Here is a 72,089-nt window from a genome sequence, read left to right as displayed (position 1 = left end):
TAYATATTTAAATTTATTACAATTAACTTTTAATAGTTTTAATATTTTATTTTACTATTATAATTTATATTAACATAAAAAATATAAATATTTAATTATAATAGTAATTKTAAAAATTTGATAAAAAATAATAAACGTAAAAAAATATATAATTAAATTTTCWGAAATTAAAATCAATATATAAATAGCRCTTAAATAGTTTAATAATCAATATTTTACTTAATTTTTTTTTTGTTTATTACTATATTTTATTTATTTTTATTTATATTATTAGTATATAATTAGATATTTCTATATAAATAATTATATTTAATTTTAAATATATATATWTAAATTATTTTCATGACTATAACAATAATTACATTTAAAAAAAATACTAATAATAACATAGACTTTTAAAAATTAAATTATAATATATATATTTTCAAATAAAAAAATCTATAAATTTTATTGAAAAAATAATTATAATAAATTKTATACCTTGCTGATWTTTTTTAATTGGTTCATGATTTTGATCATGATTAATTTTATTTGATTTATTACATTTGCATCCYTTTAATAATTTAGACATACCTTAACAATAATATTAATTGATAATAATATTAAAATATAAWAAATAAAACTAATAAAATAATAATAATTTAAAGCAATTTATTATCTATTAATAAATTATTTTTCTTAAAAAATACATTATTATATTAACTATAATTGCATTAATAAAATATGAAAAAATATTTTTTTTATGAAAAAAAACACATTTTATATCTATATAWTACATACATAGATATAATAGTGTAAAATAAATTATWTAAATAATAATAATAATAATAATAATAATAATAAAATATTATCTTACCTTAAATTATAATTATTAAAAATTCACAAAATTGTAGATAATTTTTTAAAAATAAATGAAAATTTTTTCAAATAAATCGATTAGATATTAACAGTTAATAATAATAATAATAATAAAAATAATACTCAATAACTGTTGTATTAAAACTAAAATATATTTTTATTATTATTAAATTTTTTGCTTATTTGAAAAACTTATTTMACTTACTAATAGTAAAGTTTTTATTTTATTTTTTTGTTGTTTGAAAAAATACTTATTTTTTAGTCAATTATTACTAATTTAATAATAATAATAATAATAATACCAAATATGAAAACTTTATTTTAATATTTATACTGTAATATAAAGTATTATTATTATTATTATTATTATTACTTTATGATGATTATTATTGAAAGACACACAATAATTGATTGTATGTTTTAAACAAATATATTAAATATTTTTTWAAAGTTTATTTTTATGTTGAAATATTTATCTATCAAAATAGACACTTATTATTATACAATAAATACTATATATATATATACTGTATATTGTATATCAAAACTTGTAATTTGTATTTAAACACAACAACCTTGAGTTTGAAGTTAATTTTTTTAAACTATTGAATTAACTAATAATAATTATAATTTAATTATACGTTTATATAGCTGTATATTGAAGCACCGGTAGTTTTTATAATAATAATAATAATAATAATAATAATAATTTTTTTAAGAGTCGAGGATATCCACTAATAATTATATATTAGTGACGCGACTAATGTATAAAACTGTTTATATATATATTATATTTAATTAATTTTYAWATAAAAATAAGTTTATTTTATTTATTTAATGCAATTAAATGCAACAAATATTTGCACTTTATTTTCTCTATTAAAATAATTATAATAATAAATTGAATAAATTAATTTTTATATAAAAAAAATTATGTCAATAAAATTAATCAATAAATATATTTATAACACACATATATATAATRTATATATATATATATATATATATATATATATAWATACATTGTTTATTGTAAAGTACATTATATATATATATACAATATATAGTATACATATTATAAGTATTATATTAATAATAGTAATATTAATTGTTTTATATATAATATATAAAAATAGTTTGTTTTAAGTTCATTATGAGTACAGTATTTATCGATAAAGTAATTATCTTATTATTATTATTATTACTAAAAATAGAAAATATAGAAAWAAAAGTTTATTTCACAAGTTATTGTAGACAGTGATGAATAAAATTTAATAATATATATAAATATATATATATATTTGTATAATTGTATAAATATTTTATGACAATTATTTACTATAATTATATAGTAATAATTTATATTAATATATGAATAKTAATCATTAGATGTAATTAAATTACAACTATTTTAATTAATTAAAATAAATTATTATTTTATTTAATTACTTTAAGTAAATGTAGATAATATCATACTTAAAATAAATAAAAATTATTATAAATTAATTTAATCGAAAATAATTAATTTATTAATTAATAGACAGTAAACACTATTTATCTATATTTTAAATAATTTAAATAATTTAAAAACATAAAAAATATTAATTATTTTTTCAAAAATTTAGAGATCAATGATCAATTCAAACCTTTAAAAAATTAATGAGAAAAAAATGTCATTAAAACTAAATGTCTAGTTTTAATTGATTGACAAATAAATATATTATAATTATTTTTGTTATCACATATTTAATGTTCAACAAAAAAAACAAATTTATTTTTATTGGYATAAAATAACAGTAATATTTAGTTTTAGTAATTAATTTTTATTACTACTAAATATAATATTTACATTAAAATTTTCCTTTTAATTTTTTCAATTAAAATAAATGTCAATAAACTATTTATTTATTGTATTTATTTTTTTCAATTAATTAAATAAATAAAATATATTCCATATATATATATAATAATAATTTATATTAATTGCATTAAAATTATTTATTAAATAAAACAATTATATATATATATATATTTTAATTAACATACATTAATGTGAAAATGTTAATTTCAATTTACTTATGTAATAAAGTTATACAKTATATATATATATATATATATATATATATATTCAATATATGTGAATCATATTTTTTAGTAAAAAAAATAAAAAAATTATTGCAAAAATTTTTATAGCACATTGACATAACTATTACACTATTAACACAATTTTTGTCTAAATWAAAATAACAATCGATAAAAAAATTATAATAATATTTTAATAATTATTATCAATAAAAGTATTACATATAGAAAAATAATTTTAAACAAAATAATTTTTTATCAGATTAATAATTTWAAACTATTTATCGCATATTATTATTATTATTATTAATAGTTAAAAAAATATTACATCTAAATAGCAATACTAATATATAAATAAAATAAATATATATATWTTTCTATCAAATTTATATTYATTATTAAAAAAAACTAGTTTTTATATATATCTATTTAATTTTATTTAGTTTTTCTAATATATTAATAATATTTCTGAAATAAAATGTTTTTCCCTAAAAAAAATAATAATAAAATTACTATCAGATTAACAATAAAATAAAAATAAATAATAAAATTTTTTTAAATAAAAAACTAGACATTTGTGTCTTTAAATTGTTTTCAGAGTAAGTAATGTATTATTTGTTGTAATAAAAGAGTCTACAAATGAAATTCAAAAAACTAATTTAAATTTTCTAAAAAAATATATTAAATTATTTTTTTAATAAATTTTTTTATATATAAACTAATTGTTTGTTTGATTTTTTTTATGAATGAATTATTTTTCATGTAATAAGTCTAATAACATATCAAAAAACATGTCGTCGTCGTCGACAACCAATAGTAAAGATTTTAGCGGTAAAGTCGTATTGATTACCGGCAGCAGCGGCGGTATAGGTGCGGCCCTTAGCCGACACTTTGCCCGTAGCGGTGCCCAAGTAGTGGTCAACGGTCGCAATGGTCAGAATGTCGGTAAAGTCGCCAGCGATTGTAATAGTCTATCGCCTAAAAGTTAGTCACAACTAACTAACATACATAACATACATAAGCTGTTTATGTATATACCTTAACCCTAACCTATCCCTACCTTTCCCCCAGAGCTAAAAGCATTGCAAGTTGTAGCCGATGTTACCATTGATGACGATTGTCGCCGATTGGTCGATACGGTTATCTGTCGATTGGGACGGATCGACATATTGGTCAACAATGCCGGTGCCGGCGCTTTCGGCAGTATATACGATCCGAAACTGATGCAAACCTACGATCATATGATGAAACTGGATGTCCGATCAGTGGTAAAGTATTGTATATAATAATAATTATTAATATACTAATTACTATATTATTATTATTGTTGTGTGTGTGTGTGTGTGTTTGGATGGGTGGGTGTGTGTGTGTGTATGTATGTATGGCGAGGACAGGTATTGATAACCCAGTTGGTTGTACCGCACTTGGAACGGACCAAAGGTGTTATTGTTAACATATCCAGTTCCCTATCAGTCAAACCGGTAATTATTATTATTATTTATTTTTATTTTTTTAAATAATAAAAATTTATTATTATTATTATTAATATTTAAAAAAAACTAAATTAATTTTTTTAATTATTTTATTGATTAAATATTATTATGTTTTAACAGTAATTTCTATTTAACTAACAAATATTTATAATAAAAAAAAATAMAATTACCGTATTTATGGTTAAAATTAAATATATATAGGTTAGTTTATAATAATAATAATTTTTTTTTTGATTATTATGGTTAGGATATTTAACTAACATAATAAAAATATTATTAAAATTAATATTATTTAATTATTTTTAAAAAAAATTTAACATACATTACTATCAATATTAGTTGTGTTTCGTAATTAGTTATCAAATAATTATCAACAAAAAAATAAATTAAATTAAAATTATTTATTATGACTTATAAAAACAACAACATTAAGAAAATTATTGAAAATAGTAAAAAAAAATGTATTATAACCTAAATTAAAAAAAATAATAACTAAATTTTATACGAATAATAATAATAACTAAATTATTTACTAAAAATAATAACTAAATTATATAATAATTATAAATAAGTTATTTATAAATAATTATAACTAAATTATTTACTAAAAATAACTAAATTATATACAAATAATAACTAAATTATATAATAATAACTAAATTATATACAAATAATAACTAAATTATTTAATAATAACTAAATTATATACAAATAATAATAACTAAATTATATACGAATAATAATAATAACTAAATTATTTAACAATAATAATAACTAAATTAATTAATATACAAAAATTAACTAACTGTGCCAAACATAACATACCTATATACTCCTCCCCATCCACCCACCTTTCCCCTCTATAGAATGTCCATTTTATGCCTTACTGTTTGGCTAAATGTGCGATCGATATGTTTACCAAATGTATGGCCTTGGAGTTGGGACCGAAAGGCATACGCTGTAATAGTGTCAATCCGACGGCCGTCCGGACAAACTTTCAGTCGGCTACCGGTGCCGGCGATATACTGGTCGGTGTATTGAAACAACTGGAAGAAACTAATCCACTGAGACGTATAGCAACTGTCGACGATGTGGTCAATGCGGTAGCATTTCTGGCCTCTGGAGAGTCCGGGTTTGTTACGGGAACGGCACTTATGGTCGACGGCGCCTCCATTTGGGTCTAAATTTTTTTTGTTTGGCTTTTTTTTAATTCAATTAATTGATTTTTAATTGTTTTTTTTAAACAAAATTATTATTATTATTATTCATAATATAAAACAGTATTTTTATATATAAATATATTTTAATTTTTTTTAATTTGAATTATTTTCAATAATAATATGAATATTTTTTTATGAATTTTTAATTGGATTTTTTTAAACAAAATTATTATTATTATTATTCATAATATAAAATAGTATTTTTTATATATATATATATTAATTTTTTTGATATAAATTATTTTCAATAGTAATAATAATAATATGAATATTTTTTATGAATTTTTAATTGGATTTTTTTAAACAAAATTATTATTATTATTATTATTCATAATATAAAACAGTATTTTTATATATATATATTATATTAATTTTTTTAATATGAATTATTTTCAATAAAAATAATATTATTTTTTATGAATTTTTATTGGATTTTTTTGTTAAACAAAATTATTATTATTATTAGTATTCATAATATAAAACAGTGTTATAAATATATATATTTTATTTTTTTTAATWTGAATTATTTTCAATAATAATATGATTTTTTATGAATTTTTAATACTAATAAAGTGTATAAAAATAATTAAAATATATTACTGTTAAAGTATTTTTAAAAAATTATTAATTATGTTTTTTTATTATCTATAATATATATATATATATATATATAATTGTAATTAATTTAATTAATAATAACTACATCTAATAACTATAACTTCATTAAACTATTAAAAATAAATTTTAATATCATTTTTTAATTAATATATATTTTATTTTATGTTAACTGTGTTTAAAATAAAATTTATTTTTATTATAAAACTGTTTATTACTATTTGATAAATTGATTAAATATATAATAATTGATTATATTATTACTAAAATAAAAGATTTTATCAAACTATTTGTCTATTGAAATATAAAAAAAAGTAAAATTAAATTATTAAAAAATAATAATAATGTGTATAAATGTACTATAAATAATATTTTTTTATTAATAGTTTTTAAGTTTTAGTTTTCTATAGTTAGCAATTATTGCTATTTTTTAGGTAAATATTTTACTTTATTATTTAGTAATTAAAAAAACAAATAAACAAAAAAATTATTAATTATTATTCGAAATTAAAAATAGTTTTTTTAAAATAATATTATAATAACACGTGTTTTTTAAAAAAATAATAATTATTTTAGTATAATGTGTTGTGTTGCCGTCTTTTCTGTCCACTATATGCGCTGATAGTCCCGGACCATAATCGACACACACAACCCCGAGATCCGTCCGATGATAGATCTCGCCAATGATCGCTTGTTGATAATCTTAGTAATCCTTAAGAACACCACAGTTAACACAATGAAGAAGTAATCCAAATAATGGTACACACATTATAATAATTAAAAGTATTGTTTATTTAATAATTGATAAAATAAAAGTATACATCAGTACATTACAATATAACTCTGCACTGCCCGGAACTGCTGACCAATGATATGCAAGTTTATGCATAGCAAAGGCCTGCCAGTCCAGACAGAGCTTTAGCTACTGTTAGAGTTAACTGTTTTAAGTCTAAACTCTATAGCTCTTGAGCTGACCAGTTTAAGTCTTAGCTCAACACTTGAGTGACTTTACAATGAGAAGTACCTCAGTATTTATATGCTTTTGAATCAATAGGTCTTATTGTTTGCAGACGACACCAATGAGTGTCGTGTGCACACATGCCTTACTTTACAATATATAAGTTCCCCTCACTTAGTCATTACTATATAAATTCCCATTAATAACAGACATTACATTTAACTACTTAATATTCCCACTAATATTCCCTAAAGTTCCCGTTTAACTACAAACCTATTTATAATAGTGTAACAATTTTAGACGGGATAATTCCCGGGTTTACTCGGGTAATTATCCCTTAATAATATAAGTTTAACTTTTTAATCACGTGACTCCTGGGTTGTCCCGTTGGGATTAAAAACAAGAATCACGTTTACAACTCTATTGTATGTGGTGTCGGTACCCATCGATAGATGGCAGTACCGGCGCCACAATACATATACATCATTACCTGACAGTAATTATACAATATTAATAATAATAACAAATTAATAATAATAACAAATATAATAATAATAATTATAATAATCAAAATAACAATAAGTATTGAAAAACAGTATTTACCTTATAATTAAATAACAGTATTAATAGTATCCTTTAATTAATATTCAGTATTAATTACAGTCAGTATTATCACAACACTAGTCACTACTCACAACACTATTATTATTACAACAGTATTACACTACACAATATAAATATCACTATTATAATTGTAAAACAATAGTATTAATTACAATGTATTATAAATGTATTAAAATGCCGTAAACCTATATGTATTATAAACAGTATTACATTTAATCAGTTTTTAAAATATACATTTAAATTGCATGGTCAGCATACTGTATCAGTCACTATAGACTGATATCAGTTATGCTGTACTAAACATAACGCATTTCCCCTCACTTTAAAACGTTTCTGTCCTCAGAAACAACAACCCTCTCGCGTTGTCAGCTGATGTTACCGTCGGTTGCCATCACCTTAAAGCCGCGTTGACTAATCCTTTATTGTTAATTTTCTTAGTGTTTCCTACGATTGTCATTTCCTATTTCGTATGTGATCTTATACTCTTCTATTTTCTCTAGTCATTCCAATCCTGTCATTGAATACTAAGGCGTCCCCCAGTATGCCAATAACGTCCATTTATATGGTTTTTTCTTGTCCTTAGCCTTATCGTTAATAGTTATATCCTTTCATTATTATTTTATACTTTTACATTTAGTCAACGACATCTTTCATTTTGTTTACATTTTTATTAACATGAAGAATGTCGACTATTCTTTTTTTTAACCTTTCAATGTCTATCCTGACATCTCTGTACGGCTCAATACAGTAACTTCTCTTTTAGTTTTCAATTGTATTATTTGAAAAAAGTCTAATTGAATATGTTTTCATTATAATTTTGTAAATTGTTTTATTAGTAAATATGGTTTCAATAACAAGAGTGATCAGTTCTGTCTATTGAAACTACGAGCCCTTCTTCAACCGTTTGCAAACACATGCTCATCACAGAGCATAACCTGTCTAACTTGATTCGTTAACACGATAACGAAACATACAGAAGGCCTTATCCCAGACGGAAGTCAATCAAACCGTCTATATTTAAAGTGTAATGGAGTCTTTATTTGTTGAGCTCAAAGCAATTTAAAGTCCATGACTTTTTCTTCCAAATCCCAAGTCCATTCATCCGATATGATTTTAACATTTCTTATTTAAACTGTCGATTCCATAATTTAGTAATTGTATTGCTTATTGTGTTTAAATTGTTTATTTGATTATAATTTTGTTTTCATTTGGATCCCAATTTAATAAATTTGAATAACTGTTTGATAAGTTTTAAGTGTGATTAATTATTTTATAATTGCTTTCAACGACATTCAATTAACAATGAACTTGTTTCAGTAAAATCTATCCCTGATTTTACTCAATGTCCCCGACATTGACAGTGGCCACTAAAATAAGTTTATCGTGCTATTCAATTTTAATTAACTTAAAAGACACAATATAAACTTGACGTACAATGACGTAATTTGCTTTGACTCCATTCACAACTTTTCCTTGAGATTAATCCATAATCTCCATTGGTACCAATTAATCAGCTGATTCCACCAAACATTTCAGTATATTTTTATCTTTTGTAGTTCAGTCTATCGGATTTTAATTGTTTCCAGTGATCCAACCTTTATCTTAATTGTAATTCATTTCTTCAGGTGGTCCAATCAGCTATCTTAATATTGCAATATTTATCCCTCCAGATGTAGAGTATCGTTTTTATTTACAGTTAATCGTTTATTTTCTTATTTTCCACATTTGTTTTTATCTTATATCATTGACTACTGACTGCTGTTGACTATACTTGTATTCATCTGTGATGTCCGTGAATTTACAAACTGTAAATTAGTTATCTCTCTATTGTCCAATTTTAATTGTAATGATTATGTATATTCCAGTATTTTGTAACTATTTTGTAATTTATTTATTTATTTACTATATTATTATTTTACTTTATTGAATTTTTCGTTGACTATTTTCTATAATCCGTTGTGTCTAATAATTATTTTAGTTTATCCACTGTCTATTTTATTTGATTTATTTGTCTATTTTTTTATTCATTGATTCTAGAACATCACTATACATATTGACTGCTATATTTCCCTCAGTCTTTTTTAATTGTTTATTGTTGCTTATTTTACAACACCTTTCCCACAGTAGTTCCCATTGACGTCATTGGTTCCAATCTTTCTGTTGATATTTCATATCAGTTAACCATTACTGAAAACCTCTATATTCTGTATCCAGTTTTGTCCATTTCTTTTTGACTTTTTCGTCACATTTTAATTTTAATGAATTAATTTTTTTGACACTTTTCTATTGATCAGTCCAGTAATTACTTTTTCCGATGATCTCTTGTCATCCATTTAATTGTCGACTACTTTTTAAAATTATTTTTATCCATTGAATTTTTGATTTCTTTTACTTCTATTTACTTCCATTGACTTTTCAGTAATATTACATTTTTCAATATTATTTCAATAATTGTTTTAAGTCTCTAGTTAATTTTGAACAAAGATTACATATGTCGATTTTCAATCTATTGTCAGTCGATCAGTCGTGCTTTTCTGTCTTCTGTTTAATCACTTGACCACTAGTGTATCTTTTCTATATGTCCACCGATTGTTTACTTTTTTTAGTCACTTTTTTCCAGTTAATATCACTTGATTAACACCGTATTAATAACGCCTCTCGACCATAGTTTTCATTTAAATTTTCTTTATTACATTTCCATTGGCCATTAATTCATGCTTCTTGTCATTTGTCAATTTATCATTTAATATGTCCATTTATTGTCAATTTGATTACCTTTAGCTGTTTTTGTTATTACAGTAATACCATTATAAATCGACCATCATTTCTTTTCATTATCCTTTAATTGTCTCTCTTTAATCAAATATTATCATTAACGTCTTATGTCTTGATATTTGTTTATTAAATTGACTATATTTTGTTTTCTTGTCTATTATTATTTTGTCAAATTTTATCTTTTATCTTCTTTTATCACTAATTTTGATGGCATACTTATGAACACTTTATCATTATAGATCTGCCATTGATTATCTTCTATTATTTTCTTTTATTTCTATTTCCATAAATTTTATCGATAATAATTCATGTTAATTTTCATTTTATCAGTTTAATAATCAGTTTCATCACAACTACTTTTGATTTCGATCACATGATCTACTGAACTATCTCCTTTAACGCTTTTAGATATTGTATTTTATTATTAGTTATTAGTATTAGAAATTTTTATTAGTATTTAATTAGTATTTAATATGTTATTATAAATTTTGATTTATTTTAAATGTCGATTAATATGAGACACTTTATTAATTTGCGTAAAACATTTATTATTAAATTTTTAAATTTATATTTAAATCATAAAAAAATCTAATTTTAATTAATCAAATAAGTATAGATAATTAATTAATTTTAAATTGAAGTCTTTGATGAAGATTACCCGCATCTTCACGCGCTTGTTTTAGTGTCATCATTGTAAACTATGGTAGTTCACATGAAATCAAATATGTTCTTTGCAAATTATTAAAATTGATTTTGTCAATTTCATGAGTTCAGTAAACAAAAAAAGATAATTTATCTTCTTATTGGTGAGCTAGGTGTTAAACCAATACATTTAAAGTAGATTATCATTTCGATAGACTTGAATATTCCTTCAAGTAGTTGTCGGTGAATTTGTATTATACAGTTCTGCCAAAATTATGTAATCCGTTGTGACGACCATTTTGTGTTCGGCTGCTAAACTATTGCCAGAGACCAATACACATGCTTATTCATTTTGTTTGAAGACATCACCAGTAATTTCTATATCGTACACTTTAATACGTAACACTTTTTTATATTCCACTTGTAATAATAATATTGGTCTCAATGTAAAGATTGATTTTCCATTACTTGCTGTGTTATGTTTTGACAATCCATCAAATGCGATTCTTTCGGAAACTCATCTGATACCTGTTGCGTAGCGTACACTCATTAAATTGTTGTCATAAATATTAGTTCGTAAAATTATGTAAAATTTTATTTTTGATAGCATTCATTAAAAATTGTAATAATTTTTCCAGCTGTGTATGTGTGAGTATAGATTTGCTGTCTATTTAATTTCTCGTAATAAACAATTGTGTTACCAGTAGCTGCTTATAATTCGATAAATTTTAAACAGTTCTTAATAATATATTAAAAAGTGAGTTATTTTCTGTTGCAATTTATAGGTCTTTGTGATTCATTAATAAATGCTGTTATTTGTCCATAGCTAAGTCCAATAAAAAGCTTTCGGTATCCAGTATTGAATGTACTAACAGAACATCTGAATCTGTTATATGCTTTAAATGTAGAACCAAATGGTCCACTGAAATTAAATTCACTGTTTTGTCCAATAAATATATTGTCGGTTAATTGTCCATAATGTTTTATTCATTACGTGCCATTCATTTGGCACTTCATTTAAATCCGGGTTATTTACGAATCCAATGTTCACTGATTTGGTTTTATCTGCAACTCCTGAGTCCACTACTTCCGTATTCTCTTCTAATACTGAGAATTCTATTACATCATCTGCATTTGTAGTATCATTTTCGTCATCCGCATTTGAATTATAGTCGTCGTTTTTACTTTGTAATCATTTCCATTACTAGAGCTTATTTTATTCATCTCAATATTATTTGAAACAGCAGTGTTTCCGCTATCAGTGATGATATACGGAACGATTTGATTTTTATTTCGAGAAGTTGACGGGTCACAATAAGGTAGGTTTACTGAATTATTAGTTGAATTATTATTAAGCCGCCACAATTTTTGGCATTATTTGTACGTTGATTGTTACCGTATGAGTCCATATAAGATTATAGTTATGTTATTTGTTGATAAATGTTTGTGGTCACAAAACATTTCCGTTTAAAAAAATAACCGAACAAGTAGTGTCCGTCTCAATCATTTTTTTTATTTCAAATTCATATTTTTATTCATCCAGTTTAACAAGTTAGAAGATATTTGTTTACAGTAGACAGTGTTTCTACCGACGGTTAAATCGACACACCGTCACAAAAATTTTAGTTATTAAGCGTCATAATTTTATTGCGTTAAACGCGTCTCTAAATAATATAGCCATAGTTCATATGCTAGTTCCATAAAATGATGTAAACACACATCCATTTCCTCTGATGTATTCATCCGTTATCATCTGTTGTGTTCATTTGTTGTCTTCTGTTGTCTTCATCTGTTGTCTTCATCTGTTGTCTTCATCTGTTGTCTTCATCTGTTGTCTTCATCTGTTGTCTTCATCTGTTGTCCTCATCTGTTGTATTCATCTGTTGTATTCATCTGTTGTCTTCATCTGTTCTCTTCATCTGTCTCAGTTGTTTTGATCACCAACCATTGTGTTAATGTTTTAACATAGCCTTCCGCTGAAGATTTTGAATTCCAAATTAAGAATTCAGTAAGTCGTCGTCCATTTTAATTCATGTCTTTATCAAAAGTTATTATCCATTGTCACTATCATTGTCACTATCATTGTCACTATCATTGTCACTATCATTGTCACTATCATTGTCACTATCATTGTCACCATCATTGTCACTATCATTGTTGTAAAGTTTTGAGTTCCAGTTTAAGAACTCAGTTAGGTGTTGACTTGTTTAAGTCAATCACAGCGATCATTACATGTCATTCGCACCCCTCAGCTAATTTAAGCCAAGGCTCTCATTCCTTCCATGTAAGGTGAGAAGAGCAGAGGATTAGTGTCAGCTTTTAAACCGACATCCTCTGTTGACAAAAGCACTCTACAAGCATTCCCTCGGTGTGTACAGGCCTATGATCATTTTTGGACCTTTAAGTCCTATTTATGAAGAGTGACTTTGGTTTAAAAGTCTACTCATCAATGTTGTTGTAAAGTTTACAGACTAATAATTTTACCACTCTTTCAGTAGAGGTGAGCACCGACTCGTTTAAGTCGATTGCTACCGATTTTAGATGTCCTTAATCCTCGACGCTGCCACCAAATGTGTTGTGTTGCCGTCTTTTCTGTCCACTATATGCGCTGATAGTCCCGGACCATAATCGACACACACAACCCCGAGATCCGTCCGATGATAGATCTCGCCAATGATCGCTTGTTGATAATCTTAGTAATCCTTAAGAACACCACAGTTAACACAATGAAGAAGTAATCCAAATAATGGTACACACATTATAATAATTAAAAGTATTGTTTATTTAATAATTGATAAAATAAAAGTATACATCAGTACATTACAATATAACTCTGCACTGCCCGGAACTGCTGACCAATGATATGCAAGTTTATGCATAGCAAAGGCCTGCCAGTCCAGACAGAGCTTTAGCTACTGTTAGAGTTAACTGTTTTAAGTCTAAACTCTATAGCTCTTGAGCTGACCAGTTTAAGTCTTAGCTCAACACTTGAGTGACTTTACAATGAGAAGTACCTCAGTATTTATATGCTTTTGAATCAATAGGTCTTATTGTTTGCAGACGACACCAATGAGTGTCGTGTGCACACATGCCTTACTTTACAATATATAAGTTCCCCTCACTTAGTCATTACTATATAAATTCCCATTAATAACAGACATTACATTTAACTACTTAATATTCCCACTAATATTCCCTAAAGTTCCCGTTTAACTACAAACCTATTTATAATAGTGTAACAATTTTAGACGGGATAATTCCCGGGTTTACTCGGGTAATTATCCCTTAATAATATAAGTTTAACTTTTTAATCACGTGACTCCTGGGTTGTCCCGTTGGGATTAAAAACAAGAATCACGTTTACAACTCTATTGTATGTGGTGTCGGTACCCATCGATAGATGGCAGTACCGGCGCCACAATACATATACATCATTACCTGACAGTAATTATACAATATTAATAATAATAACAAATTAATAATAATAACAAATATAATAATAATAATTATAATAATCAAAATAACAATAAGTATTGAAAAACAGTATTTACCTTATAATTAAATAACAGTATTAATAGTATCCTTTAATTAATATTCAGTATTAATTACAGTCAGTATTATCACAACACTAGTCACTACTCACAACACTATTATTATTACAACAGTATTACACTACACAATATAAATATCACTATTATAATTGTAAAACAATAGTATTAATTACAATGTATTATAAATGTATTAAAATGCCGTAAACCTATATGTATTATAAACAGTATTACATTTAATCAGTTTTTAAAATATACATTTAAATTGCATGGTCAGCATACTGTATCAGTCACTATAGACTGATATCAGTTATGCTGTACTAAACATAACGCATTTCCCCTCACTTTAAAACGTTTCTGTCCTCAGAAACAACAACCCTCTCGCGTTGTCAGCTGATGTTACCGTCGGTTGCCATCACCTTAAAGCCGCGTTGACTAATCCTTTATTGTTAATTTTCTTAGTGTTTCCTACGATTGTCATTTCCTATTTCGTATGTGATCTTATACTCTTCTATTTTCTCTAGTCATTCCAATCCTGTCATTGAATACTAAGGCGTCCCCCAGTATGCCAATAACGTCCATTTATATGGTTTTTTCTTGTCCTTAGCCTTATCGTTAATAGTTATATCCTTTCATTATTATTTTATACTTTTACATTTAGTCAACGACATCTTTCATTTTGTTTACATTTTTATTAACATGAAGAATGTCGACTATTCTTTTTTTTAACCTTTCAATGTCTATCCTGACATCTCTGTACGGCTCAATACAGTAACTTCTCTTTTAGTTTTCAATTGTATTATTTGAAAAAAGTCTAATTGAATATGTTTTCATTATAATTTTGTAAATTGTTTTATTAGTAAATATGGTTTCAATAACAAGAGTGATCAGTTCTGTCTATTGAAACTACGAGCCCTTCTTCAACCGTTTGCAAACACATGCTCATCACAGAGCATAACCTGTCTAACTTGATTCGTTAACACGATAACGAAACATACAGAAGGCCTTATCCCAGACGGAAGTCAATCAAACCGTCTATATTTAAAGTGTAATGGAGTCTTTATTTGTTGAGCTCAAAGCAATTTAAAGTCCATGACTTTTTCTTCCAAATCCCAAGTCCATTCATCCGATATGATTTTAACATTTCTTATTTAAACTGTCGATTCCATAATTTAGTAATTGTATTGCTTATTGTGTTTAAATTGTTTATTTGATTATAATTTTGTTTTCATTTGGATCCCAATTTAATAAATTTGAATAACTGTTTGATAAGTTTTAAGTGTGATTAATTATTTTATAATTGCTTTCAACGACATTCAATTAACAATGAACTTGTTTCAGTAAAATCTATCCCTGATTTTACTCAATGTCCCCGACATTGACAGTGGCCACTAAAATAAGTTTATCGTGCTATTCAATTTTAATTAACTTAAAAGACACAATATAAACTTGACGTACAATGACGTAATTTGCTTTGACTCCATTCACAACTTTTCCTTGAGATTAATCCATAATCTCCATTGGTACCAATTAATCAGCTGATTCCACCAAACATTTCAGTATATTTTTATCTTTTGTAGTTCAGTCTATCGGATTTTAATTGTTTCCAGTGATCCAACCTTTATCTTAATTGTAATTCATTTCTTCAGGTGGTCCAATCAGCTATCTTAATATTGCAATATTTATCCCTCCAGATGTAGAGTATCGTTTTTATTTACAGTTAATCGTTTATTTTCTTATTTTCCACATTTGTTTTTATCTTATATCATTGACTACTGACTGCTGTTGACTATACTTGTATTCATCTGTGATGTCCGTGAATTTACAAACTGTAAATTAGTTATCTCTCTATTGTCCAATTTTAATTGTAATGATTATGTATATTCCAGTATTTTGTAACTATTTTGTAATTTATTTATTTATTTACTATATTATTATTTTACTTTATTGAATTTTTCGTTGACTATTTTCTATAATCCGTTGTGTCTAATAATTATTTTAGTTTATCCACTGTCTATTTTATTTGATTTATTTGTCTATTTTTTTATTCATTGATTCTAGAACATCACTATACATATTGACTGCTATATTTCCCTCAGTCTTTTTTAATTGTTTATTGTTGCTTATTTTACAACACCTTTCCCACAGTAGTTCCCATTGACGTCATTGGTTCCAATCTTTCTGTTGATATTTCATATCAGTTAACCATTACTGAAAACCTCTATATTCTGTATCCAGTTTTGTCCATTTCTTTTTGACTTTTTCGTCACATTTTAATTTTAATGAATTAATTTTTTTTGACACTTTTCTATTGATCAGTCCAGTAATTACTTTTTCCGATGATCTCTTGTCATCCATTTAATTGTCGACTACTTTTTAAAATTATTTTTATCCATTGAATTTTTGATTTCTTTTACTTCTATTTACTTCCATTGACTTTTCAGTAATATTACATTTTTCAATATTATTTCAATAATTGTTTTAAGTCTCTAGTTAATTTTGAACAAAGATTACATATGTCGATTTTCAATCTATTGTCAGTCGATCAGTCGTGCTTTTCTGTCTTCTGTTTAATCACTTGACCACTAGTGTATCTTTTCTATATGTCCACCGATTGTTTACTTTTTTTAGTCACTTTTTTCCAGTTAATATCACTTGATTAACACCGTATTAATAACGCCTCTCGACCATAGTTTTCATTTAAATTTTCTTTATTACATTTCCATTGGCCATTAATTCATGCTTCTTGTCATTTGTCAATTTATCATTTAATATGTCCATTTATTGTCAATTTGATTACCTTTAGCTGTTTTTGTTATTACAGTAATTATGATTGATTTCTTTTTTAATGGAATTGATTATTGTATTTAACCATTATAAATCGACCATCATTTCTTTTCATTATCCTTTAATTGTCTCTCTTTAATCAAATATTATCATTAACGTCTTATGTCTTGATATTTGTTTATTAAATTGACTATATTTTGTTTTCTTGTCTATTATTATTTTGTCAAATTTTATCTTTTATCTTCTTTTATCACTAATTTTGATGGCATACTTATGAACACTTTATCATTATAGATCTGCCATTGATTATCTTCTATTATTTTCTTTTATTTCTATTTCCATAAATTTTATCGATAATAATTCATGTTAATTTTCATTTTATCAGTTTAATAATCAGTTTCATCACAACTACTTTTGATTTCGATCACATGATCTACTGAACTATCTCCTTTAACGCTTTTAGATATTGTATTTTATTATTAGTTATTAGTATTAGAAATTTTTATTAGTATTTAATTAGTATTTAATATGTTATTATAAATTTTGATTTATTTTAAATGTCGATTAATATGAGACACTTTATTAATTTGCGTAAAACATTTATTATTAAATTTTTAAATTTATATTTAAATCATAAAAAAATCTAATTTTAATTAATCAAATAAGTATAGATAATTAATTAATTTTAAATTGAAGTCTTTGATGAAGATTACCCGCATCTTCACGCGCTTGTTTTAGTGTCATCATTGTAAACTATGGTAGTTCACATGAAATCAAATATGTTCTTTGCAAATTATTAAAATTGATTTTGTCAATTTCATGAGTTCAGTAAACAAAAAAAGATAATTTATCTTCTTATTGGTGAGCTAGGTGTTAAACCAATACATTTAAAGTAGATTATCATTTCGATAGACTTGAATATTCCTTCAAGTAGTTGTCGGTGAATTTGTATTATACAGTTCTGCCAAAATTATGTAATCCGTTGTGACGACCATTTTGTGTTCGGCTGCTAAACTATTGCCAGAGACCAATACACATGCTTATTCATTTTGTTTGAAGACATCACCAGTAATTTCTATATCGTACACTTTAATACGTAACACTTTTTTATATTCCACTTGTAATAATAATATTGGTCTCAATGTAAAGATTGATTTTCCATTACTTGCTGTGTTATGTTTTGACAATCCATCAAATGCGATTCTTTCGGAAACTCATCTGATACCTGTTGCGTAGCGTACACTCATTAAATTGTTGTCATAAATATTAGTTCGTAAAATTATGTAAAATTTTATTTTTGATAGCATTCATTAAAAATTGTAATAATTTTTCCAGCTGTGTATGTGTGAGTATAGATTTGCTGTCTATTTAATTTCTCGTAATAAACAATTGTGTTACCAGTAGCTGCTTATAATTCGATAAATTTTAAACAGTTCTTAATAATATATTAAAAAGTGAGTTATTTTCTGTTGCAATTTATAGGTCTTTGTGATTCATTAATAAATGCTGTTATTTGTCCATAGCTAAGTCCAATAAAAAGCTTTCGGTATCCAGTATTGAATGTACTAACAGAACATCTGAATCTGTTATATGCTTTAAATGTAGAACCAAATGGTCCACTGAAATTAAATTCACTGTTTTGTCCAATAAATATATTGTCGGTTAATTGTCCATAATGTTTTATTCATTACGTGCCATTCATTTGGCACTTCATTTAAATCCGGGTTATTTACGAATCCAATGTTCACTGATTTGGTTTTATCTGCAACTCCTGAGTCCACTACTTCCGTATTCTCTTCTAATACTGAGAATTCTATTACATCATCTGCATTTGTAGTATCATTTTCGTCATCCGCATTTGAATTATAGTCGTCGTTTTTACTTTGTAATCATTTCCATTACTAGAGCTTATTTTATTCATCTCAATATTATTTGAAACAGCAGTGTTTCCGCTATCAGTGATGATATACGGAACGATTTGATTTTTATTTCGAGAAGTTGACGGGTCACAATAAGGTAGGTTTACTGAATTATTAGTTGAATTATTATTAAGCCGCCACAATTTTTGGCATTATTTGTACGTTGATTGTTACCGTATGAGTCCATATAAGATTATAGTTATGTTATTTGTTGATAAATGTTTGTGGTCACAAAACATTTCCGTTTAAAAAATAACCGAACAAGTAGTGTCCGTCTCAATCATTTTTTTTATTTCAAATTCATATTTTTATTCATCCAGTTTAACAAGTTAGAAGATATTTGTTTACAGTAGACAGTGTTTCTACCGACGGTTAAATCGACACACCGTCACAAAAATTTTAGTTATTAAGCGTCATAATTTTATTGCGTTAAACGCGTCTCTAAATAATATAGCCATAGTTCATATGCTAGTTCCATAAAATGATGTAAACACACATCCATTTCCTCTGATGTATTCATCCGTTATCATCTGTTGTGTTCATTTGTTGTCTTCTGTTGTCTTCATCTGTTGTCTTCATCTGTTGTCTTCATCTGTTGTCTTCATCTGTTGTCTTCATCTGTTGTCTTCATCTGTTGTCCTCATCTGTTGTATTCATCTGTTGTATTCATCTGTTGTCTTCATCTGTTCTCTTCATCTGTCTCAGTTGTTTTGATCACCAACCATTGTGTTAATGTTTTAACATAGCCTTCCGCTGAAGATTTTGAATTCCAAATTAAGAATTCAGTAAGTCGTCGTCCATTTTAATTCATGTCTTTATCAAAAGTTATTATCCATTGTCACTATCATTGTCACTATCATTGTCACTATCATTGTCACTATCATTGTCACTATCATTGTCACTATCATTGTCACTATCATTGTCACCATCATTGTCACTATCATTGTTGTAAAGTTTTGAGTTCCAGTTTAAGAACTCAGTTAGGTGTTGACTTGTTTAAGTCAATCACAGCGATCATTACATGTCATTCGCACCCCTCAGCTAATTTAAGCCAAGGCTCTCATTCCTTCCATGTAAGGTGAGAAGAGCAGAGGATTAGTGTCAGCTTTTAAACCGACATCCTCTGTTGACAAAAGCACTCTACAAGCATTCCCTCGGTGTGTACAGGCCTATGATCATTTTTGGACCTTTAAGTCCTATTTATGAAGAGTGACTTTGGTTTAAAAGTCTACTCATCAATGTTGTTGTAAAGTTTACAGACTAATAATTTTACCACTCTTTCAGTAGAGGTGAGCACCGACTCGTTTAAGTCGATTGCTACCGATTTTAGATGTCCTTAATCCTCGACGCTGCCACCAAATGTGTTGTGTTGCCGTCTTTTCTGTCCACTATATGCGCTGATAGTCCCGGACCATAATCGACACACACAACCCCGAGATCCGTCCGATGATAGATCTCGCCAATGATCGCTTGTTGATAATCTTAGTAATCCTTAAGAACACCACAGTTAACACAATGAAGAAGTAATCCAAATAATGGTACACACATTATAATAATTAAAAGTATTGTTTATTTAATAATTGATAAAATAAAAGTATACATCAGTACATTACAATATAACTCTGCACTGCCCGGAACTGCTGACCAATGATATGCAAGTTTATGCATAGCAAAGGCCTGCCAGTCCAGACAGAGCTTTAGCTACTGTTAGAGTTAACTGTTTTAAGTCTAAACTCTATAGCTCTTGAGCTGACCAGTTTAAGTCTTAGCTCAACACTTGAGTGACTTTACAATGAGAAGTACCTCAGTATTTATATGCTTTTGAATCAATAGGTCTTATTGTTTGCAGACGACACCAATGAGTGTCGTGTGCACACATGCCTTACTTTACAATATATAAGTTCCCCTCACTTAGTCATTACTATATAAATTCCCATTAATAACAGACATTACATTTAACTACTTAATATTCCCACTAATATTCCCTAAAGTTCCCGTTTAACTACAAACCTATTTATAATAGTGTAACAATTTTAGACGGGATAATTCCCGGGTTTACTCGGGTAATTATCCCTTAATAATATAAGTTTAACTTTTTAATCACGTGACTCCTGGGTTGTCCCGTTGGGATTAAAAACAAGAATCACGTTTACAACTCTATTGTATGTGGTGTCGGTACCCATCGATAGATGGCAGTACCGGCGCCACAATACATATACATCATTACCTGACAGTAATTATACAATATTAATAATAATAACAAATTAATAATAATAACAAATATAATAATAATAATTATAATAATCAAAATAACAATAAGTATTGAAAAACAGTATTTACCTTATAATTAAATAACAGTATTAATAGTATCCTTTAATTAATATTCAGTATTAATTACAGTCAGTATTATCACAACACTAGTCACTACTCACAACACTATTATTATTACAACAGTATTACACTACACAATATAAATATCACTATTATAATTGTAAAACAATAGTATTAATTACAATGTATTATAAATGTATTAAAATGCCGTAAACCTATATGTATTATAAACAGTATTACATTTAATCAGTTTTTAAAATATACATTTAAATTGCATGGTCAGCATACTGTATCAGTCACTATAGACTGATATCAGTTATGCTGTACTAAACATAACGCAATATTATTGAACTCTCTATATATAATAATTTATTTTTATTATTATTGCAAAACATAATTATTAAGTATAAAGTAATTATAATTAATAAATGTTTTATGAGTTTATTGATTATTATTATTATTAATAAAATAAAAATAATTTATATATAATTTATATATAATTTATATATAATTTATTCAATTATTTCATATCTATTTTATAAATTATATTATTAAATATTTTAAAGTTTAATAATATTTATATTTAATACACAAAATAAAACTATTATTTAGTACTTAAAGTTAACTAAATATAAACTAATTTATATATGTAATCGTAATTAGTTTTAACCCTGCTAACTTATTAATAAAATTATTTAATTAGTTTAAAACTATTCAATAATTTTTTTTGAATAACAATAATAGTTATAATAAATAAATAAAACTAATTACTGCTAAATCATAAACTATTTAATATCAATAAACTTTTTGTTATTTATTGAAATATTTTAGTTAAAACAAATTTCAAACAATTTATTATAGTTAGAAATAATTGTTATTTTATTTTAATAATTAAATAACAAAACATAAAAAACAATAATCGATAAATAATAATAATTATTATTAGTATTATTTGAAATAAAAATAGATAAAAAACAATTATAATAATACGTGTAATAATTTGTTTTTCATATATAATTTGAACTCATAATTACAAAATATTTACGATATTTTATTTTTATTATTGCAAAACATTTACTTAATTAATAGTACAACAAATAAAACAATTTAAATAATTAGTTTACATCTATTTTTGTACTTAAATATGTAATAAACAAAAATATTAATATAATAATAAAAATAGTTTATGAGTTTTATTGATTTTTTTTATATATTAAATAAAATGATAATAAAAATAAATTTATAAAATATTTACTAATAAACTATTATATTATAAATAGTATTTTTTGTTAAATACATATTATTATTTTTTTTTGATGAAATAATAAATCATTTTTAAAATAACAATAAAAATTTTAAATGATTTGTCTATAATTTAATATAAATAAATTAAATAATAGATTATTTTATTTAAAAAAATTGTAAAATATTTTTACACAAAACATGTATACAAAAAAATTATTATTATTGGCTTTTTAATGTATAATAATTTTTTATAGTAATAATAATAAGTTTATTAATCCGATAAATATTTTTAAATATATTATAAATAATAATAATTTATAAAAAAATAAATTTTTATAATTATCTGCAAAATCATTATACAGTCTAATAAATATCAATAAACTATAAATTTATTCAAAAATTTCTTATATATATATAAAAATTAAATTGATATCAAATATTATTTGAAAAAAAATTATTAAATTCAAAAATAATAATATAGTTTTTATAATAAAACATAAATTTAACTAATTATAAAATAATGTATAATAATAATAATCAATTAGCTATTAGACTATTTCTATTGCTTACTACTATTGTTTTACTATTAGTAATAAATGTTCATCAAATCAATGGTAATATATATATATAATAAAAATTATTAAAAAAAAATTTTAATATTAATTAATTTTAATTTTATTTTTTTTAATTTTAAAATAAATAAATTAAAGGTTGTCTAAGTAAAGGTTCAGCATGTCAACCAAATCTAAAAGATTGGAAACATACATGTTGTTTTAGTGCATGTCATCTTAAATATTGGAAATGTTTATATTAATAACAAAAAATTTAATTAATAAAAAAAATTTAATTAATAAAAAAAATTTAATTAATAAAAAAAATTAATAAAAAAAAATTGTAAAGTAAAGATGTAAAGAATATTAATATAAATTAAGAAAACAAAAATTATAATGTAATAATTTTTTAGTTTTAAAAATTAATTTAAAAAAATAAATAAATTTATACATGTTTAATTAATAATAATTTAATTTTTTGTTTTATTTTGTAATTTTTATTTTGTAATTTTTATTTTGTAATTAATTAACTAATTGATGATGATTATGAATTAGTATTAATATTATTTTTTTTTACAATAATATGTATGAATAAATATATTTTTAAAAAATAAAAAATTTTCTTTATGTATTTATTTTTGTTTACAATGAAAAATAAATAAATAATTATTAATTTCGATTTTTAAATTTTCTATTTTATTATAATTTTAATATCTATTAGTATTTATTAGCTAGTAGATTTAAATTTTTTACTAATTAAATTAATTTTTATCTATTTTACTTATTATTAAACTTGTTATAAAACTTATAAAACAAAAATATAATTATTAAAATCTTAAGCTTGTAAAATAAATACAATATAATTTATTTAAATTTATTATTTTTTTATAAATAATTTTATTTACTAATTATTTATAATTTTATTTTATCTAAATATTATGCTATAAACTAATTGATATTAATTAAAAGTTTATAATTACGATATATATTTTTAAAAACTTTTTTATAAGTTAATTAGTTAAAAATAATTACATAAATGTACACCATATTAATTGATAATTTTTATTGCCATTAATAATAATTATAAAAATAATAAAAATAATAGAAGATAATGGTTTTATTTGTTATAATTTTTTTCTAGATTGCTATAGTAATATAGATTGTTATAGGTTATTTTTATAATAAAAAAAATAATGTTTTTACTTTTTTTTTAATTAATATTTAATTGTAAAAAAACAATTATAATTTCAATTAAGTTAGATAAAATTAATATTTGCTACTATTAAGCTAATATGCTAATAATAATAATTAAAAAATGTTTTTATTTTAGTAATAGCTATTATACAAAATTGTATTTATATATATAAGGGTTTAGTAAAAATGGGGGGGGGGGTAAGAGGGTCAAACCAAATTACCCCTCTAAAATTTAGGCACCAAATGCCTCAAAATGATTTTTTTGAAATTTATAAAAATTTTAATTTTAATTGATAGTATTTTTTTAAAATTTACATAAATTTAATTATTTCTTAAAAATAAGTAAAATAGTTGAAATAAAATTAATAAGATTATTTTATTTAAAATATTCAACTAACATTTTTGATAAACAGTAATCATATTACAATTTAAATAGAATTTTAAGATAAATAAAGTTATGTAAAAGAAATTAATAAATTACAAAATATATTCAATTTTATAATTGCAATTAAAAAATTATAATTAAAAAAATAAAAAATATGTATCAATAAACAAACATAAAAATAAATTAGATTTTAAATTAAAAAAATAATTGTTGTTAAAAATAATTAAAAATAAAAACTATTATTATATTTAAATTATGTTATTTTAGTTTAAGTTAAAATTTGAATTAAAAAAAATATATATATATTTAGAAAAATTTTCTTATTTTGCTGGGAATTTAATAAAATTTACATGAAAATTTTTCATAAATTTTATATTTTTAAAAAAATGTGTTTAAAAATGCAATAAAAGTCAACACCCCGCCTATGACCCCCCCCTAAAATCAAAAACCTTGTTTAACCCTAATATATACTACTATGTCCTACACGATGACCATAAATTCACGGCCGATGAACTACAAAAACTATCGTATTATTTATGCCATATCTATGCCCGATGCGACAAACCAATTAGCATACCTGAGCCGGTAATGTGTACGCTCACTTGGCTGTCCCTATAGGTCACGCGCAATCATATTGTGGCCGCCAATCCCGTAACGCCTGGCAATCGCGGCCCGAGAGATGAAACCGACGATCAGAAACGTCAACGTTGGAGACAATTGGCCGCTAAGATCAACAACGATATCAAAGTGATGGATGCGGTCAAACATAGCATGTATTACTGTTAGAGACGACTATACAGGCTTATGGACTAAAGGGAACCGACCTATCTATCTGTCTGTCTGTCCATTTATGTCCCGATTTTTTTCAAAACTTTTTTCTTTTCACTAATTATTGGTTTATATATTGTATTTTGTGTGTGATTTTAATCTCTATATTATATATATATATATATATATATATTAATTATTAATTACAAAATGTATTGTGTATTTAGTATTGATTTTTTTTTAACAAAAATAATTTTAGTTTTATTCAACAACAACAACAACAAAATGTTTATCTAATTAATCGCTAATTTGTTTTTTTAAGAAAAAAACTAATTTTCTTTACACAAAAAAAATCAATACTAAATATACTAAACATTTTTTGTTTACAAATTACTAATTATTATTATTCATGTTATTAATTATTTTTAGTTACTTTTTATTAGCAAAATATATATCAAAACAATTTTCAAACAACAACACCAAAAAAATGATTTATTAATTTTTTAATTAAATCTAATAATTATTAAAAAAAATAAATAATTTCTTTATGATTATGACATCAAGAAATTATTTTTGTTTAGATAACAAAATTAATGAATCATTTTTTCAAAGATTAATTAATTAATATATATATATATATATATATATTATATAATATATATATATATTAATTATTTTTTAAAAATTGATTTGATATATATTCTGGTAAATTAGTAAAAGTTAACTATAAAAACAAAATGTTTAAATTATATTTTCAATTATTATTATTATTATTATTACAATTGACTGGTCAGTGATGTCTAGACTATAGTCCACAAAAAAAACAGTGAGTCTATACATACCTATACATACAGTGCATATGTTTGCATATTTGGGTCAACAGTTTTAACAGTAAGGTATAGATAGATAGCTATATTGAATGTCAAGAGGAACGGTATGTTTTAAGGGTATAATAATTGTGTAATTAATTAATTATAATTAATTATTTGAAAAATATTAGTCAATTGTTTGTTTTTGTGAACTTTTTTTCCATAATAATTATTATTGAATATTATTATTATTATTATTCATGTGATAACTAATTAATTGATTTTTTTTATAATTATTATTTAGTTTTTTTTCGGTAATTTAATTGTATTTTTGTTGTTGTGGGTGTTTAGCCTCCTCTGGACATCACTGATAATATTTATTATTATTATTATTATTATTATTATAAAAGATATATAATATCTAAAAAATGTTATTATTTTTTCTAAAAAAACAAATAGATTTTTATTATAATAAATCTTTTATGAGTTTATTGATAATAATTTATATTAATATAATATAAATAATTTATGTTTAATTTATTCAATTATTTCATATCTATTTCACTAAATTATATTATTAAATATTTTAAAGCTTTTATAGTTATAGTTATAGTTAACTAAATATAAACTATAATATATATACTCAATTGTACTTAGATTTAACCCTGCTAACTTATTAATATTAATAAAATTATTTAATTAGTTTAAAACTATTCAATATTTTTTTGAATAACACTAATAGCTATAATAAATAAATAAAACTAATTACTGCTAAATCATAAAATATTTAATATCAATAAACTTTTTGTTATTTATTGAAATATTTTAGTTAAAACAAATTTCAAAAATTTATTATAGTTAGAAATAATTGTTATTTTATTTTAATAATTAAATAATAAAACATAAAAAACAATAATCGATAAATAATAATAATTATTATTAGTATTATTTGAAATAAAAATAGATAAAAAACAATTATAATAATACGTGTAATAATTTGTTTTTCATATATAATTTGAACTCATAATTAAATATATATTTACGATATTTTATTTTTATTATTGCAAAACGTTTACTTAATTAATAGTACAACAAATAAAACAATTTAAATAATTAGTTTACATCTATTTTTGTACTTAAATATGTAATAAACAAAAATATTAATATTATAATAAAAATAGTTTATGAGTTTTATTGATTTTTTTTTATATATTAAATATAATGATAATAAAAATAAATTTATAAAATATTTACTAATAAACTATTATATTATAAACATTTTATTATTAATTTTTTTGATTTTGAAATAATTTATCTATAAGTAAATAACAAATAATTATTTTAAATTAACAACTTTAATATGATTTGTTTAATATTTAATATAAATAAATGAATTAATAGAGTATTTTATAAAAATTGTAAAATATTTTTACATAAAAACATGTATATATTATATAAAATAACAATAACAAAAAAAAATAATTTTATGTATAATAATTTTCATATTAATAATATTCAATTAGTTTATTAAACCAATTAATATTATGTAATATATTATAAATAATAATTTATAGATAAAATTAATAATTTATAATTATCTGCAAAATCATTATACAGTCGAATAAATGTCAATAAACTATAAATTTATTGAAAAATTTCTTATATATACAGTATATATACAGATTAAATTGATATCTATTAATATTTTTTAAAAAAATTATTAGATTCAATAATAATATAGTTTAAAAAATATAGTTTAACTAATTATAATAATGTATTACAACAATCAATTAGCTAGATTATTTCTATTGCTAACTATTGTTTTACTATTAGTAATACAAGTTCATCAAATCAATGGTACCAGTATATTTAATAAAAATTTAATTATTATTAACTAAGCTATTATCAACTATTATTAACTATTTATTAACTATTTATTAACTATTTATTAACTATTATTACCTATTTATTAACTATTATTAACTATTTATTAACTATTTATTAACTATCAATTAACTATTTATAAACTATTATTAACTATTATTACCTATTAATTGACTATTATTAACTATTTATTAACTATTTATTAACTATTTATTAACTATCAATTAACTATTAATAAACTATTATTAACTATTATTATCCATTAATAAACTATTAATTAACTATTAATTAACTATTATTAACAATTATTACCTATTAATTGACTATTATTAACTATTATTACCTATTAATTGACTATTATTAACTATTTATTAACTATTTATTAACTATTTATTAACTATCAATTAACTATTAATAAACTATTATTAACTATTATTATCCATTAATAAACTATTAATTAACTATTAATTAACTATTATTAACAATTATTACCTATTAATTGACTATTATTAACTATTTATTAACTATTTATTAACTATCAATTAACTATTATTAACAATTATAAACTATTATTAATTATTATTACCTATTAATTGACTATTATTAACTATTTATTAACTATTTATTAACTATCAATTAACTATTAATAAACTATTATTAACTATTATTAACTATTTATTAACTATTTATTAACTATTTATTAACTATTTATTAACTATTATTAACTAATTATTAACTATTTATTAACTATCAATTAACTAATAATAAACTATTATTAACTATTATTATCTATTAATAAACTATTAATTAACAATTATTAACTATTATTAACTATTATTACCTATTAATTGACTATTATTAACTATTATTAACTATTTATTAACTATTTATTAACTATTATTAACTATTATTAACTATAATTAACTATTAATTAACTATTAATTAACTATTAATTAACTATTAATTAACTATTATTAACCATTATAACCATTAAAACTATTATACTTAATATAACTATTATAACTATTATTAACTATTATTAACTATTTTTAACTATTATTAAAGGTTGCCTTAAAGTGGGTGAAAAATGTGTACCAGGAGTAGGATATGTTAATACTTGTTGTAGTAGGAAATGTTCGTTTTATGGAATATGTCAGAAAAACCCTAATTCATAAAAGTAATAATAATAATAATAATAATAATTATAAATTATATATAATTTTTATTGAATTATTTCAAATTATGATTATTTTTATTTATTTTTTTTATAAATATTGATTTTGTAAAAAAATCATTAATCTAATAAACAATTATATTATATATATATATATAATTGTAATTAATTTAATTAATAATAACTACATCTAATAACTATAACTCCATTAAACTATTAAAAATAAATTTTAATATCATTTTTTAATTAATATATATTTTATTTTATGTTAACTGTGTTTAAAATAAAATTTATTTTTATTATAAAACTGTTTATTACTATTTGATAAATTGATTAAATATATAATAATTGATTATATTATTACTAAAATAAAAGATTTTATCAAACTATTTGTCTATTGAAATATAAAAAAAAGTAAAATTAAATTATTAAAAAATAATAATAATGTGTATAAATRTACTATAAATAATATTTTTTATTAATAGTTTTTAAGTTTTARTTTTCTATAGTTAGCAATTATTGCTATTTTTTAGGTAAATATTTTACTTTATTATTTAGTAATTAAAAAAACAAATAAACAAAAAAATTATTAATTATTATTTGAAATTAAAAATAGTTTTTTTTAAAATAATATTATAATAACACGTGTTTTTTTAAAAAATAATAATTATTTTAGTATATTATTGAACTCTCTAWATATAATAATTTATTTTTATTATTATTGCAAAACATAATTATAAGTATAAAGTAATTATAATTAATAAATGTTTTATGAGTTTATTGATTATTATTATTATTAATATAATAAAAATAATTTATATATAATTTATTCAATTATTTCATATCTATTTTATAAATTATATTATTAAATATTTTAAAATTTAATAATATTTATATTTAATACACAAAATAAAACTATTATTTAGTACTTAAAGTTAACTAAATATAAACTAATTTATATATGTAATCGTAATTAGTTTTAACCCTGCTAACTTATTAATAAAATTATTTAATTAGTTTAAAACTATTCAATAATTTTTTTTGAATAACAATAATAGTTATAATAAATAAATAAAACTAATTACTGCTAAATCATAAAATATTTAATATCAATAAACTTTTTGTTATTTATTGAAATATTTTAGTTAAAACAAATTTCAAACAATTTATTATTGTTAGAAATAATTGTTATTTTATTTTAGTAATTAAATAACAAAACATAAAAAACAATAATCGATAAATAATAATAATAATAATAATATTAATTATTTTAAATAAAAATAGATAAAAAATAACAATTATAATGTTTTTCATATATAATTTGAACTCATAATTACAAAATATTTATGATATTTTATTTTTATTATTGCAAAACATTTACTTAATAACTTTAACCCTGCTAACTTATTAATAAAATTATTTAATTAGTTTAAAACTATTCAATATTTTTTTGAATAACACTAATAGCTATAATAAATAAATAAAACTAATTACTGCTAAATCATAAAATATTTAATATCAATAAACTTTTTGTTATTTATTGAAATATTTTAGTTAAAACAAATTTCAAACAATTTATTATAGTTAGAAATAATTGTTATTTTATTTTAATAATTAAATGACAAAACATAAAAACAATAATCGATAAATAATAATAATAATAATATTAATTATTTGAAATAAAAATAGATAAAAAACAATTATAATAATACGTGTAATAATTTGTTTTTCATATATAATTTGAACTCATAATTACAAAATATTTACGATATTTTATTTTTATTATTGCAAAACATTTACTTAATTAATAGTACAACATAAATACCAATTTAAATAATTACTTTATATATATATATATTTTTTTTGTACTTAAATATGTAATAAACAAAAATATTAATATAATAATAAAAATAGTTTATGAGTTTATTGATTTTTTTTATATATTAAATATAATGATAATAAAAATAATAAATAAATAATATATTTACTAATAAACTATTTTATTATAAACATTTTATTATTATTATTATTATTTTTTGATGAAATAATAAATCATTTATTCTATAAGCAAAACAATTAACAAAAATAATTATTTTAAAATAACAACTTTAATATGATTTGTTTAATATTTAATATAAATAAATGAATTAATAGAGTATTTTATAAAAATTGTAAAATATTTTTACACAAAACATGTATACATTATATAAAATAACAATAACAAAAAATAATAATAATATGTATAGTAATTTTCATATTAATAATATTCAATTAGTTTATTAAACCAATTAATATTATTTAATATATTATAAATAATAATAATTTATAAAAAAATAAATTATTATAATTATCTGCAAAATCATTATAAAGTCTAATGAATATCAATAAACTATAAATTTATTCAAAAATTTTTAATATATATTTATATAAAGATTGAATTTAAATATCAAATATTATTTTTTAATAAAATATTATTAATTTTAATAATACAATAGTTTTTATAATAAAAATAATTTAACTAATTATAAAATAATGTATAAAATTAATAATCTATTTCTATTGCTTACTACTATTACTATTGTTTTACTATTAGTAATAAATGTTCATCAAATCAATGCTACAAGTATATTAAATAAAAATTAATTACTATTACTATTACTATTACTATTACTATTACTATTACTATTACTATTACTATTACTATTACTATTACTATTACTATTACTATTACTATTACTATTACTATTACTATTACTATTACTATTACTATTACTATTACTATTACTATTACTATTACTAAACTTACTATTTTCGCAATAATAAAAATTTTATTTTTTTTAAAACTAAGAATGTCAAAATCTTAACGATATATGTAATAATAAAAATAAATGTTGCCCTCATTTGGCTTGCGGTCGTAAAAGTAGAAAGTGTGAATATTCATCAACAAATAAATAACTAAATAATTATAATAATTTAATATAAACATAATTTAAATATATTAATATAAAAATGTAATATTATTTATTGTTATTATAATATAAATTTGATAATAAAATATGTTTCTATGGAAAAATTGATTAAATTTATTTATTAAAACGCCATAAAATTAAATAATAATAATTTTCATWAAAAATATACTAATGTATTATTGTTATAATAATAATGTTAAGATAAWTAAACATGTTTCTATGGTAAAAACGATTAAAATTATAATATTATTGAAAATTTAATTTATATCATCTTAATGTATTTTATATTAAATTAAATAAATAAAAATAAAAGCATACATTTACAATCGATTTGCTAATAATTAATTAAAATTATTATTTACAGGGTTTTTAAACAGTGTCTGTCTGTCTAAGCATAAAAAATTAAGAACTTTTATATGTTTTTACTGAAGAAATAAACATTTTTTACAGAAAAAATCTCGAATATTTATTATATATTTTATTTTATTGTATTTTACTTTTTATATTTTAATTAAAATGAATTAAAAAATATATTAAATTATATATATTAAAAATTGATATATATATCAAATATTACAGTTAGTTAAATTTAAATAAAAGAAAAATTTTTAAATTTATGCCATGAATCATTTGTAATTACCGTAAAATTGTATTTTATTTCCAATATGGAAAAATTGTAAATTTCATATTGTAAAAATTACGTATTTTTTACCGCCCCTGGCAATAATTAAGCACTAAATTATTATAGAAAGTAAAAAACTATATTTTTCATATATGAAAAAACTCATATTATTTCCCATTACTTTTACATTTCAATACGTAAAATAAAATACCATTTAATGGTTAATACAGATTTATGAAAAAATTGGCATCTATTTTCTATGTCAACAATTATTAAAACCCTAATGATAGGTTAAAATATAACATTAAAAATATAATTGAAAAAACAATATTGTTTGCAAAAATAATTATATTGAATCAGTGTTTCAAACATAAAAAAAATGTTTTTAACAATAAATTTTAGTAAATTCTATATACTGTATTTTCATTTTTAATTTGTGGTATTTGTTGTTTGTATCAATTAATAAGTATTTTAAGTCAMTTGTATTTTAATTACGATACAACACATTGCATTAAAAACTAATAATTCAATCAATGATAATATAGTCATACAAACAATAACTATTTGTTTGCCAAAAGTTGAATTATATGCTAAAACAATTGGTCTGAATAATTATCGTTCACCAAATAATTATGACGTTTATAATAATATTATTCATATATTAAATAATATGACATATAGTGAACAATTTATTTTAAATGAATCCATTTAATAATCTAATTTATTGTTACTATTTTAATTATCAAGGTGATATTGTTGATTGCAATAATATGACCGACTATAATTATTTAATTGACTACAATGATTTTTGTATAACACTATTTAGCCAATGGCAAAATGAACCTGATTATTATTATCATGCTAATAGAGATCTTACATTTGTTGACTGGGATCGATTTGTTGTTGATTTAAAAATTTCAAATTTATTAAATCAAACAAATTTAGAAATTTATTTTARCGATCGTAGACAACAAATTTATTTTATGAAAAATACGTTTGATAATTTACCAAAATTTAAATTTCAACATAAATATTATATTATGTTTGAACGATATACTGTACAATACGATAGGGTCAGTCATTCAATGGGACTGTGCGTTTGGCAAACGTTTGACGATTGTATTAGTAAATGTCTAATTAATTATTATTTAAAACTAYATAATAGTTATCCATATTTTCTATTATATTGGATTAACAATACCAATATCGATAACATATTAGTGGATGATTATTATGGCAATATTACTACATTGGCTGATAATTTAAAAATGCTTATATTTAATGTCAACTGATAATTTATATRATAATTGTAATATTAAATGTAATAAATTTAGATTGTTACCATTTTGTCAGAAAAATTTTACCAAAATTATCTATCAAAATATAAACAAGTCAATTATTATAATGATGATGATGATGATAATGCTAATAACAATATAGATATTATGATTAATTATCCGAATACGCCAAACGATTYGTTTATTTATCTAATTTCAATCAAATTATCTTTTGAAGAGTTTTTAATATTTTTTATTAGTATACTAAKTACTTGGTTCGGATTTTCAATTATAATGTTTACGGAAAAATTGAAATTATTTATCCAATATATATCTGCTAACTATTACTATATATATTTTAGACAAACTATTGTTAGAATAGAACTTCGACCACATATTCGAGTTAATTATATTCAACCGCAACCTAACCCACTATTTCAGAGAGTCGACCGTAATATACCTGTAAATAATAATAATAATAATTAATAATAATTAATAATAATTAATAATAATTAATAATAATAATTAATAATAATAATTAATAATAATAATTAATAATAATAATTAATAATAATAATTATAATAATATWATAATAATTATTAATAATTATTATATAATAATTTTCTAATAATAATAATAATAATATACAATATATATTCTAATAATATAATAATAATAATAATTACTAATAATAATATTAATATTAATAATTAATAATACAAACCAAACTCGACGGCAACAATACATCACATTTGGTCACAGCTTGCGGTAAATATATATTTATATAGATATAGATAATAGTCTATTGATTTTGTTTCTAAAATTTTTAATTAATTTTTTTTACTCATACCTCTACCCGTACTATACATACATACACACATGTAGTCAATCACCGGCCAAACGAATTTATGGAAATACAGGAATAATAATAACAATAATTCAAATTCAATAATTTTTTTTAAAAATATTAAACACTTAAATTTTTTATATAATTATTATAGTAATAATGTATTTTTAATAAATACAATACATATTTTGTATATTCTGTATATTCTGTATATTCTGTATATTCTGTATATTCTGTATATTCTGTATATTCTGTATATTCTGTATATTCTGTATATTCTGTATATTCTGTATATTCTGTATTTTCTGTATATTCTGTATATTCTGTATATTCTGTATATTCTGTATATTAATTTAAATTTATATATAAATTAATTCAATTCTCTCTCTCTCTCTCTCTCCGGTTAATCATTATATTACTATTTACTAATAAAAATTAAAATTTTTAACAAAATATTGATTTATTTCTATTGAAATTTTTAATTAAAAAAAATAAAATTATTAAAAAATAATTTATAAAAAAATTTTTATTGATTAATTTTTTTTGTCTATTAATTTTCTATAGTTAGTAATGATTATTATTTTTATTACTATACTTTTTTGTACTTAAATTAAAWACAAAAWAAATAAATCTATTAATTATTATCTAACAAATTGAAAATACAATAAATAAAACTTATTATAATAACGRTGTTKTTATTAAATAATTAATTGATTTATTTTATACTATATTATTTGAATTCAATATATAATTTATATWATTATTGCAAAAAAAAGGTTAATAATTATAATAAATATAATAATTAGCTAAATATTTTACATACAACTAAATTACTTTTGATAATTGAATTTATTTTATTTTTTTAATTAGTTTAATGATATTTATTATTAATATTATTKTAAATATAACAACAATACTATTGTTTTATTTCATACAATTTTTTTGTAATATTTATATTTAGTATCCAATGGTAACTAATTAATAGATTTTTTATGTACAATAATATATATAAACAAATTTATKTAATTTRTWAATATTTATTTATTTATTTTATTATTATTTTTTAACTTTTATTTTAATCAAATTATTGATTTTTACTATTATTAAATTAACTATATATTTATTATTTGATCTAGTTAAATTGTAAATAAACWATTAATTTTKTTWAGTTAGAAAARTGCTAAATATTTAAATATTTTATAACAAAAAAATATTTAAAAAAACTTATATTTTTATTATTTTTGTTTAATAAATTAAAGAAAAAAACTTTTGATATATTACTACTAATAATAATAATTATTTAATTATACAAAAAATAGAAACAAATATTTAAAAATAACAAAACATTTTTATTTATTGTAAATAATAAAAATTTTAAATTTTATTTAAAGTATTATATTATTATTTTATTATTATTATTATTATTAATGTTTGGTTAGTGTATTAYAGATGACCTTAAAAACACTAWGACCTGAACAGTGCTGACTCTGCTCGGCGACGGTTAACCAAACCGGGTATAACCTGACCGGCCATTGATGTGTATTGATTGAAATTGTCGGCCGCCTSTKGATAGTTACGTTGAAGTATGGCCTGCAAAACGGTAGACCGKGTAAAACCCAGACATCCCATATTGAAGGCAAATGATGTRCACTTAAATTAAAATTTTAAAAAAAWAATTTAACAAACAATAAAAAATTTAGCATGCTAAAAAATTTGTTATTAACAAAATAAAAATGCGTTTAAAAAATAAATATATAAGCATACTAAAATTTTTTTAACAWAGCAATTATTCTAAAAAAAATATTTTTAAGCAAAATTAGCATGTTTAAAAATTTGATTTTAACAAAATAACCATGCCAAAATTTGTTTAACTTAGTAATCATGCTAAAATGTTTTTTTAAAACAAAATAAGCATGTTTAAAAATTTGTTTAACAAAATAAGCATGCTAAAAACTATTATTAACAAAATAAGCATGCTAAAAACTATTTTTAATAAAATTAAAAAAAAAAATTATKTTACTGCAGCAAACTGGTTGTCATTCAATAGTCCCGGTGCTGCCGTGTCGACACATTGTTCAAATTGTACCAAATCTTTGAGCATCAAATCGGTTGCCTGGGCTTCGCTAAGTGGGGGTTGCAATTGGTTACAGTGTTGCGGATCGAAAGCACAGGCATGACCGTAGCCTATGGTTTTCTGGCCCTATGGGGGGCGGAAAAAATTAATTAATTAAATTTTTAAAATCAATTAAAATGATCTAGCTACTAAACAATTTGATCGTAATAATAGTTAGCCCGAAACCCCTCCTGTTGTTTGATTAGGTCGATGCCGGCCTGATTTATTTGCCGCACACTGGCAACCCCTGTAGCACCTGTAGCCATGATTATGGCCAGTAATGTAATCAATGATTGCATAGTAAACATTAGGTTATAGTATATATATACTGTATATATATAATACTAATAAACAATATTATAAAATATTGTATATAAAAAAAATACTTAATAATAAACTATTTTAATATAATAATTAATATTAATTATTATTATATTTATTGCTATTTATACACTAATATTATTATACACTAAAAAAATTTTTAGTTTATATATTAATATATATATATAACTGTATTTGATTACAGGWATATATATATATATATATACTAAAATTTAAAAAAATACAGTATATATGTCAAGATTTTTTAAAAAAATTTTATTATCATTTATATGTTTACAGTTAAAATTATTATTATTTTTTTTTATGTGTMTAATAATTTTCTATATAAATGCAAAAATTTAGCATTATCATTTTATTTGTTTTGTGTCTGTGTAGTTCAAAATAAAATAAAATAATAATAATAATTATTATTATTATTTTTGTTGTAAAATCATCATGTTGATTTTAAATAATAATTCTAGTGAAAAATATTAATTTGATTTCAGTGTAATATATATTTTTAAAAAAAAAAAATAATATTAAATCATTTTAATTATTAATTATATATTTTACTTTTAAAAACTCTAGACTATGAAAAAATAAGCATTAAAAATGATATTTAATATTTATTTTTTAAAAGTAAAAATTAAGACTAATTTTTGTTTTTACTAAAATATATAAAATTTTTAATATTATAATATTTAGTAAAATAYTAAACAATTTATGATTTTAATTATTTTAAAATATACCCGAAATAAATAATAAAGCATGAAATTATTTTTTAAATGCTAAATTTATTTTTCATATTTTTTTATAATTTTTTATTAATTGAAATCACAAATAAAATAATTAAAAAAAAAATAAATAACAAATAATATTAATTTAATATTATTTTTTAATAACTAAATGTCCAATGCATCCTTTTCGCATTCCTATAYTTAAAAAAATAAAATTTAATTAAATAAAAAATAAAATAAAATTTAATTAAATAAAAAATAAAATAAAATTTAATTAAATAAAAAATAAAATAAAATTTAATTAAATAAAATTAATGTTTTTTAAACACATACACATACACATACACATACACATACACATACACATACACATACACATACACATACACATACACATACACATACACATACACATACACATACACATACACATACACATACACATACACATACACATACACATACACATACACATACACATACACATACACATACACATACACATACACATACACATACACAWACACTATAGTATTACCATTAGTTTGTTATGATCTATATTTTCATTACTATTTGATGACATTTGTTTGTTTGATATTTGTTGACTAAACTGTTTATTATCTTTCATTAATGACATTAGTTTTTGCATTAAACATTGTTGAAATTCAGGCAAACATCTGTACAATAGCTGAAATTTGATTGAAGGATCGGTAGTATTAACTTTGGTATATTTGCTCAGATAGTCGGCCYTTTCCTTTATACAGCCGCTAAAAACTTCATTCATCTAAATATATATATATATATATAAAACAATTTTTAAAATTATAATAAAAATTTTATGAACAATATATATATATATAATAATTGTATAAATAATTGTTTTTAAATAATTGTCTATAAAAAAATATCTAAGATTGCCAAACATGATATATAATAATTTTGTTATTTTATTAATAATAATAATAATAATAATTTTGTTATTTTATTAATAATAATAATAATAATAATTTTGTTATTTTATTAATAATAATAATAATAATAATAATTTTGTTATTTTAATAATAATAATAATAATTTTTGTTATTTTATTATTATTATTATTATTATTATTATTAATAACAATAATTTTGTTAACTTATAATATAATTTATTTTTATAAAAAATAAATAAAAATTAATTCTATTAATTAATATRTATATATATATATATATGTAGAATAATTTTTATAATTAAAAAAAAATAATCTACAATAATAAAACAAAGTATTAAATTAAACAAAAGAAACAAATATTTTTTTTAAAAAATAATAATAAAAATTTATATAAAAAAAATTTTATCTAAAAAATAATAATTAAAAATTTTTAATACCTCATTTGGATATTGTTTTTCCGTATTATTATTATTTTGTGTTAAATTTTCATTGCAATCAATTAACTTATAAATTAGTTTTGTATCAGTTTTTTCAGGTAAACATAGGGCTTCTTCAACCCTAATCTGATGATCCTTTAATTTGGCCATCATACTTTGATCCATTTGACCTCCCATTTGACCTCCTCCCCCTCCCATTTGACCTCCTCCTCCCCCTCCCATTTGACCATGTACAAATTTAGTATTAGTGTAATTTTCAACTATTATTACTACTATTATAAAAACATTGACAATAAAAGCAAACATGATTTTTATTATTATTATTAATAAAAAAATAATTAAAATAATTTATATGAAAAAAAAATATTATTGACTATTAGTAACAAATGAATAATAAAATTAATTAAATAATTTTTTTTAATATAAATAAAAAAATTTAAAAAAAAAATAAAATTATTATTGACTACTAGAAACAAATGAAAAAATTTTTTGATAAAAAAATAATGATTTTTTTTAAGTGTGTATATATATATAGTATAATCTATATTTAATTAATTTATAAACTAATTAAAATATTAAATAAATATTTGTTTAAACTAAATTAAAATAAAAATTTGTTTAAACAGTTATTATAATAACAATTAATTAAATAAATTTAATTAAAATGTTTATTCACATGTAATATACTCATTATAATATAAAAAATTAAAATGTTAAATTAAACATTAAATAAAATATTTTTGTATAATCTAGGTACAATTGTAATTTTAATTAACTGTTCAAATAACTAATGATTAAACTAATTTAAAAAAAATATTTCTAAACTTTTAATTTATACAATTTTAGTTTGCTTTAATTACAACATTAATATAATATATATATAAAGTAAATAAAATCTATTTAAACAATTAGTTATAAATTATATTTTTTTAAAAGGAAAATTAACTGTAAAAATAACATACTATTAGTTTTTTTTATAAAAATATATTAAAAAAATAATTATATAAATATTATTTTTAAATTTATTTTCTAATAATATATTTTATTATTAAATTTATTGATTTTATTATAATTTCTATTATTATTATTATTATTATTATTATTATTATTATTATTATTATTACTATTCCTATTATTATTATTATTATTGATAATAAATGACCATGATAGATTTTGTTGGCGCCATGATTGATAAAATCTGCTAGTACCATTATTATTATTATTATTATTACCATGCTTATAATAATAATACACCAATACGTCTACCAGTAGTTTATTTGCACAGTTAGTCACWGTTAGGATAGATAAGCCAAACMATAGCCCTATTAGTGAACCAATGAACGAACAATATTCGGGAAACGTTAGTTTAGGTAAGTGCTCGTAAAGGACGTCCGGCTGGTCGGGTGTTTGCCATACAACAGATCAAACWGAGGCCAATGGTAGTCGAATGTATAGTCAAAAAATTGATACGTTTCCCTAAAACATGGACTATTMTGGGGACAGTTATGTTGGCATTCAAATTGKRCATACATATCAATGGATAAATTGTTATGCATGGGTGCCCAGGGTTCGGCTATTTTMAGCAYCGATAGATTATCCTCTTTACTGTACATATACATCCCSGGCCATTGGTTATGGTATAGACGTTGCAATACMCGRCGYCTACAGTCGCCWATACAGTCATCCCGTGAATAGTGTTGTTGGCCMTGRTTTTCACGGTCATAGTGTCGACAGTTGGTTTCGTAMGGCGCCGGYAGCGACTTGTAGGCTATCCTATTGTTTTTGTTTGTTTGTTGTTTGAAATTAAATAATAATAATAATAATACTGTACTTAAAAACTATTTGTTAGTTTACAAAAAAAATATTATTATAAAAAACTAATATTATTATAAAAAACTAATATTATTATAAAAAACTAATATTATTATAAAAAAATAAATTATTATAAAAAAAATTATTATAAAAAAATATTATTATAAATAAATATATTATTATAAAAAATATATTATTATAAAAAAACTAATATTATAAAAAATATATAATTATAAAAAAAATATATTATTAAAAAAAATAAATTATTATAAATTAATTATGAACTATGAACAAAAAAATATTAATTAATAATTTTTCAATAATAAACATTTATATATATATTAATATATAAATTATATGTATATAGAGTATATATATATATTTATTATTTTTATAACTTAAAGTATGTACACTGTCATCATTAACCCTCACAGCAGAAGTGATTAGAGTGTAAATATTAAACATAAATAATGTATAAATATTACAATTAAACTTAACCCCTAAATACATAATAATAAATAAATAGTAATAATAAGTAAATAATAATAATAAATAAATAATAATAATAAGTAAATAATAATAATAAATAAATAATAATAATAAGTAAATAATAATAATAAGTAAATAATAATAATTTAATTTTAATAAATAAATAAAAATAATTATTTTAATAAATTGTTTACACATTTTCCTTCATTTACATAACAAACATTAATTCGTTTTATAAAATTATTAACTACTTTATTATAAGTTTCATTTTTTATATTTTTAAATGCATAAATTAATCTATTTTTTAAATCCTCAATATCTGTAGGCAAATTATCATATTGCATAATTTTAGATTTTATTGCACCCCACAAATAAAAATCACAGGGCGTTAAATCGGGTGAACGACTGGGCGAAATATTTGGGGTTTTTAAGCTGACCAATCGATCACCAAATACTTCAGTTAAATATTCAAGTGTTTGGTTTGCTATTTATAAAAAATAATAATATAAATAATAATATAAATAATAATATAAATAATAATATAAATAATAATAAAAATAATAATAAAAATAATAATATAAATAATAATATAAATAATAATATAAATAATAATATAAATAATAATATAAATAATAATATAAATAATAATATAAATAATAATATAAATAATAATATAAATAATAATAAATAATTAAACTGATATCAATTGTAAATGAAATTAAATTTTATAAATTATACCTGTGTGGCAACTGGCCCCGTCCTGTTGAAAAATTTGGTTATTAAAATGACGGCCAGTAATTTTTTTTAACTCAGGGACGAAATAGTTTTGTAACATATTTTGATATGTTATTTGATTAACAATCAATCGTTTCTGGTTTTCGTCTTCAAAAAAAATAAGGACCAATAATACCTTTAAAAATATAAAAAAGAAAAAGTAATCATATGTATTTTTATAAAAATGCTAAACATTTAAATATTAAATATGTTTGTAATGTCAACGATTGTGGCAAATGTTTTACTAGAAATACACATTTATATATATAAACGAGTATTTGAAAACATTTACAACAAAAAATAGATCATTCAATTGAACCACAATTTATGTGTGATTACAATATATATTTTACAAATTTATATATATATATTGACGAGAAATAGCTGCCCATACAGTTACATAACTTGGATGAGTATTTTTCTATTACGAAATAACAGGTCTTTCTGTGGCCCAACACCTCATATTTTGCTTATTTATGTAACCATCGAGGTGACAGTGAGCTTCATCCGACCACCAATAATTATCTAAATAGTCTAAATAAAAAAATATATTAAATGTTTGTAATGTCAACGTTTGATGCAAATGTTTTACTAGAAATTCACATTTAAATCAACATAAATCTAGCGTTCATTTTAATAAAAAGTTTAAATGTTTTTATGAAAATTGTAATAAATAAATTAAATAAATAAATACCTGGTTTGTTTGCCAATTTATTCATCATTTCAAAACAATATTGTTTTCTCATATTTTCATGTTTTTTAGTTAATTTTACAATAAATTGTAATTTATAGGGGTATAATAGTAATTCATCAGTTAATATTTTGTGTAATGAGCCATAACTCATTTTAACATTACGTAACTTTAGTTGATTTAATAATTGATTAATTGTTTTAAAATTATGTAATAATTGTTTAATTAATTCAATATTATTATTAGTTACCACTGTTTTCATGTGTGGAACTTTAAAATTGGTTTCAACTCTTTGGTCATTTTTAAAATCTTTATAAATTTTTGTTATTGTTAACCGATTTGGAGGATTTTTATTAAATTGTTGTTCAAATTTTATTTGAACATATTTATCACGTGATTAAAATTCTTCAGATTTTTTAAATGTTAAATATGTTTCGATGATAAACACTCTTTCTTTTGGATTATAATATTTACTCATTTTCAAGTATATCACAATTAAAATAAAAAATATAAGTGAATTCGTATTAAATTGAAATAGACTTACAATTAGTGTTCAAATTGCATAAAAATATTAAATATATAATATTAAAATAAATTTATCACAATTTACTATTTTATTAATATTGACTAAATATCACAGGCTCTGAATTATAAAATAAAAATATATAATTATTGTTATAATAGCACAAAAACATGTGCTCAATCCCCCCTAAACCTGTTTTTACGCGCGTTATTTTATAGAGTGACTCACTTGAGCCAATGTTTTGATGTGACGGTTACTGATAACAGTGTATAAATATAAAAGTAATTATTTATTAATGTTTTTTAGAAACTGTAAACATTTAATTAAACTAATATTATCTAAATTATTATATATTTGAACTGTATTTATAACTAGTATATTTTTATATAAAAATAAATATTATTTAGTTTAAAAAAAATATTTTCATAGTATAAATTCAATTAAATAGGGAAATATTTTATTTTTTTCAAAAAAATTTATAGGGAATTTTATAGGGAATTTTATAGTTTTATAGGGAATTTTATAGGGAATTTTATAGGGAATTTTATAGGGAATTTTATAGGGAATTTTATAGGGAATTTTATAGGGAATTTTATAGGGAATTTTATAGGGAATTTTATAGGGAATTTTATTCCATGGAATTTATTGGGAAGTATTGGAAAAAAATTWATAGTTAAATATATTTATATACCTATTATATCGGATATAATTATATCGATGAACATTATAGATAGGTTTGGGTACGTGTTTGAAATATCKGTAAATTTGTTGTCTAGTTGAATGCATAATCAAATAGAACATGGGTATGTCGACTATTGCACCGGTAGTTTGGATCCGAAACCGCATTACTTCGACCATATAGTCTCTGTAGACGACATCGTTGTCGGCAATAAAATCCCGGTTATCGCTATTAGTATTACCCGAACCGTTGCTGGACTGCCGATACTGTTGTATGAATGTAAAACATACCCGAAACCAGTCGATGGATACCCGAACCGGTGATAACCGATTGCACGGGACATACGGTTCCCGATGACTATCATCGGTGTCGTCGTCGCCGACGCCGACCATTGATTGCGGTCTCAATACAYGACAACTGTTGCCAAATACTTCCGTATCGGTTGCGGCCAATACACGGAACTGGTCATCGATGGACAGTTGGTTTATCAGTTCAAGTATCTGTTGGTTAGTCATATTTTCCGACTGTTTACGAATGAGTAGATCCMTGTCCTTCAATAGATACGGCTTATCCACGCATACGGTAATACCGGGTATGTATACCTGGGATAGACTACTACCGGTTCGTACCGAAGTTATTGTCGGATATCGGAAATACATATCAGATATTTCTGTCATCTGATACAAACACGCGCCCATACATAGCACGTGTACTGCTAGTAGTTGTGGCGGTTTTGCGCGTAACACGTGTTTCATGCGTTGCCAAACTTTTTGGTAAATTTTGGTCATTTTATTTAATTATAATTATTTTATTTATTTTTTTTTTGAAAATAATAGTTAAATATTAGTTAGTTAAATATTAGTTAGTTAAATATTATTAGTTAAATATTAATTAATTAATTAATTTTATATTATTTTTTTTAATTAGATATTTAAATAAAATTTACTGTATATTTACAATACAACAAACAATTATTGTATAAATACATTACATATTGTAAAATAAAAAATATATATTTCAATCAATTTTATTTATCAATTTAGTAAATATTAATTAAAATAATTTATTTATTTAAATATATTTAATATTAATATTATTAGAGTATAATACAACGTAAATAAAATTAAATTTTTATTACATTATTATTATTATAACTAGAAATTAATTTAATATATATTATTTAATAGATAAATATTTACAATATAACAAAAATCAATTTAACAAATATATCATATAATAATAATAATGTAATTTACATTATTATAAATTATACTTAAAGTATATTATTAAATACATATAATACTAATGATATTTATATTATTATAATAATAATGATATAAATTATGTTTTGCTAATCAATATATAGATTTATTTATTTAAATAAATACTATATTATATTATACAGTATATTACAGTAAATGATAAATAAATGATAAATAAAATATGTATTTTTATTTTTTTATTATAAAAATAATTACATGTATTTTATTTAATAATAAAATCAATAAAAATACTAAATTCTATATTAAAGAAATACATATATATTTTTATAAATAATTATTAAAATTACTATTTTATTTATAAATTAAAAACACAAAAATTATTATTATAAAATAGTAAGCTAATAAAATAGTAAAAAAAACAGTTAAAAAATTATAATTTTTAAAGTAGCATGCTTATCAATCATAAATTAATAAATATATTATTAAAAATATAACTAAATTAAACAAAATAAAAAACAAAAAAAATATTTTTATAATAATAATTATTATTAAATTACAAATAATATGTACAGATAAACAATTATTTTTAAAAAAAAAATCATTATGATTATTATTTAATATTTAATCAGTGTACAATATATTAATAAATAATATATCAATCTATGTTTTTTTTAAAAAAATAATAAAATAAAAATTTTAAATAAAAAAAAATTATAGTTATATATATACACATAAAAATGTAATTATAATTTAATGTTTAATATAATTATAAATATTTTTAGACTAAAAAAATGTTTAACAAAACTATTATTATATTATTTTATTTAATATTAGCTATACTACTATTATTTCTAAATTGTACATGGTTAATTAATTGCCAAAAAATTATTAACTATGATAATCAGTTAAGTAAGGCATTATGTTTGCCCAATAAAACCGATACCCAAACCGTACGCCAAATAAATCAATGTTCCGATCAATACTATAAACAATTGGATGAAAAACATCAAAAAGTTTATGATAAAGTATTTTTTAAAAAAAATATTAATTGTAATTTTATGTTCAAAAAAAATCTATTTCATTAATATTTATGTTTAAAAACATTTATTAAATTTAGTTTTATATTCAAAAATATTATTTAATTAATTTTTTATGTTCAAAAAAAATCTATTTAATCTAGTTTTATGTTTAAAAAATATTATTGAAATTATTTTACTAAAAAAAATTATTTAATTAATTAATTAATTATTTTTTTCTAATTTTTAATTAATCCAAAATAAAAAAAAAGTTAAAAACATTTCTCAACGGTTGTGTCTCAGGAAAGGACAGCGAAATCATTGGCTATACTAAGATAGATATGTCGGACATATCGGTAAAGTCACGGTTAATCCAATATTGTTGGCCAGCCTATAGTGACTGCCTTAAAACTCAACTACAAACATTGAGCGTTGATGATAAAAAATTGGTCCAGGATAATATCGATAATAAGGCTAATGATAAATTTAAGGTATATATATATATATATATATATATATATATATATATATAAATAAATAATAATTTTTAGATTTTTAAAAATTATTGTTTAATATAATTTTATTGTTTTTTTTAATTTTTTTAAATTATAGGAATGTTTCTATCAAGCGGTTAATATTAAGTAAAAATAGGGAATTTTTTTTTTTTGGGATATTTTGGAAACTAATCAAAAACTGAAATAATTTTTTTTTAAATAAACGAAAAATATTTAAATCAAAATTGTTTTTATATTAACTTCAAATATGTTAAAAAWTTTTATCTGTTTTAAAATTTATTATTTATATTTGTTTAAAATGTTTTTTTAAAATACATATTCTAATTGTATATTATTATTAAAAAAATTATATTTTATTAAATTTTTTGACTAATTAATAAATTGCAACAAAAAATCAATTTCTATTTATTAAAAAAAAATTGTTTTATAAATATAAAATTTATACAGATTAAATTTATATATTTAAAATAAACTCTATTAAAAAAAACAAACTAATTTATTTTTATAAAAATTGTAAATTTTTATATAATGTATGATTATATTTATATTATAATATTTTAATATATATATGTATATATAATATCAATTTACTAAAAAAAATAAATCTATAAAATAATATTTAATTAAATGACAATTAATATTTATATAATTAATTTGTTTAAATTTAAAAAATAAAATAAATCATATCAATCATAATCATTATTTTTATTTAATATTTGATCAGTGTACAATATATATATATATATATATATATATATATATATATATATAACAAATATATCAATCAATTAATTGTTTATAAAATGTCAAAAGTTTAAGCAATGCTTTAACAATAAAAAAATAATAATAAATGTAAATAAAAATTTTAGGTATATATATATATTTAAAAATTTATATAAATATAGTTAAAAAAAAATTTTATTTATCTAAAAATCATGTTTAACAAAACTAAAATTATGTATTTTACTATATTAACAGTATTATTATTATTGTTAAACTGTACATGGTCAATTCATGGCGATGATACTAATGATAATTATAATAAATTTGTTCAAACATTTTGTATGCCCAACAAAACCGATACCCAAACCGTACGCAAAGTTAATCAATGTTCAGATGAAAGCTATAAACTATTGGACGAAAAACATCAGAAATTTTTCGATAAAGTAATATAATATCAAATATATATTTATTAATTAAATTTTATGATAAAGTAATTTAAATTATTACTAAAACAACAAAATATTTATAACAAAAAATTAATTAATTGATTATTTTATTTTATTGATTTAATAATTTAGTTTAAAACTTATTGTTTTCAACAACAAAAAATCTAATTAATTTATTTTTTAAGTTCAAAAAAAAATCAATTAATTAATTAATATTTTATTTCATTTTTTTTAGTTAAAAACGTTTTGTAGGGAATGTGTGACCGGAAAGGATAGTGAAGTCAAGGGCTATACTTTGGTTGATATGTCGGACACTCGGGTAAAGTCTACGTTAATCCGGTATTGTTGGCCATCCTATGTTGACTGTTATGTACAAAAATATAAATCGCTTAGTGATGATGATAAAAAATTGGCTAAAGATATTAACAATAATAATGCTAATGATAAATTTAAGGTATTTAAAAAAATTAATTAATTAATTTATAAATTTTAAAATTATTTTTTAATAATTATAAATTGATATTTTTTAATTAAAATAAAAATAATTTGTATTTTTTTTGTATAGGAATGTGTCAATCAAGTGGTTAAAATATAAATCAAAATTGAAAAAATTGGGAAAATTTTACTTGATCAAATACAATTATTATTATTTTTTGTTAAAAAAATTATAAACAATTATGGTTTAATTATTTTATAAATTATCAAAAATGTGTTTTTATTAAAAATTATTATAATCCAAATGTTTTTAGGATATATATATAATTTAATTGTTTTAAAAAATTATTATTATTATTAAATTTGATTATTAATAAATTGCAACAAAAAAAATCAATAGTTTTTTAAAAAATTATTTTATAATAAACAAACAAAATAAACTATAATACAATAACTAAATATTAGTGTAAATAATATATATTTTTATATAATCTATAAAATATTTTTAAATCAATAATTTAAAGTCTATATAATTTATATATAATATAAAACTACTTACAAGTTAGTAATATCTAAAAAATAACATATTTTTAAAATAATATATCTAATAATTTTAATTAATATTTGTAATTTAATATTTGATCAGTTATTACAATGTAACTATCAAACATATCAATCAATAATTGTTTGTTTGTCAAAAAATTTAAAAATAAAATTTTTATCTATATATATATATATGTAATTAATTTTTTAAAATAAACATTATTATTTGTATTTTTTGTTTCATTTTTTACATAAAAAAATTAATTTATTTTTATTATCTAAAAAATGTTTAACAAAACTCAAAAAATAATGAATTTTACTATATAAACAAAAATTATATATATATATAATATTAAATTTTATATTTATGTTTAATAAACAAAATTAATAGATAGAAAAAAATGCCAAATCAGGTAAAAAAATCATTTAAAATATTTAATCATATATTTATCAATATTTTTTATATATACAGTATATATTAGTATATATTATAATTATTAGCATATTAGTTATTTTTAAAAGATAATAATTTTACACCAAATGCTCAACAAACAAAAAATATATAAATGTAAATAAAATTTTAGATATAAATATATTACTACATATATAATTTGAAGTTTTTAACTAAATGTAAATATATATATATAATTTGAGGGTTTTTTTTATTAAAAAAAATATATTTATATAAATGTTTAACAAAAATAAAATTATCTATTTTACAATATTAACATCATTAGTATTGTTAAATTGTACATGGTCAATTTATAGTGATGATGATTATACTAAATTTGTTTCGGCATTTTGCGTGCCCAACAAAACCGATACCCAAACCGTACAAAATGTTAACCAATGTTTCGATAAATACTATAAACAATTGGACGAAAAACATCAGAAATTTTTCGATAAAGTAATTAATTAATTATTTTTTTTATAAAAATATTTTAGTTTAAAATAAAAATTATTTATTTATTTTTTTTTGATAATTAAAAGTTAGAAACGTTTTGTACGGAATGTGTCTCCGGAAAGGACAGTAAAGTCACTGCCTATACATTGGTTGATATGTCGGACACTCGGGTAAAGTCAATGTTAATCCGTTTTTGTTGGTCATCCTATCTGTACTGTTATTTACCAAAGTTTGAATTGTTAAGCGACGATGATAAAAAATTGGCCAATGATATTGATAATAATAATAATAATAATAATAATAATGCTAATGATAAATTTTGGGTATTTAAAAAAACAAAATTATTTTTATATATTTTGAAAATAAAATATTGTTTATTTTTTGTTTAAATAATAAATAATTATTATTTGCTTATTTTTTTATATAGGAATGTGTCAATCAAGTGGTTAATATTGAATAAAATCTGAAAATTTTTTTTTCATTAACTAATAAAACAACTTAAAAAAATGACAAAAATTATGTTTTAAAACAATTGATTTATAACATTAAATATCATTTAATTATTAATGTATCAAATGTTTATTATTATTATTATTTTAAATATGTTTTAAAATTTTATGTTTTAGCTAAATCTGTTTTAAAATGATTTTATTTAAATATTTAAATTGTATTTTTTAGATCTATAAAAATTTGATTATTAGTAAATTGCATAAATAATTGAATTATTTTTATTTAAAAATTATTATGTAAAAATTAAAATTACAAAAAAAGTTCTTAGTGTTTATTTAATTTTTAATTTTCTTAAATTTATAAATAAACTGTAAAAATATAACTAACTATAAAATGTGTACTTTTAATATCACTATATAAAAAAGTTTATATAATATCAAACTAACTACAAGTTAGTAATATTTATAAAAATAATATTTTTTTTAAAATTAAAACTATACATTTATTTTGCTTAAATTACAAAATTTATTTATATGTAAAAAAATATTCATATCAATCATAATTTTTAATTAATATTTGTATTTTTAATATTTGATCAGTTATTACAATATAAATATCTAAACATATCAATCACTCAAATTGTTTGTCACAAAAAAAATAATAAATGCAAATAAAAATTTATATATATATATATATATAAGTATATAAATCTAATTTAAATTTAATGTTTCAAAAAATATTAATTAAATTTTATTAAAAATAATAATAATATTATTTTCATTATCCCCAAAAAAAATGTTTAACAATATTAAAAAAATATTGTATTTTATTGTACTAACAGTATTACTGGTATTGTTAAATTGTACATGGTCAATTCATGGCCACAATAATGATGATAATATGAAACAATTTATTCAAGCATTTTGTTTGCCCAACAAAACCGATACCCAAACCGTACGCCAAGTAAACCAATGTTGCGATAAAAGCTATAAACTAATGGACGAAAAACATCAAAAATTTTATGATAAAGTAATTAATAATTTTTTTTCACTAAAATTTTTTTTTTAATAAAATTAATGATTTTATAAAAAAAAAAATATTTATTTATATATTTTATGTTCAAAAAAATTATTTTCTTATATTTTTGTGTTCAAAAAAATTATTTTCTTATATTTTTGTGTTCAAAAAAATTATTTTCTTATATTTTTGTGTTCAAAAAAATTATTTTCTTATATTTTTGTGTTCAAAAAATTATTTATTTATATATTTTATGTTCAAAAAAATTATTTTCTTATATTTTTGTGTTCAAAAAATTATTTATTTATATATTTTATGTTCAAAAAAATTATTTTCTTATATTTTTATGTTCAAAAAATTATTTAATTTTATTATATTTTGTTTTTTTTAGTTAAAAACTTTTCGCATGGATTGTATCACCGGAAAGGACAGTGAAGTCACTGACTATAAATTGGTTGATATGTCGGACGCATCGGTAAAGTCAACGTTAATCCGGTACTGTTGGTCATCCTATGCGGACTGTTATAGACCTAAATTTCAATCGTTAAGTGATGATGATAAAAAATTGGCCCATGATAATAAATTAGCTAATGATAAATTTAAAGTATGTATAATTTTTTTTAATAATATTTATTAATTTAGAAAAATAGTTTATTAATTTTTAAAATAGTTTAATAAGTTATAAAATAATTTATTAATTTTTAAAATAATTTATTAATTTTTAAAATAATTTATTAATTTTTAAAATAATTTATTAATTTTTAAAATAATTTATTAATTTTTAAAATAATTTATTAATTTTTAAAATAATTTATTAATTTTTAAAATAATTTATTAATTTTGAAAATAGTTTTTAATTAAGAAAAATAGTTTATTATTTTAGAAAAAAATTATTTAATTTATTATTAACTATTATTAATCTATTGTTTATTATTTATGTATTAATAGGAGTGTATCAATCAAGTGGTTAATAGTAAATAGATTTAAATATTACTGGAAATTATAGTTTCAACAAACAAACAAAAATTTATTAAAAAAATATGCTTTAATTATCTTTAAAAAATAATTTACAAAAAAATGTATGAATTATTTATGTATCAAAATTTTTAGAAAAAATATATAAAATATTGAAATTTATTTATATATTATTTTTTTGTGACTTATTTATGTTTGACTTATAATATTTTATTATTAATAAATTGTAATAACAAACAAACAAACAAATATCTGTAAATTTGTTTTATTTATTAATTTAAAGTTTATAATTATTATTATCTAGTTATAAATTTTTTATACTATTTTTAAATAATATTATATGTAAAATATAAATCATTAAATCAATTTAATTAGCAATTATAAAACTGTAGTTTATTTTTATTAATGATCCATAAAATTACTATTTAGTTTATAAATTTTAAATAAATTATTAAAAAAAATCTAAGACTAATGATTGTTATTAAAATAAATTAGATTTTGAAAAACAAAACAAAAAATAACATTTTAAATACTAATTCATAAAATTATATAATACTATATATACTGTACTTTATATCCTCTTTAAGTATTAAAGTATAACTAAATAAATACTATTATTATTATACTATTTGATAAAAAAATATTTAAACATATTTACAAATATTTATCTAAAAATATCTTAATTTTTTTTTAAAAAATATATCAATCATAATTTATTATTATTATTATCATTTAATATTTGATTTATATAAAAAAAATTTATCAAATCTATCAATCAATTATTTATAATGTAAATAAAATTATATCTATATATATATATATATAATATATATGCAAAAAATTTAATTTTATTTTATTTTATTAATTTATAGATTTAAAAAATATGTTTAACCAAACTATACTAATGTTTATCAGTCTAGTAATATTAGTATTGTTAAACTGTACATGGTCAATTAATGGCCATAATAATAATTACCGACAATTTGTTTCGGCATTTTGTTTGCCTAACAAAACCGATACCCAAACCGTACGCCAATTAAACCAATGTTCAGATCAATGCTATAAACTAATGGATGAAAAAAGTCAGAAATTATTTGATAAAGTATTTAAAAAAATATAAATTATTTAATTAATTTTTATAATACAAAAAAATTATTTAATTCAATTTTATGTTCAAAAAAATCTATTTAATTTTTGTTTTATATTAAAATAATTTATTTAATTTTTTTATATATAAAAAAAATATTATTTAATTTATTTTTATGTTCAAAAAAATCTATTTAATTTATTTTTATATATAAAAAAAATATTATTTAATTTAGTTTTATGTTCAAAAAAATCTATTTAATTTATTTTTATGTTCAAAAAAATATTATTTAATTTATTTTTATGTTCAAAAAAATCTATTTAATTTAGTTTTATGTTCAAAAAAAAATCTATTTAATTTAGGTTTATGTTCAAAAAAAAATCTATTTATTTATATTATATTTGATTTTGATTTTTCAGTTAAAAACATTTCGCACGGAATGTGTGTCCGGAAAGGATAGTAAAGTCAAGGGCTATACTTTGGTTGATATGTCGGACACTCGGGTAAAGTCAACGCTAATCCAGTACTGTTGGTCATCCTATATGGACTGCTATAGACCAATGTATCAATCATTGAGCGATAATGATAAACTATTGATTCAGGATAATAAAATTGTTAATGATAAATTTAACGTAAGTTAATTATATGATTAAAATATTTAGTAATTTTTAATTATATTTAAATTTTTTTCAAAAATAAAGCAATTTTTTGTTTTCAAATAAAACTTAATGATCTAATTATTATTAAATAATTTGTTTTTATTTGTTTTGATTGTTTGTTTAACTATCTATAGGAATGTGTCAATAAAGTGGTTAATATTAAATAGAGAAACAAAAAAAATAAAATAAAATTATAAATTTATAAATTTGTTTATAATTTTTTAACAAATATTTTTTAATTATCTAATAAATTTACTAAAATGTTATTTTAAAATTTATGTTATTAATAAAAATTTTATTTTATATATATTTATATATATATTATAAATTTTATTTATTGTTCATATAATCTAATTGTTATTTTATTATTTAGTAATTGAATTGAATTGCAATAATAAATAGTTATTTTATAAATAATATAGTAAAACACTTTATAAACTTTAATTTAATTTTTAAAAAGTTTTTAAAAGTTTTTTTTTAAAAAAAACTGTAATAACATAACTTATGGTTACAGTAATAATAAATTTGTAAAAAAAATAATAGTTATTTTGTATCTATTAATACTGATTCATATATATATTTAAAAAAAAAATATTATAATAAAGTCTACAAAAGTATAACAAAATATTTAGTAATAATTATGAAATAATATTTATTGTATTAAAAAAAATAGTATTAAAATTACATCATTATTTGCTTACATTATAAAATCTGTTTAAATTATTATTATTATTAGTATTACAAAAATTTATTTAACAAAATATTAACAAAAAAAATAAAAAAAATAAATAAATTTAAATTTCACAGTTATCATTCATAAATTTTGTTTCAAATTTTTTATTTATAAAAAAATATCAATTAAATAAATATTGCTAATATTTAGTTAGAAAAAAATAATATTATTTATTATACAATATATTACATAAATAAAATATTAATACAACTAATAAATAATTACACTAAATAAACACACATATATATCAATCAAAAATAAAAATAATTATTTATTTATTATATTTTTGAAAAAATAATTTATTTGATCAATGTGCAATAATTATATAAAAAATAAAATTGTTCAAATAAATTGTATCAAGTGTATATAAATAAAAAAAACTAATCTAAAAATTTTATAAATAATATTTAATATAAATTAACTATAAAAAAAAATTTTTTGTTAACATTTTTTTTAAAATAAATTATTAATAATGTTAAATAATAATAAATATAGTATAATATTATTTGTATCGCTAATAATAAATTGTACATGGGTAATTACCGATTCGGATATTATCGGCAGTATTGTCGACTATAATAAATTTGTTCAAGCATTTTGCGTGCCCAACAAAACCGATACCCAAACCGTACGCCAAGTTAATCAATGTTACGATCAATGCTATAAACTAATGGACGAAAAAATGCAAAAATTTTATGATAAAGTAATTAAATTATTTAAAACAACAAAAAAAATTATACAAAAATTAATTTATTTTTGATTTAATAATTTAGTTGAAAACTTTATGTTCAAAAAAAAATCTATTTAATTTATTTTTTAAGTTCAAAAAATATATTAAATTTATTTATTATGTTAAAAAAATTCCTATTAAATTTATTTTTTATGTTCAAAATTTTTTTTAAAAATTAATTTATATTTTATTTTTTTAAGTTAAATAATTTACAGTCGGATTGTGTCACAGGAAAGGACAGTGAAGTCAAGGGCTATACTTTGGTTGATATGTCGGACACTCGGGTAAAGTCAACGTTAATCCAGTACTGTTGGCCATCCTATCTGGACTGCTATAAGACTAAAATTGATACCCAATTAACTAGTGATGAGAAAAAAATGATTTGTTCGGATAAAAATGCTAATGAAAAATATAAGGTATTTATTATTTAAAAAAAATTATTTAATTTTTTTAAAATTTTAATTAAATTTTTAATTAGTATATAACTATTGATTTTTTTTGTTTTATTAATTAATTAATTTTTATTTTTATTTTTTTGAAACTATTTATTTTAATTAGGTATGTATTAATCAAGCGTTAAATATTAAATAACAATAAAAATGGATTTAAAAAATTTATTACTAATTAAAAATATTAATTATAATTTTAAAAACACAAAATGTTTTTTATTTTAAATATCTATTTAAATATCTAATGATTAAATCATTGAATGTTTTTTTTTAAAAATTGTCATTTTATTTAATAAAAAAATATAATGTATTAATGTTTTATAAGTTTGAAATATAGAAATGTTTTTTCACATATATTCTAATTGTATTTTTTTTAATAATAATTAAATATTATTATTTCAATTATTTATTAATAAATTTTTTTAAATTATAAATTAAAAAAGTTTATTATATAACAAAATTATTGCATTATAAAAATATAATTTTACATAACAAACAATAATGACTTAAATAAAATTTAATTTTTAACTTATATATCTATAATATAGTATTTAATATAAATATCTTTTTTTTATAAAACTTATAATAACTTATGGTTACTATAATAATATAATTTTATGAATTTATAATTATTTATATAACTTATTTATATATTAATTTTGTTATTATTATGTCTATATAATTATAACTTAAACATTTCGTAATATTTATAAAATAATATAAAAATTACATAATTATTTTGTTTACGTTAAAAAATCTGTTTAAATTATAATTATTACAAAAAAAAATTATTAATAAAAATTTCATTAAAATATTATGCTTTTCAATCATAAATAATTTTATTTAAAAAATATCAATTTACTACTAGCAATAATAATAATAAAATAAACATTGTAATTTTATTTATTTTAATTTAAGTAATAAAGGTGCAAAATAAAAATTTAATTACAGTAAACAAACATATATATACATATATACATATATATACATACCGTATATATACATATATATATACATACCGTATATATAGATCAATCAAAAATCAATTATTAGTATTAAAAAAAAATATTACATATTTATTTTATTTATTTGATCAATGTGCAATTAGATATTGTTAAATTGTTCAAATAAATTATCCAGCATATATAAATAAATAAAAAAATTTAATTTAAACAATTTTAATAAATACGAAATTAATATTTAATTATTTTTTTTATTAGAGTAAAAATTATTTAATAAATTTTACTTTTTAAGAAAAATGTTAAATAAATGTTTAATATTTTCATTATTATTATTAATAAATTGTACATGGGTAATTTCAAGCGATACTGATACTGACTATTATAATAGATTTATTCAAGCATTTTGTTTGCCTAATAAAACCGATACCCAAACCGTACGTCTAATTAATCAATGTTCCGATCAATACTATTATAAACTATTGGATGAAAAACATCAGAAACTTTATGATAAAGTAATTGTAATTATTTACATAAAAAAATTAATTAATTAATTATTAATATTTTTTTTAAAATTATAATTTAATTATTTAAAACAACAAAATATTTATAACAAAAAAAAATAATTAATTATTTTATTTTATTGATTTAATAATATAGTTTAAAACTTATTGTTTTTAACAACAACAAAAATCTATTAAATTTATTTTTTAAGTTCAAAAAATATATTAAATTTATTTTTTAAGTTCAAAAAAATATATTAAATTTATTTTTTAAGTTCAAAAAAAATCTATTAATTAATTTAAATTTTATTTTGTTTTAATAGTTAAAAACTTTGCGCACGGATTGTGTCACAGGAAAGGCTAGTGAAGTCAAGGGCTATACTTTGGTTGATATGTCGGACACTCGGGTAATGTCAACCCTAATCCAGTATTGTTGGCCATCCTATCTGGACTGCTATAAACAAAAGTTAGTCAATGGTCTAACTAGTGATGAGAAACAAAAGAGTTTCAATGATAAAAATATTATTGAAAAATATAGAGTATGTACTCAATAAAAAAAATTTATTTATTATATTTAAAATTTTAATATTTATTTTTTTAATTTTTAGAACTGTGTTAATCAAGCGATTAATATTAAATAAAAATTGTTTTATTATTATTTTAATTTTGTTGTTGAAAATTACACACAAATAAATTGATTTGAATAATAAAAATGATTAATTTAATAAATATTATTGCTTTTGATTTATAAAAAAATATGGTTCAAAAATATTTTTATAATTAATATTTAAATAATTATTTTAATTTTAGTTTGTTTTTGTTTTATAATAATTATAAGTATATTATTATAATTATTTATTTTATTGATTATAAAAATTAATAATCAATAACTTTGTATATTTTTAATAAGCTATTAATTATTAGATTTTAACATAAAATTAATTAAAAATACATGAAAATAATGAATTATTTTTTTAAAAAATTATTTATCACAAAAAAATAAATAAATTTTTTATATTAATTACATTCAGAAAATAATTTTTAAATAAATCTAAATTAGTTTATTGATATAAATATAATCAAATAAATAGTTTTTTTTTATTTTTTCTTATTTAATATATTATTAATTAGCTATTTTTACGGCTCAACCAAAATATAACCACCAGGTGCTTGATCATCATCATTATCATCCATACTATGCCAGCACCTGGACATACATTTGCCTTTGATTTGTATAATAAATTTTGTTTGCCTAAGCGATTGCATTTGTATACCAAAAACATCTACCTGTCCTCCTCTACCAGTAGCACCAGTAGTATCAATCATGGGCTTATATGCATTCACAGTCATCACTGTATCGCCATGGCATATACTACCTGGGCTAACAGTGCCCATAGTTAATTCATATGTAGTACCTGGATGATTCAAAATTAAATATATATATATATATACATGTACATTTTTAATTATTTAAATATATATTTCAATATACCATTAATCGATACCATATAGATGTCCATATTGGATATAGGTAAATAAGTGATTATTATTTTACCATGATCAATTAATTTAGCTTGGTAAGTTATAGGCAATACAAAATGTTGCCAACCATTGACTGCTATTGTATTTAGTTTAGCTATAAATGGTAACTAAATATTTTATATAAATTATGAAAAATTTATATAATAAAACATTAATTAATTTAATTAATTATTTTTTAAAAAAATAATAATTATTATTATTTTCAATTAAATTTGTTACCATACTTTTGTTGGCCACAATTGATCGATAGGTAGTGATGTAATATTTAATGATATATCCGTTAATATTGATTGTTTAGTACATAATTTTGTTGATTTATAAATAGATAGAAATGTTTGTATAAATGGTGTAAATTCTAGATAATAATAATAATAATAAAAATAATAATTTTTATAAATTATAATTAATATTATATATTAATAGGGTCCGGGCAAGTTCCCCTCAATTGTTTTATATATATATATTTTTTAAAAAAATATATATAAATTTATAATATTAAAATTTTATAGTTTATAGTTTATAATATAATAATAATAATATTATTATATATATATTAATAGGGTTCGGGCAAGTTCCCCTCAATTGTTTTATATATTTATTTTTTAAAAATAAATAAACCCCTAATTGGTTATATGCTTTCCCCCCATGGAAATTTCTAAGTAAATTCCTAATTTTTTGATGGAAAAAATTGGGGGGGGGGAATTGCCCAAACCCTATGTATTTATAATATATACTGTATATATATATATAGTTTATGCCACATAAAAGTTTAAATTCAAGTAATATTATATAATGTTTTAGCAAGATAAACTTTACCTAATATAAGCTAATTGTATATATTATATTACCTTGCTTAGCTTAAAATTAACTATTAGCAAAAAAAATATTACTAAAAAAAATTTAAACTTAATTTAATTAGCATTATATGTATATAAAAAATATAAATAAAYTTAACTTACTAAATTTCATTTTATTTATATTATTTTTCACATTTGAATAGTGTTGTTTGATAATATCCCGAAAAAATCTAACCGCATCCCGGTTTAGTTTATCTAATTGTTGTTTTACCAGTAGATGACCATGGTCATAATCATCATCATCATCACTACTATTATTGGCTAGATTGTTTAACAAATTATACATACCCGTTTCTACTAGATCGGGTATCTGTCCCATTAGTCGGGTATTACTAGTAGTTGTATGGACCGGGTTTGTAAATAGCGCTAATATTTTTGTTAAATAATAACTATTATTATTATTATTATTATTATCACTATTGATATCAATGGCAATGATTTTTCTAATGTCGTCCCCGTTGTTGTCGACGTGTATCTCATTGTTACATAAATAAGTTACTAATAAGTATTGATAATAATAATAATAATAATAATAATTTTTAAAAAATATTTTTGTAAAATATAACAATAAAAAAATACTTACCAATAATTATAATAAATAAAATCAAACAATTAATTAAATTAAAATTTATGAATTTAGTTTTTAGCATAGACATTATTATTATTTAATTTTTTTAAATTATAAATTTTTTATAATTAAGCTAGTTTATAAATAAAATATTTTTTAGTTAAAAAAATTAATAAACAAAAATAATAATATTGATTATACTTAAAAAAAATTATAACAATAACAATATATGTTAAAAATAATTTTAACCAAATAAATAAATTAATTAATTAAATGATTTATTTAGGTCATAATTTTTATTAGTTTTATTTTTTTTATTAAAATAAAAATAATATAGTTTTTTTAGTTTTATCAAATAAATATATTTTTAAAAAATGTTATTTATTTGTCAAATTAACACAAGTGTAATAAGTTATTAATTAATAAAATAAAAAATAAATTGATAAGTATTTTATTAACTATAAAAAACAATTATTTTTTACATTTAGTTTTATTATTTTATTTTTGAAAATAAACTAATAATTAATCAATTAGTTAAAAACACTATTCAATAAATATAATAAAAAAATTAAAAAAAAATTATTTGATAGAAAATGTGTGATAAAAAAATTAATATTATATTAAATTTTTTTTTATTAATAATTGTTTTAAATTAATAAAATTTAATTTAAACTAGATTTGTCTAATTAAATTTTTAAATTTAAAAAAAATATTTTTTTTAATAATTTTGTGCAAATATTTAATAATTATTATAATAAAGATATTATATTACAGTATAATAACAATAAAATTATATGACTGTATAAATAAATAATTATTAATAATAATACCTTATTTGATTTGACAGTAAATGTTATAAAATTTAAATTTAAATCATTATGATTATTGAAAAAAATAATTATTATTATAAATAAATTAATCTAATGTTTAAATACTAGAAATATTATAAAAATATTAATAAATTAACAATCAATTTAGTAATATAGATATATTATTATTTTAGTTTTATCTAATCAAAAAAATAAAAACTAAAACTAAATTAATTAACTAATGATAAATGTTATTATTATTGTATTTTTTTTATTGAAAAACACTTGTTATCTATAAAAAAAAATTTTTTTTACTTATACAGTATATATAACTAAATGAGCTAGCTAAAAAAAATTTAATTATAAAAGTGACATTGAATATTGTTTTTTATAAATATAATACAGTATAATAATATTTATGTATATTTTTTATTATACCCAAAAAAAATAATAATTTTCCAATAATATAAATATATATTTAATTTATTTTTTTATATTTTTATTATTATTAAATTAAATCTCAATTCAAATGAATTGTTTTCCACAAACAGTTAATTATTTTGTAGGCCTGTGCTGCCTATTATTGTGTTATACGGCACTGGTAGCTAATGGCCAACAATCGCAACGTTTAGTATGCTATTGGCTACACGGTAATGGCCCGGTAGGTAATCTGGACCCCCAGTCATGTACGCACATACATTACTCGTTTTTGACATTGGACCCGGACCAACTGGTCATGCGGTTTGGTAGTCCCGGTGAAATACAGGGCGATCTCAAACAGCTACTGGGGTTGAAAGCCCAGTACCCGCAACTGAAAATAGTGGCCGCACTGGGCGGCGGTGGTGACGGCGGTGACGGAAAGTATGGCCGTATGGTTACCAATCAGCAGTCCAGAGCCCGGTTTGTTAGGGAAGCGGTTAAGTTGCTTCTGGAGCACGGGTTGGATGGTCTGGATTTTGATTGGGAATATCCGGCCTGTCCTCAGACAGTATGCGATGATAAACATGCGGCCGAAAAGCCAGCCTTTGCTCAGACACTTAAGGTATGTACCGATATGTATGTGTAAGTATGTATATGTAAGGGTATGTATGTGTATAAGTATGTATGTGTGAGGGTATGTATGTGTAAGTATGTATGTGTGAGGATATGTATGTATGAGGGTATGTATGTGTAAGTATGTATGTGTACTAAGTATGCATGTGTAAGTATGTATGTGTAAGTATGTATGTGTAATAAGTATGTATGTATACCGTATAAGTATGTATGTGTAATAAGTATGTATGTATACCGTATAAGTATGTATGTGTAAGGGTATGAATGTGTAAGTAGGTATGTGTGAGGGTATGTATGTGTAAATATGTATGTGTAATAAGTATGAGTGTGTAAGTATGTATGTGTAGGTATTGTATGTATATTAATATATCTATAATATTAAGCAACTATATGTTGTAATATTAATAGGAAACGACTAGGAAATAAAAAAAATTTAAATAATATAAATATTTAAAAAAATTAGTAATTAATATCCATATCAATAATTTTTTAAAAATTAATATTTTTTATTATTGAAATATTCAAACAGATTAAATAATAGATTGAATTAATTATACAATTAAATTGTATTAATAATAGTTAGTACAGTATTATCTCTTTAAAAACTAAGTTTATATATAATAAATGTTTTATAATATCTATAATAGTATTATAAATATATATAAATATATATTTAAAAAGTTAATTACAATTATATTTATAGTTATTATATATATATCATAATAATTAATTAACAAAAAAAACATGTTTAATAGACTAATATTTTAAATGTTTTAAATAATTATCATTTGGAAATATTTTTTAAAAATTTAATAATTTTAAAAATGTTTTTTTAGTATATTTTTTTTTATTTAAAAAAATGTGCTAACGATTTATTCTAATTTTATTTTTAAAATAATATTTATTATAATATTACAATTAATCAACTATTTTATTTATTACAGTTTATATTATTATTATTATTAATATAAACAATTAATTTAAATTATTTTTAACAAAATTATATACAAGTAGTATTGAATCACTAAAAAATTTAAATATTAAAACAATATTAGTAATATATTTTAATGGATATATTATAATAATATAATTAATAAATTAGATATTATACTAAAAAAAAGTTTATTTAAAAAATCATTAGTTTTTTATCTATTTAATAAAATTAACATGTTATTTATTTTCACTAATTTAATTAAATAAAATTATTATATTAAAAAATAATAAATATTAGTTAAATTAAATATTACAGTTTATCTCACTAAAAAAAATCTTAATTTTTAAATAAATTTTTATTAGATATTTTCAAAAAAAAAATTATTACTAGTTTAGTAATATTCAAAAAATAAAATAAAAACTAAACTTTAGACATATTCATGTAAATAATAATTTTATTATTATAATTATAAAAATAAATGTTTTTATAATTTCTATAATAATATCAATCAAACTTTTAATTGAATTTAATAAAAACTAATTCATAAACTTTAATTTTTTTACATTTATAAACAATTATTAATTAATTAATTAAATTATGAAATTTGATTTAAATTTACTATTTAAATAACTTTATATTTTATTTATTATTATTTTAATAATTTTTATTATAACTTAATATTATTTTTTTTTTTAAATATAATAATTATTGTTATTATTATTATCGTTACGTCAGGAACTGCGGGCCGCGTTTGACTCGAGTGGTCGCCAACTGAGTCTATCGGTAGCGGTAAATGCCGGCCGATGGCTGACCGATAAAGCCTACGACTATCCGACAATGGCCAGGTATGTACATTATGTACTAACCCCATGATATGCTTAACTAACCACTAAACAACTAAACTACCAGTGCCTGCGACTATATTAACGTTATGACCTACGATAACGCTGGCAGTTGGTCGACAGCGACTGGCCATCACTCGGGTTTTGATTGGAGTAAACAGGGTCTACAAATGTGGTCCTCGCAGGGCATACCAAAACAAAAACTACTACTGGGTGTCCCATTCTATGGTATAGCATTTCAATTGAAAAACTCGGGCCAACATGGCCTGAATGCACCCATTCAGGGACCGGCCGGTGCCCTAACCTATCGCCAGGTTTGTCAAGATATCAGACAACAACATTGGATACCTGAGCGCTCCGCGGATGGTCCTATTGCCTATCATGGACTGGATTGGGTCGGCTATGATGACCCGACCAGTGCTTATAAGTTAGTAGTGTATGATTGTGTATGTATGTATGTATGTATGTGTATGTATGTATGTGTGTGTATGTATGTATGTATGTGTGTGTATGTATGTGTGTGTGTTTATGTATATATATATATATATATATATATATATATAAATGTATGTATATGTGTGTATTTATGTGTGTGTGTGTGTGTGTGTGTGTCTGTCTGTGTATAATATGTTAGTGTATGTATGTGTGTGTGTGTGTGTGTTTGTGTGTGTTTGTAGTTGTAGACTACCAGTAGAAATAATTATTGAATTTTTTTAAATTTATTTTTGATTTAATATATTTTTTCTATTCATATATCAATAGTAAAGCCAAATGGGTTCGCGATAACGGTTTCGGCGGTATATTGGTCTGGGAGGTCAGTCAGGATGATATCCGGGGTGAATGTTGTACTAAACAACCGAAACCGATGATCCGGGCACTGGCCTACGGTTTGTTTGGTAAAGGTTCAGATCCATCAACTTATGGCTGTCCATAAAATTGAAATTATTGTTGAAATTATTTTTTTGTTGTTTATTTTTATTAACAAAAAAAATCTAGATGTTTATAACAATTATTATACCAATTTGAATATTATTATTATTTTTTTAGAAATTAATTAATTAATTAATAATTTTATTAATTAACACATAGTGTAATAAATATAAATAATTAACTAAAAATAATGATAAATATGTTAAATTTTTTTATATATTTAATATTTGTAAAAAAAATAATTTTTGATAAGTAATAAGTAAATTGTTTAACAAAAATTATTTTTTGATTCAAACACAATATAAATGTTTAACATTTTAGTCTTTAATTAAATAGTTATAGTTTTTTATCTAATAAAATATTTATTTATTTTTTAGAAAAATAATTACTAAAATTTAAATAAATATTATTTAATTAATATGATTGGCTATTATGCTTTTATCTAATAATTTTAACATATATTATATTATGATAATTATTGCAAATGTATTTTATTACAGTTTATTTTTTTTTTGTTATTTAAAAATAAATATTTATTAAAATTATGTTTTGTTGAAAACAATAGTCTATTAAATAACACAATTTTTTTGACGAAATTTAAAATTATAATTAAATTAATTTTTTATATTAAAATCAATTAGTAAAGTATTACTAATATTTCAATACAACTTTTTTTTAATATAGTTTAAAATTACAATCATACTTATACTCATAAATCAATTTTTTTTAAATTGATTAAAAATGTTTTTTTTATTAAATAATCTAGTTAAACAAAAATATTTAATAAAATATTGTTAAATGTTAAAATATAATTAATTAATTTTAATCATATTATAAACACTGTATTTTCAACAGTTTTGACTGAGCTATTTAAAACTAATTAAAACAAATATAAATATTTATAATTATTAGCTATAATTAAATAGTTACAGTTTTTAAAATAATTGAAAAAATATTTAAATTGATATTTAATAAATTGAATTAACATAATTGGGTCGAAATAATAAACAATTATTATATTATTATAGATTTAAATATTATTTTTTTAGAAATTAATTAATTAAATAATTAAATAATAATTTTATTATATTAACTCATAGTGTAAGAAATATAAATAATTATTTAATTAAATAAAAATAATGATAAATATGTTAAAATTTTATTTATATATATTTAATATTTGTAAAAAAAATAATTTTTGATAAGTAATAAGTAAATTGTTTAACTAAAATTATTTTTGATTCAAACACAATATGAATGTTTAACATTTTAGTCTACAATTAAACAGTTATAGTTTTTTAATAAAATAATTATTTTATTTTTTTTGGATAAAATAATTATTAAAAATAAAATAAATATTATTTAATTGATATGAGTTTTATTGCTTTTATCTAATAATTTTAACATATAATATAAGATGATTACTATTTTAAATGTATTTTATTACAGTTTATTTTTTTGTAATTTAAAAATAAATATTTATTAAAATTATATTTTTTGTTTGTTTGTTAAAAACAATAGTCTATTAAATAACATTGACAAAATCTAAAATTATAATTAAATTTAATATACTAATATTTCAATACAACTTTTTTTAAAATTGGTTAAAAATGTGTTTTTTATAAATAATCTAGTTAAACAAAAATATTTAATAAAATATTGTTAAAATGTTAAAATTTAATTAATTAATTTTAATCATATTATAAACACTTTATGAAATGTGAACTAATTAACTATAATTAAAAAACAGTTATAAATATTTATAATTATAGGCCATAATTAAATAGTTACAGTTTTTTTTAAAATAAAATATTTAAATTGATATTAAAATTGATATTTAAAAAATTATTTAATTAATATAATCGGATCGTAATAATAAACTCATAAAATTCAATAATATATTATTATTAGTATATTATAACTTTTGCAAATATTTTTTATTACAGTTTTTTTTTGCAAAAAAAATAAATATTTATTAACACTATAACTAAACTATTTATGTTAAATACCATTAAATAATTATTAAAATAATAATAATAATAATAATACAGTATTATTGATATATTAGTTAAATAATAAATAAATGTTTTTTTTTGTTAATTTGATTAATTTATTTTTTAAAAATAAAAAGTTTAAATAAACTTAAAATATTAATTATATTTAATTTAATATATTGTCGAAAATTTTTGAAATCTAATATTACAGATTTAGCATTTCTAAAATTTTAAAAACTAAAAAAAGTTTAAAATTTCTATATTTTTTACAATAATTAAAAATTTACTGTTTTTTTAGTAAAACATCATTAAAAAATAAATTTACTAGAATTAACTAATATTAATAGTAAATATTATATACTAGAACAATTAAAAAAAAATTATGTAAAAAAATTTTATATAAAATATTAAAATTAATTGTTTTACATCATTTAATTATTTGTAATCAAGTATATTAATAATAATTATTATTTTGCAAAAATAACAACAAAATTAAATTAAATTTTTATTATTAATTTTTAATGAGTATATAATAAATGTGATACATAATAAATAAATTGATAATAATAATATAAATAAATTAAAAAATTATTTTTTACAAAAAAAATTATTTGTACGTTAAAATAAAAGCATAAAAATTTAAGTAAAATAATAATATAAACCATAGATACAAATAGTCAATGAAAACGATACTGGAAATAGTATCCTGGCCATTTTATCTATGGCATTATTGCGGGCACTGGGAGCTACAAATTTCCATATAAATTTACCCAGTCGACTTTTATCGCCCCCACCATTTATATAATTTTGTTGTCCCGCTTGTTCATTGACATGTGGCCACGCTATGGCTATTGCATACTCCATCAGCGTTGAAAATACAAACACAATGCAAATCAATGTCCATACTTCTAGTGCATAGACATATGAGACAATTATTTCGCCCTGAATTTGTTGGGCTATTAGCGATAATAGGCCGGTTATGGCCAACGATACCCGGGCTGGTGTGACCTAGTTTAATTTTTAAAAAATAGGATTGCCATTAACTAGATATGCTTGACATTTTTTTAGACAATTATTTAAAAAATAAATAAATAATATATACTATTTATAAGTAATGATTTGAAAATCTATTATCTCTATTAATAAATAATAGTTATCTAATATAATTTTAAATAATTACCTAGATTATATATTGTTATAATACTAATATTGTTTAATAATATTAAAATATTGAAATAATAATAAAATGTTAATATGTAATGTGGCTAGATGATTTTTTTTAAATAGAAATATTATTATTATTAATTCAATTATTGTATTATATTTAGCTACTATTTATAAATAATTTTTTTATTAAAACTTAAATAATAAAAAATTATTTTATAAATTATTAAAAATATATATATAGAGAGAGTATATACTGTATATATATATACAGTATATATAACCTGTATATATATATGTTTAATAATTTATAAAAAAAAACATTAATTATTTAATTTTTATATAAAATTTTTGTATATATAAGTCTATCACTATATATATATATATACTATAATCTCTAATACCTGTGTCGGTATCCAGAAGCCGACAAACGTTGTAATCACTATCAATGTTGACGTTACATAACGTTTCAATACATACGATCCGATATTACGGCTCAGGTGTATGACTGTATACAGGCAGCTATAGGTGCCCAGTCCGTCAAAATTTTTCTGACACTCCCCTATGGCACCGTCAATCAGCTCAAACTCTGGCAACACTACATGCGAACCAAATTTAAATTTGTCCCAGCTCAAACGCATAATATCCACTGTTTGCGATACTATATATATTATAATTAATTAATTAATTAATTATTAATAATAATAAATTAATAATATTTTTATTAAATGATAGAAATATAATTAAAATAAAAAAAATATATTTTTTAAAAATATTTAAGTAATATTGAATTTCAATACTGACTAATAAATATATATATATGTAAATAATTTATAATTAATTTTAATTAATTAATAATATTTTTATTAAATGATAGAAATATAATTAAAATAAAAAAAATATATTTTTTTAAAATATTTAAGTAATATTGAATTTCAATACTGACTAATAAATATATATATATGTAAATAATTTATAATTAATTTTAATTAATTAATAATATTTTTATTAAATGATAGAAATATAATTAAAATAAAAAAAATATTTTTTTAAAATATTTAAGTAATATTGAATTTCAATACTGACTAATAAATATATATATATATAAATAATTTAAAATTAATTTAATTTAATTAATTTTTTTTAATTATTATTAATAATAATTTTGGTACTAATGATAAATTAATAATATTTTTTATGATAGAAATATAATTATAATAAAATTATTTTTTATTTTTTTTAATATTTAAGTAATATTGAATTTCAATATATATATATAGTTAATTTTTAATTAATAATAATAATAATTTTGCTTTAATAATAAATTAATAATATTTTTATTAAATGATAGAAATATAATTAAAATAAAATTTTGTTTTATTTTTATAAAAAAAAATAATATATAATTATCAATACTGAGTAATAAATTGATATTTTTGTTTGATATTAAAGTTTATATAATTGAAATAAATTATTTATTATTGTTTAGTTTAAAAGTAAATAATATAAATATTACAAAATATAAATAAATAATATTAAATATATAAAAATTAATTAATATGGAAATATCAATACTGACTAATAGACATATATAAATAATATATGTTATAAAATAATAATTATTGATATATTTTTTTTGTTTTTACAGTTTATATATTTATTTCAAGTTATTTATATTAGTTAATTTTTTTTTTAAAATAAACTAAATGTTTAGCTAATACATTTTATTAATATTTTACATATTATTTATAAAAAAAATAAATCTATCAAGTTAATTTTTTAATATTATTTAATTTAAATATTCAAATTTTATATAGTTATTGTTAAATTTAATTAGTGTATCACTTAAATACTTAAAAACAAATAATATTATCATACATTTTTAATAGTAAATCTAAATATTGCTAATATTAATGATTACAATTTTTAAACAATAATTATCAATATTTATTGGATTAATTTTTTTAAAAAAAAATTTATTAATTAATAATACCAATAGTTATTAGTAGTAATTTATAAAAATAATTAATAATTTAATAAAATAATATTTATGAAACTAAAAATAATTTTTTTTTTAAATTTTCACCAAAGTATTATATCTAATAAATATATTAAACTAATTTCTATTATAATTGATATAACTATTGATAAAATTATTTTATTACAGTTTATATTGAAAAAATTAGAATATTAAATTTATAAACTTAAATATTAATTAAAAATTACAACTAATAATATATAATAATAGTTTAGTATATATATATATATTATCAATAATACTTATTATTTGTATAAAATGTTTAAAAAAAAGTATATTTAATAGTTTATAAACATGTGTCTAAATTAATAAAAATAAAATAAATAATCAATAAATTAAGTTTAGAGATTTTTTTTTATTATTGAAAAATAATTAATTAGAAATAAAATTTAAATATATGATTATTTAGCTAATAAATTATTATTATTATTATTATTATTGAACTAAACATATATTAATATTTTTCATTAGAAAGATTGCATTGAAAAATATTATATATGTTTTTCCCTAATAATAAATTGTATGAATCATTAGTATAACAATAAATAGATTTTTTTTATTAGTTTTGAATTTAAGTACAATATTATGATATCATAATAGGATTTTTGTAAATAAAAATTTTTTTTTAAGTATTATTTTCAAAATAAGCAATTAATTATCGATTAGTTACGGTATTGTTATTAACAAAAATATCAATTAAGTTTTGTTAGTGATTTTGATTTTGAATAAATAATTTAATATAAACATAAAAACAAAAATAAATAAAAATTATTATATTGCTACTTAATTTAACATTTAATTAAAAAATAAAAATTATTATATAGCTACTTAATTTATTATTTAATTAAATAAAAAATATTATATTGCTACTTAATTTAACATTTAATTAAAAAATAAAAATTATTA

General features: G+C 19.5%; 5 protein-coding genes and 1 long non-coding RNA gene across 7 annotated transcripts in view; 4 read left to right on the top strand and 2 right to left on the bottom strand.

Annotated features, from left to right (window-relative positions):
* Positions 1 to 3,501: 3,501 nt before the first annotated feature.
* Positions 3,502 to 5,617, top strand: LOC128953207 (L-xylulose reductase-like). Of its 2 annotated transcripts, XM_054298682.1 has the most exons (5): positions 3,502 to 3,539; positions 3,711 to 3,924; positions 4,012 to 4,208; positions 4,335 to 4,421; positions 5,300 to 5,617. In XM_054298682.1, exons 2-5 carry the CDS (start codon positions 3,732 to 3,734, stop codon positions 5,615 to 5,617), a joined length of 795 nt encoding a protein of 264 aa, XP_054154657.1. In that variant the 5' UTR covers positions 3,502 to 3,539; positions 3,711 to 3,731. The 2 variants fall into 2 exon arrangements, with proteins under 2 accessions (XP_054154657.1, XP_054154658.1); XM_054298683.1 differs by lacking the exon at positions 3,502 to 3,539 and having other exon boundaries at positions 3,689 to 3,924.
* Positions 5,618 to 37,042: 31,425 nt separating this feature from the next.
* Positions 37,043 to 38,011, bottom strand: LOC128953117 (uncharacterized). The gene is made up of 3 exons (XM_054298592.1): positions 37,847 to 38,011; positions 37,599 to 37,778; positions 37,043 to 37,228 (listed from the first exon to the last, which is right to left on the bottom strand). The coding sequence occupies exons 1-3, from the start codon at positions 37,997 to 37,999 to the stop codon at positions 37,043 to 37,045; spliced, it is 519 nt and encodes a 172-aa protein (XP_054154567.1). The 5' UTR covers positions 38,000 to 38,011.
* A 9,235-nt stretch (positions 38,012 to 47,246) lies between these two features.
* On the top strand, positions 47,247 to 47,979 carry LOC128953213 (uncharacterized). The gene is made up of 3 exons (XR_008484466.1): positions 47,247 to 47,333; positions 47,597 to 47,815; positions 47,937 to 47,979. It is a non-coding gene; the product is annotated as an uncharacterized LOC128953213 (long non-coding RNA).
* Positions 47,980 to 48,791: 812 nt separating this feature from the next.
* On the top strand, positions 48,792 to 49,627 carry LOC128953208 (uncharacterized). Its single transcript, XM_054298685.1, has 3 exons — positions 48,792 to 49,005; positions 49,244 to 49,462; positions 49,574 to 49,627. Exons 1-3 carry the CDS (start codon positions 48,796 to 48,798, stop codon positions 49,601 to 49,603), a joined length of 459 nt encoding a protein of 152 aa, XP_054154660.1. The 5' UTR covers positions 48,792 to 48,795; the 3' UTR covers positions 49,604 to 49,627.
* A 13,117-nt stretch (positions 49,628 to 62,744) lies between these two features.
* Positions 62,745 to 66,011, top strand: LOC128953203 (probable chitinase 10). Its single transcript, XM_054298678.1, has 4 exons — positions 62,745 to 63,270; positions 64,951 to 65,060; positions 65,125 to 65,484; positions 65,820 to 66,011. Exons 1-4 carry the CDS (start codon positions 62,758 to 62,760, stop codon positions 65,989 to 65,991), a joined length of 1,155 nt encoding a protein of 384 aa, XP_054154653.1. The 5' UTR covers positions 62,745 to 62,757; the 3' UTR covers positions 65,992 to 66,011.
* Positions 66,012 to 69,634: 3,623 nt separating this feature from the next.
* The window catches only part of LOC128953116 (gamma-aminobutyric acid receptor subunit beta-like), a 3,699-nt gene continuing 1,244 nt past the window's right edge, over positions 69,635 to 72,089 (bottom strand). Inside the window, exons 3-4 of the mRNA XM_054298591.1 lie at positions 69,704 to 69,806; positions 69,635 to 69,653 (exon numbers count right to left, since the gene is read on the bottom strand). Of these exons, the coding sequence (XP_054154566.1) occupies positions 69,635 to 69,653; positions 69,704 to 69,806 (122 nt within the window). The remainder of the gene's footprint in view (positions 69,654 to 69,703; positions 69,807 to 72,089) is intronic.

Source organism: Oppia nitens, unplaced genomic scaffold (genome assembly GCF_028296485.1).
Source record: "Oppia nitens isolate AA-2021 unplaced genomic scaffold, nextdenovo-longstitch-racon4-pilon3 scaffold20_pilon_pilon_pilon, whole genome shotgun sequence".
Lineage (NCBI taxonomy): Eukaryota > Metazoa > Arthropoda > Arachnida > Sarcoptiformes > Oppiidae > Oppia > Oppia nitens.
Note: the sequence above shows the minus strand (reverse complement) of the source record. Positions and strands in the feature narration are given on the sequence as shown.

What these genes read in the sequence shown, in the direction of transcription:
- LOC128953207 (XM_054298682.1), top strand. Translation starts at nt 3,732, where the DNA reads ATGTCGTCGTCGTCGACAACCAATAGTAAAGATTTTAGCGGTAAAGTC. An exon ending in TAATAGTCTATCGCCTAAAA is followed by an intron (nt 3,925 to 4,011) that starts GTTAGTCACAAC and finishes CCTTTCCCCCAG; the next exon opens with AGCTAAAAGCATTGCAAGTT. An exon ending in AACTGGATGTCCGATCAGTG is followed by an intron (nt 4,209 to 4,334) that starts GTAAAGTATTGT and finishes TGGCGAGGACAG; the next exon opens with GTATTGATAACCCAGTTGGT.
- LOC128953208 (XM_054298685.1), top strand. Translation starts at nt 48,796, where the DNA reads ATGTATTTTACTATATTAACAGTATTATTATTATTGTTAAACTGTACA. An exon ending in ATCAGAAATTTTTCGATAAA is followed by an intron (nt 49,006 to 49,243) that starts GTAATATAATAT and finishes CATTTTTTTTAG; the next exon opens with TTAAAAACGTTTTGTAGGGA. An exon ending in ATGCTAATGATAAATTTAAG is followed by an intron (nt 49,463 to 49,573) that starts GTATTTAAAAAA and finishes TTTTTTGTATAG; the next exon opens with GAATGTGTCAATCAAGTGGT.
- LOC128953203 (XM_054298678.1), top strand. Translation starts at nt 62,758, where the DNA reads ATGAATTGTTTTCCACAAACAGTTAATTATTTTGTAGGCCTGTGCTGC. An exon ending in CCTTTGCTCAGACACTTAAG is followed by an intron (nt 63,271 to 64,950) that starts GTATGTACCGAT and finishes TCGTTACGTCAG; the next exon opens with GAACTGCGGGCCGCGTTTGA. An exon ending in GACTATCCGACAATGGCCAG is followed by an intron (nt 65,061 to 65,124) that starts GTATGTACATTA and finishes CTAAACTACCAG; the next exon opens with TGCCTGCGACTATATTAACG.